We start from the raw sequence: 72,089 nt of genomic DNA on the forward strand, positions 1-72,089 counted from the left end.
CCTGTCCTCCCCACCAGGCTGGGGAAGCCCCGCTGACCGCGGGCTCCGCCGCTGCCCCTCAGAGCCAACCCCGGCTGGGCCTCCCAGTCCTCCTGAGAGGCTCAGGAAGGTAGGAAACCCCCTCAGCTTCACACCACCGGAGCCGCCATCTCAACACTCCCCCCACCCCCAGCAGCAGGCGCTGGCAACCCCCATAAGGCAGGGTAGTGCTAAGCCCCCCAGGCGCCCCCGTCCCGCTGCGCACCGCGGAGCTGCCCGCACCGGCCGAGACAACCGGGCCCCGGCTGGCGCCGCGCGCAGCCGCGCGTCCCCTCATGCTCACCCCTCGGCGCCGTCGCGCTGGTGGCGTCATGGGGGCGGTGGCCAATGAGGAGGCGGGGAGGGCAGGGCCGCTTGTGTTTGAATTCGGCGGCCGCGGCGGGTGACGGTTGCTCGGCCGTGCGGAGGTAAGTGGTGGCCCTGGGCCGCTCCGGTCCTGTCCCCTCGGGTCCTGTCTGGCCCTTCTGCTGCGGCCCGGCCGTGCTGTGGGGCTGGCGGCACAGCCCGAGGGAGCGCTGCCCGTGGCTGGGTGAGGAGGGCCGGGTGGGGCCGGGCCGCGGCTCCCCTGCTGTTCCGCTCCGGGTGCTCCCCCGCGGTCCCGCCTGGTTCTGTGGCCGTGGGGCGGCTCGGCTGAGAAAGAGAAAGGGCAAGCGTGTCCCTAGGCTGAAAAGGTGTCACCGAGAGCCTTTCCCGTGAAGGTCGCTGTTCGCTCTGAAGAACGAGCGGCCCCGGTGACCAGCGGGGAGGGCCCGTTAAAGGGCCTTTCTGCTTTGGCATCTGTGGAACGTGTTTCTGTGTCCCATCCAAATAGCGTTGAAGTAAATCCAACTTTCGCTGTCTCTTTAAACCTACGCGCAATGCAACTAAATCAGCATTGCAGAGAAAGCTCCGTGTTTTGCTGAAGGACAAGAAAACCACAGGCCACGAGGGGCAACGGGCACAGGCCGGAGCACAGGAGGTTCCATCTGAATGTGAGGAGAAACTTGTTTACTCTGAGGGTGCCAGAGCCCTGGAACAGGCTGCACAGAGAGGATGTGGAGTCTCCTTCTTTGGAGACATTCAAACCCTCCTGGACACGTTCCTGTGCGATCTGCTCTGGTGAACCTGCTTTAGCAGGTGGGTTGGACTGGACGATCTCCAGAGGTCCCTTCCAACCCCAACCACTGTGTGATTCTGTGTAGAAACCTGGTAGCTCATCTGGAACTCTGCTCTGAACTAAAGGAAAGCCGGTAGATTAATTAGTAGCTCAATTTGTTAAATTAAGCTTCCTGATTTCCTAGGGAAATGCTACTTAGTTTCCTTAAAGCTGTGCTGAATTAGGTCACCTTTTCAGGGCAATTACTGTGCTTTCCAAAGTTGTGCTGTCACTGCAGCAGCCCAGGGGGATGGGCAGGTCCAGCACAGGTACAAGATGTTAGCCCTGATTGAAGGCGTGAACTATTCAAAAGTTTATATTTGAAGTGTTAGACCTTTCACTCTTATTTTGTCAATTTCAGGAAAGATCCAGCTGCTTGATCTGCAAGAGCCTTTGAAGCAAAGAAGGGGGACAAAAGGGATGTTGCTATGTCTGCTGCCAAGGAGGATGATGTCTGTAATCATGTGAAAGTGGTGGTCCGTGTCCGCCCAGAGTCTCAAAAGGAAAAAGATGGCAACTTTAGCAAGGTCGTTCACGTTGTGGACCAGCATATATTGGTCTTTGATCCAAAAGAAGAAGAAGTCAGCTTCTTTCATGGGAAGAAACTTACCCATAGGGATATTAACAAGAGAAAAAATAAAGATCTGAAATTTGTATTTGATGCTGTTTTTGATGAAAGTTCATCCCAGTTGGAAGTTTTTGAACACACAACCAAAAATGTAATCGATGGCTTCTTAAATGGATATAACTGCACAGGTAACTTTGTTATTTATCTTCTTCAATTCAAAAACTTCACTAAATTCCTCAAAGTTTCTACCGTTGTACCTGACTGCTGTAGAGGCCTTAAAAAAAGGCATTTGTTTTAATTTATAGATAACGAGACACTGAAGGTTTAGTCTATGGAACTTAAGATAGCTCTACTCTATTTCGAAAATGAGTTCATGTTAGTGTTACAGTAAGCAAGAATTTTATCTGATATACACATGTTTCTGAAGAAAGCCCTCTGGAAAGAGTCATTCAATCAGAAGTTGTTGTGTCACTGAGTGTGTGGTGGCCTGCTTTATGAACTCTCATCAGTAGCTTGTTTTTTTAATTGGCAAATGGAATGTGGTGAGGAAATGAAATATCTACCTGCAATAAGTTGATGGTTTAGTGTTATGAGAACATGCTAATAATATTTCCATGTAAATTGCCAAAGAATGAATTTTGCACTGAAAATTCAAAAACTAATATGATTTTGAAATAGCTTTCTGATTATAGATGTAAGAGGTAAAGCCTAAATAAGAAACTTGATCAGTTATGAAAACAGTTGTGCAGAATGACAGAGGTGTGTGAATGTCCATTTGTTTTTGTGTTTCCAATTAGCTTACTGGTATAAAGTAAACACTTTGCTTTGTTTGTTTGTTTTTGCGAAAATTCAGTGCTTGCATATGGTGCAACAGGAGCTGGAAAGACTCATACAATGTTGGGTTCCCCTGAAGATCCTGGTGTGATGTATTTAACCATGATGGCACTTTATAATTGCATGGATCAAATGAAAGAAGATAAAATATGCAATCTTGCTGTCTCTTATTTAGAGGTAAGCAAGTTCCTACATTTAGTATGTTGTTTTTGGTAAGGCGTATTTTAATAAAAATAAGCTGTTTTTGCATTCCCCTGGCCCTTCCTGGAACTTTACAAAATTTGTTGTCCCTGATAGGAATAGAACTGAACTGTGCTCCACAAATTTAGTGTTATTTATAGGCATCTGTTATTATTTAACAGAAGACTGTCCAAAAAGGACAATCTATTCTAATACATTTACTAAACATTCTAATGATTTCTGTCTTGCTGATCAGTTACATCCCTCTTGAACGTCTGTTGATGTGTACAAGAAAATATCTTTTCAGGATTATATTTCAGGATTTCACAATAAAATCCTATAAGCACAGTGAAATCACAAAAAAATGTTATCTAATGCCTTTTTGATGATGTTTTTTAAAGTTTTATGTTTATTTTATTGAAGACATAGCATAATTACTTGAATTAAAGCTGTTCTGTGAATGGTTACCTCTACAAATATTCTGTTTGTTCTTTGTCACATTTTCCTCCCCTTTTTTTTTAATCACAGTTCTGTTTTTACAAGTAGTTGTTTTAGCACTGTTGCCAAGCAGTAAGAGTAAAATTGTTACCTTTTATCCCCACTCAAAGTTTTAATGGAAGACTGGTTAGTATTTTGGGAGGAGAAGGAGGAGCAAGAAGTTTGCTTTGCCACGTGCTGTTTCAAGTGCTTCCACAGGCCACGAAACACAGTATTTGAGAATTTTAACAGAAGTATATTTGGATTACAAAATCTCACTACAGTATGAATTATGAAGGGTAATGGAGGACAATAAATGCTTTGAATTCATGATTGCTGCAAAAGCGTTATAGTAAAAATAGGTAAACTTTGACTTTTTTTTATTAAGAACATTTACTAGGAAAGAGTGACTCCCACTTCAATGGCTAAAAAATTCATGCAAATGGAATTAACTGAATATTTCCACCTTGGTATAGGAAAGCTGTTTGGCAAAAATTCTACAGAATGAATTTGTTGCTTTATCTAAAAGAAGTACTAGAAAAGACTGTGATGATTTCTGGCTGGTTAAGTTTAATTCTGTCAAGTATGATAGGATAGTTTTATTAAAATATTTTGAATTCCCATTCAAAGGTCTACAATGAACAGATCCGTGATCTGCTGGTAAACTCGGGACCTCTGGCTGTTCGTGAAGATACCCAGAAAGGGGTGGTAGTTCAAGGGCTTACGTTACATCAGGTATGGAAATAGATATTGAAATTCAGAAAAACCTCTCAGTATGTTTGAGAAAATGGTGAACTTCTCATTGATCTGTGAAAGCTGTAGCAATTTGGGAATTTCTTAGTGGGCTTTTTTTCTGGCCTTAGTCACCGGTACCTTAGTAACTTGCAAACCTAATTAATTATTTAAAAGTATGTTGTAGAAAAAATGTGAATATTCTTTAGTGGAAATGGGTAAAAGCATTCAATCCTTATTATGAAAAGGGTACAATTATTTTGGTAATTTGGGTTTTGAAAGATTTGTTTTTTGCCTATCTTCGCAATTGTTAAAGAAATTAATTGCCTTTAGTGCCATCTTGGAGTGTTCTACAACTCTGAAATGTCTCACAGTTGCTTTTGTTTTTAAATAACTAAGTTTGAAAAGTTCCATGATAAATTACTTTTCCAGCCCAGCACAGCGATTAGTTGGCAAACATTGTGAGAGAACTTGGTTTTCTGATCCGAAAATCAACTCTCATGGCCCTATTTTCTTGCAGCCTTTTAGTGTATTTGAAACACTATGTAACTTCCAGCTCCTCTGTGCGTGGATTAACAATGCAACAGGAAACAGTGTTATTAGTTTTGCTCACTCTATGAACACCATCTTTCCAAAGCTTGGGTCTTGGGGAAAAAAGTTAGGATATCACTGTTTAATGCATTAGTACAAGAGAAATTAAGTCAATCATTCTTAAATGAGACTTCTTCTAACTATGGAGAACCTTTGCAGATTTGTTTAAACTCTTTGCTAAAAAAAGTCACCAATTTAAATTTCTGCATTTATTAAATGCTTGCTTTTTGTACCTTACTGCTTTTTAACTGCAAATGTTTGTCTGAAATGCTTCAATTCCAAAACAAGAAATTTTAAGTTTGTTTATTTTTTTTGAAGGTGAATGTGAGTGTGTTTTAGGATCAGTATAGAATCTCCTATAGTTGATTAAAAGGGAAAAAAATAACATGGTTTTATCTTATGCTCTACCCTAAAAGCCTAAATCAGCAGAGGAAATCCTTCAAATGTTGGATTATGGAAATAAAAATAGAACGCAGCATCCCACTGATGTAAATGCCTCCTCTTCCCGGTCCCATGCTGTCTTTCAGGTAAAATGATAAAGCACATGTACAGTTGTTATTAGTGTGAGTAGTAGTTTTGTGCAATGCAATCTTTCTTTTTTTAAACTCTGTTGAATATTAGCTTGCCTAAGAGGAGATTAAAGTTTTCTAGTTTACTCTTATTGACTGTTTGTAACCTTTACATATTTACAAAGAATGATATGGAAGTATATTCAAAGCTCAAAATTACTGTTTTACAGAAAAGGTATTTCTTCTAACGACTGTTAGCTGAAGCTTGGAGCAAGAGAGCTTTTCACTGAATTCTTTTTTTCAAATATAATTACTGTGAAACTTTACATACTTGATATTCATGGACAAATGTCTGCGTGTTAGAACTTTTCCATGAAGGAAAAGACCTTTCCGTGTAAAGCTTGGACATTGCCATGTCTGAAAGCACGTTCTGCTGTCCACTCAGCATTCAGTTCCAGTGCACAGTTCATTCACAAAAACTCTCAGACTGATTCTGTTCAAGGATACTGTAGGTATTGAAAACTTTATCTGGTGTTCCTTTCAGTATTCCTAATCCAGTTAACTCTTGTAATGACATCATCCTGAATGTGTGTTGCAGTTTATCTTTTGAGATGGCCTAGCTGTCAATCAAGGTATTCAATTGCTTTTGCTTAAGTGTTAGTTTCTGCTAAGTGCACAAATTATTGGTAAAAGTCATGGTTTGTTTTGTTAAACATTTGTATCCTGAATGTGTGATTTACATAAATATCTACTAATATCATGTGTTCTCAAAGATAAACTAGTGCACCCTTTGAATAATAGCACATTTGTTAATGAATCGGTTTTAAGCCTTTTTCGCAGAAGTGACTTTATGCTTGAGAGGAGAGGAGGATTTAGAAAACTGTGTGTGTAAATAAAGGCTTAACAGAAATGCTGCATCTGCATGTTGCGCTTTAGAGGAGTATCACTGTTGCTAACTGGATTGATCCAATCAATGTAACTGAAAGTTTAACAGATCTGAATTAATGTGAACTGGTTTAAGTTTAGCAAATTCACAACCATATGCTTTTTTTTTTTTAAAGTAGATTCTTAGGTAACCTATCTACTTGTTGCACTTATTAGCAGTGTTGGCATCTGTAAGAAATAATTACAAACTAGGCAATTGGTGCTACAAGTAATCGTTTATGTCAGTTTCTCAGATATTTCCACGAATTTGTCACATTCTACAAAACACCTCTTATCTACTTATCCTCTATTGCATCTTTGGTTCTGCAAATATACATGATGAGAAATCCCTAATGCTCTCTTGATTCCTCTTCATTTTTTAAATTTTCTGTTATTTTAAGAGTTGCTCTCGTTTGTAGAGGTCAGTTATCTCTTATGCTGACTCTGGTTTTTGTTGTTAACTTTATTGGAGAAGGATGTTTTCTGGAACTGACTCAGAAAGTAGTAAAAGTCTTGGCCCAAGACTTTCTGATTTTAGAGATGCAAGTTGTGCCTTACTGTACCATCTGTCTTGGGTTTGAAATCTCTATCTAGGTCAGGCAATTACTGCATCTGAAAGCAAAATCCCAATTGCAACACTGTTCTATTGAAAGTGTTCTGCTGACGGACAAAGAAATAGAAAAGATTCTGCTTTGGGGCATTTCCTGTCTCTCTTGAATTTTTCTAAAAGCTTGAGTCATGCAACAAAGCTTGTCTGTCCCTCCACCTTTCCCTTCTTCACTAATGACACTTACTGGGTTCTGGTAGAGTCTTACAAGCCTGAGATAGCTACTTTACCAAGATAAGTACAGGGAAGTGGCTTTTTTTAATATATATATATATATATATATATAATGTGTGTATATATATATATAATGTATATATATATAGTCCTAGAAATAGTACAACAGAACTTGCATTGTTTGATATAGAAACTTGTCTATTTGATATAGACATACCTTTTGTGGCAAGTCATAAGAGTTTTGTTCACTCCCAATACTTGTCAATTTTTTTTCTGTCAAAAATTGCTGTGAAGACTTCATCCATCTGCAAAGCTTAAGCCTACAGTACTGCTGAGATATTGTCTTTATTAGTCAATTACCTTATATGTATGGCAACTCTTTCCCAATTCACTGTCTAAAAGTGCATTCATGAAAGGTTCGGTAGCCATTAGCCTTACAAATGGCAAGGTACGCAACCCAAAAGAAAGTGAAATTTATAGAGAATCCCAAAAAAGTAAGAGCTGCCTAAGGACAACTGTAATTATTCTTATTGACTGTATAATCGTGCTCTACCTACTTCCTCATAAACCTGAGGAAAGAATAACTTCACTAGTAGAAGGAAGCAAAATCATTTAGTTCCTTCTGTATCTCCTGTATAAAGGAGATTTCAGGAAAGAAGAGATGAGCAGGAACAAGTGGCCTCAGGGGTCCCAGCTTTCCAAAAGACCCTGGAGTACTATGTGTTTTCACAGCAGTGAGTATTGTTCCCCTATTAATTGTAATGACAGTTAAGTCTCAGTCACTGAAGTCCAGCCTTTCTCCTGGTTTATCCCCATATATATCTTTACAGCATACTCTTAAAGGTGGCTTTAAAAAATGTACACCTTTTTCAGTTTAAAGTGCAGTAGTGTGGTGTACATCTTGAGCACGGTAGAATCAAAAATTATTGCAGCTATGAAATTCATTTGTCAGTGTAAGTCCTGGTCCAGTTGCTTAATCCTCTGCAGTAGGACAGGGAAATGAATCAAAAGGGAGAGGGAAATACCTTATGGTTCTTTTTGGATAAACTTTTGGTCAGTGTGGTCAGGTGTCCCAGTTGTGTCCCCTTCCAACATCTTGCCCATAGCCTTGGCACTGTACAACCACTGTTCAGCAGAAGCTGAAATGTTATCAGCACTGTTGGGGTCACAAAGCTGAAAGCGCTACATTGACTGCTATGCAGAAAAGTAACTCCATCCCAGCCAAATCCAGTGCAGCCACACTGTGCTTCTTTTTCCCTACTAATATCTGAAACAGGTAAGTTTCAGGTGTCAAAATGGATTCATTATTTTCCATTAGGCCAAACTACCTGCCTATGTTAGTTATGTACTGAAATGTTAAACTTGGATTCCTAGAAGGATTCCAATAAGAAATTCTGAAAATATTTGTTACGCTGTAAAATAAATGTAATGCTTAGAGTAACAGCAGAGTGATTAGTGGTTACTTTTAACTGTTGTTTTTATTTTGTTTTATTGTAGATTTACCTAAGGCAGCAAGATAAACCAGCTAGTATTAATCAAAATGTTCGCATTGCCAAAATGTCTCTTATTGACCTGGCGGGATCTGAACGTGCCAGAGCTACGAATGCCAAGGGGGCTCGTTTTAGAGAAGGAACAAATATTAACCGCTCCTTGCTAGCTCTCGGAAATGTCATTAATGCCTTGGCAGATCCAAAGGTATGTGCTGCTTTCCCATGCAGTCTTCGCTTCGTAGTGTTCTGAAAACGTGTTTATGAATGGAAAGCTCTCATTGAGTAATGGGGATTGCATTGATGCTTCTCATGTCATAATTTTCCTTTAAGGTTTTCGGTGGGTTTCTACCATCATCTCTGTGATAGCTGAAAGATGGCCCCAATGGGAAAGAGGTCTCAAAAATAATCTGCAGCTACCTAAGGATAGTGTAAAAGATAAACCTGCTGTTCTTATCCACCTCAATCTGCAAAGAAGCTTGCATGAGTAAATAGGTAGCCTTATGAGGACAAAGATTTTGTTTTCCAGAGGTTTATGCCCTTTAATCTTGAGGGAGGAGACTTTTGCAGGAGAGAAAAACACCTATCTAAAGTTGTTCATTTGTACTCTTATGTACATCCACATGCACCTCTCCCACAGCCACCCTCCAACCCATGCTCATGGTAGTGAATTAGTCTCCTGATTGGGCTCACCAGTTCAACAGAAAGGGAGAGGACAGTTGTGATGGTGAATGCCCAAACCTGAACTTTTTGCCAAAGTCAAGTCCATTGCCTACAGCTACACCCTGTTGGTCCTTCTGGTCTGCTAACAATTTTCCCCTTCAAATATGTCAGAGGAAATAATCAGAGCTTTGATTTGCCTTTCTGGGGCTGCACATTCTCATCACCATCTTGTTGGAGTGGGAGGCAGAATTTAAAACCTGTACCATTGACATAAGTAGGATTCTTCATGTTGACTCGTGGGATTTGGGCCCTAGTCACCTGACTTCATACTGGGAGATCTGGATTCTGTAGGTGTGATTTGAAAAAATGTTTCAGAAAATAGACTTTGGGCTGCCTGAAAAGGTTGTAGAGTCTGTATTCTTCGAGATATTCAAAAGCCAACTGGGTATAGTCCTCAGCCACTTGCCCTGGTTGACCCTGCTTTGAGCAGAGGGATTGGACTAGAGAGATCTTGAGAGGTCCTTCCCAACCTCAATTATTCCATGAACCAAAAGCAGTTTAATGTAGTCTACGTTTTCTGTTAATTGCCCGTATCACAAAAATAGTTGTTGTGTATATGGATGTTGGGAAGTAATCTGCATAGTACATCTGTTATAAAGGTATTAAACAGTTCTAAGAGATTTAAAGCCTTTTGTGATGCATATGTAATTTTGAGAAAGATTACTCATGCCAAAGAGAAGTTCCAAGGCTGTTTGTTGTGGTTTGTGGTGGTGTTGAAATTCTAGGCAGCCTTCTAGGCGGGTGAATATTTAAGGTACAGTGACTAATCCATAAAAACGCATATAATTCTTTTTCTAGAGCAAGAAACAGCATATTCCTTATCGAAACAGCAAACTTACTCGCTTACTGAAAGATTCTCTTGGAGGAAATTGCCGAACAATAATGATAGCTGCTGTTAGTCCATCTTTTCTGTTCTACGATGATACATACAATACTCTGAAGTATGCAAACCGGGCAAAGGATATAAAATCTTCTGTGAGTATGGTGGCATTTATTGATCTTTTGTCAAAGTATAATAACATAGTATTGAGAGGAGAGTTATTTCTTTTAGAAGATTGTCATTTCCTTCACTTTTGTCTCAAAATTTTGTTCAGTTACTTCTTCTTTCTTAGAGTCAACTCTGCATCGTCAGAATGATGTAGTAGATACAGAGTAGATAGTACTTATGTTGCTTTTAGCAGTGTAGCTTCATTAGTGGGATTGTGCTTCTGGTTTCAAAGGGTTTGTTTTGTGAGTATCAAATTTAGAAATAATCAGCTGGTAGAATTCACACCCAGTTTCAGTATCTTACTATTACATTCTCATAGAACTGTAAAGCATGTTAAAGAAATATCTGAGCAGTTGTACAAGTGCCAGTCGAGGCTTGTTACAGGTAGAATTCAGCTGGAACCAAGTTGCGCGATGAGATTATATTGATAAGCAAAAAGGTATCAGGATATCCTGTCTTCTACTCTCTATTATTCTTGTTTGTTCTTTCATAATCCTTTGTATTGTAACTCCTATTTTTTTTTTTTATGTAATATGGGTTTGGCTGTGGTTTCCATTTGTTGCATAGTTAAAGATAAAATGCACATACTTAAAGATAAAATGCACAAGGTATGCATTAAACAGTAAAACTAGTCTGAATAGATGCGAAATGTGCTTGCACGTGTAAATGTCATTATTTTTTCCTGTTCTGTTGTGAGGGAAACGACATAGCCATGGTATGCAACAGATGACTGCAAAAGCTAAGAGTCATTTTTTTGTGCAAGTCAGGGTTTTTTCATCCCTTTCCTCATAATATAGTTCAAGTGTAATTATGTATCATTTAGACACAGTGTATTTATTATGCAGGAAAACATGAAGGAGCCTGCTGAAATTGTAACTTGTTTCTTTTTTTTAACAGCTGAAGAGCAATGTTGTTAGTGTGGACAGTCATATAAGCCAGTATGTTAAAATTTGCAATGAACAAAAGAAAGAGGTATGTAAAAATAAATAAATAAATCTATTGATTAAAGTTTGAAAGATTAATTATTATAACTTTGAATACAAAAAGAAAATGCTCATGGGATTGAACCTATAAGGCAATATTGTCCTAATTCTCCCATATAGACTTTTGAAGTAAGAAAGATTTTTGTATTAGAAGAGGAATATCACCTATTACATTTGTAAAAGTGTTCAAGACATAAGCACGGAATGGTATGTTTATAAAAAGCCCCTATCTTCCAACTAAAATATACCTTAAAATATACCTTTTTTGGTTTAGATTCTAATGTTGAAAGAGAAACTGAGAGAATATGAAGAAAAGCAAGTAAGCGTTCCTGAAAATAGTAATGCAGCAGTACTTGCAAACAACCAGCAAGTGGAAATAGAAAGGTAAGAACTATGAACTGGCTTCAAAACTGGAGTTTACATGACTTGTAAAAGCATTTGTAAAACAAACTTGCTATTTTCAATACTGGTCTTCTCATTTTTAATGTTACTTTACTTAGACTAGTTGTGGCTTTGCATAACTTATCCTGTATTTTCGGAACAACTTGGCAATGGATTTAAAATGAAACAAATATTGCGTACTTGAGAAAGTATCTTGATATTAACCTTTGAGGCAAATTAGTCAGTAAAACACTGCAAGGTAACCATGTACTCCGATCCTCAGAAAGCTGTTGTAACTCACAATTTGCATCAGTGGTAAAGATCTTGCATCTATAGTTACTTCTTATGAAGTATTGACTAAATAGACAGAAGTGCAGGGATGTCAGCATCCTGTGGATTATATTTATTCCCATCAAATTTTCATTAGAACTGCTGATATTGAGAGGATTTACTTATGATAGAGACCTGAGTCTTACTCAAAATTATGAGCTTCAGCAGTGCACATGGGGCTTTTAAAAACTCATGTGCTGGCTTTTTTGTAAAGCTTGTCAATAGCTTTGTTATTGGACTTGGTGATCTTAAAGGTCGTTTCCAACCTAAATGATTTTATAATTACTGTAACACAGATATTTCATAGGAAAGTTAGGGATTTTTATCCCTGGGCTACCAATGTTATTCTGTACTAATGTACAGATGAAATTCTACCATTAATAAAAAAAAAATAGGCAAAATGTTCTTCATATACAAATTCTTCATATACAAAAAGGTTTGAGTGACTCCTTCAAAATTTCAAACCTTGTTTCCAGATCGAGTACATAAAATCTGTACTGGCATGCTGACATTTTATTTAATGCTCATCTATAACAGGCTTTACCTTATTCCTTTTAATGTTTTAATATTTATTTTAGTAACTTGGAATTGAAAGTTTCCATTGTAAAGGGGATGGTTATTAAAAAAAGCTTCAGTAGGTAATCTATTTATTATTATCCTTTGGCTCTAATAGATACAAAGAAATCCTTAGAAACGTGTTTGCAAACCGTGAGGAAATCAGGAAAGAATACCTGAAGTTGGAGATGCAACTGAAAGAAAATGCACTGAAGACACATTACCAGAAACAGTGTCATGAACAAATTCAACTGATGTGCTCTGAAGAAAGAGTAGAGAAGGTGAGTTTTCTATAGTATAATACAAGATACAATCTCTCTTCATTTTGCTGTACTAACAGATGCTTAAGCAATTATATAATTAGTCAATGCTTAAATATTTAAACAATTAAAATAGGTCACACTGATTATCACTCAGAACATTTGGGGTTTTTTTACTTTAATACAGAATATGTAGTAGCAATGCCAGGTGTGCTATTTTTCCACACTGCACAGAAAACAGTTGTTGTGCTTATTGCTGCCAATAGTGAAAACTTCTAAACTTGTCCTTGCGTAGGCTTGATTGTCATCGTTACTTAAGACCTGACCAGACTTAAGACACTCATGGTGCTCTTCTCCAAAATGAGAGCGCATGAATGTATGTATGGTACAGCTATGGAAGCTATTATCAAGCTGAAAAATCTTTGTTTCATAAGGAGAAATGGGGACCTTGTGCTAAACAAGTTGGATTATTATCATTGATGTTTCCAATTGTCACCAGGAAGATGTTTGGATAAACTGCTTGAGGGCAGAGTCATGTGAGCTGAAATAATTCAATTGAGTTGCCTTGAATTTTAAGAGAAGAATTTGGAGGCTAAGAATGATTGCTGTTGTGAAGTGTTAAATGCTCATGTCTTTCTAGAAGAATCAAAGTATAAATAAGTAAACATGGTTAGATAGTATCTTAATTTTTCTGATAAAAGTCAGCTTAACAGAATATGTTTTATGTAGAAATGAAGTTGAGAATGGGGCTGATTTTGCTGAGTCACAGTAACAAAATCTGTATTCGGCCAAAAATGGTAGTTTACCATATGACTATTTTTTCCCAGTGATTCACTTGAAATTCAGTCCTTAAATAAATGTCAAAGTGAAAATACATCACACATTTTTGCTTGTCATTAATGAAGATATTTCAAGTGACTAATGTGTATAATTCTTTGTATGCCATAGAAACTCTAAAGTAATATTTTCTATGTGCCACGCTTTTAAATACTGCTTACAATGGAGCCTATCTGTATCTCTACTCATAATGAGGACTTATACCTCCATGCACTCTATTTCATATGAATATTTCTCATGAATTGATTTAAATTTTATTTTTAACGTTAGCGGTGCTGCACTCAAATGTTGGTTTTGCCATTGCTTGACTTATAGATGTGATTTACTAAGGGTCAAGAGTCACTGTCCTGTAAGTACAATGTCTTATTTATTAATAAGAATAAATCACTGTAATGGTAAAATTAAATGTCCTTTTACAACTATTTGGAATAAATTGGATTTTAATTTGGAATCAAGTCATTTGATTGCCGCAGTGACTGCTCATGTTTTTCTTGTACACTATAAGGCTTCTGGATTTCCTTGTATTTTTATACATTGGCTCTTTTCCCAAATGCCTCTGGGATTTCTCTCTGTAAAATACACAGTTAGACCACAATGGTACTTCCAAAATATTCATTTTTAAGGGAAAAGTTTTACTTACAAATATTTTCTCATTGTGCACTTTTTATACTTAATTGTTCATGCTCAGTAACTAAATACAATAATGATTTTAGGGCCTGTTTATGTCCTTCCTAATGCTGGTTCCTCTGTTCTGTTACCTGTACTTCTGTGGTGTTTTCCTGTTGCACCCCAGGTGTCAGCTACAGCAGTGTGAGCAGAACAACGTGCATAGAACATCCCCCTTTGTCTGAAAACACAGAAAGTTAGTGTGTGCCCCTGTGTTACAGTTACTTTAAACTATCTTCCTGAGTTTGAAGTCTGCTCAGTTTTGACCTGTTTTACCTTGAAGGTTTCTGCATCAGTCATGGAATTGGGTTTACAATTTTTCTTATATTTAAAGACATGGCAAAAAACTGATGATACTTTGATAGGCTTTAAATATATACATGATGTAAAATCATTTCTTCATTTCTGATTGCCTCTTTAACATTATTTGTACTGTCCAGAAAAGGAGCATGTTCCTGGAAAGCAGCCAGTCTATCTTGTTTTCAGTTTTCTGCTTACTGCGATTGCCCATACTGGATCCAAAAATGCTTGTTGAATATGTCCAAGTTCTTCAGTCTGGGAGGGATCCTTTCTTCTATATCTCTTGTAATACTTTTCCAATTACAAAACAGAGTAGCAACCAAGTATCTTGCCAAGGACTACATGTGTTCCAGAGGTTTTTTTTTTTCTGTTGGAGTATATCAATGTAATGTCTTCCTGGCAACCTGTGGGATGGGTTCATCAAATGGTGGGATATTGTCAATACCAATTTCAATCCTAATACATCTTCTGCACTGTGTAGGGGCTCAAGTATTCACAAGTGCGTTTGAATTTCTCTGCTTCAATAATCCTCCAAGCTCTGCACTGGTCCCACTGCTCAGAGGGAACCAGTGGTCCTTGTGGGCTTCAGTCTGACATTGAACTCTTCCTCCTGGTGCTTTTCCTAAGGAGCCAGTTCTTTACCAAACGGTTTTGTGTTCTCTGGATCCTCTGCCATGTCATGAGACAGTCTAAAGAGAAAGCAAAGTGAAATTCTGGCCAAGCTATAGTCTTTGACCTGGAACCTTGCCTGGAGCACACACACATGTGGTTCAGGTGTCTTTCCCACCATGGTTCTGTGTTCTGTATGCCAGGAGTTGAAGTCACATTTTGCAAATTCAGCTTCAGGAATGCGATCTGCATCTCCCCATGTACTGCTTCTGTTTTCTCCAGAACATTCAGAAGGGCACCTGGTAGTTTAAGTTCTGGTTTGTGTGACATTAGGGAAGGACTAGTGTCATTCTTATGACATATTTGGCCTGCCTAAATATGTAGATTTATTCTGATTGATGAAGTTTTCATTTAAATTGTTAATTTTGGAACATATGAAAGTAGACATTTAGGTTATATAATTTTTAAAAACTAACTGGGTTCTCTGTTTTTGTTGACTGTAGCAACATACTATATGTTTGTGGTTTTTTGTTTTGTTCGTTTAACTAAAATTTAGTGCAAGCTGAACTCTGAACTCTTATCCAAAGTTAATGTTCTCTATGACTACTTGAGTTAGTGAATACTTTTTAGAGTGTACTGCAAACTACAGTTGTCTTCTGAATGGAAAGAGTCGCCTTTGCCTTGTTAGGGCGTTACCTCATTCATACACAGCTTCTTGTTGCTGGTTTTGTGCTTTTTTTGTTGTCAGATTTCAGAGAAGCATCAGAAGACTTTTGATGCTTGAAGATACAGGGGTTTCCTTTTGCCAAATACTTTATCATTTAGCAGGATTGTTCTAGGACGTATTCCATTAGGAAAACAAAGCAGATAAAATTCCTTCTTCGTAGTCATGCTTGAGTTGCTAGAAATTATTAGGTTAGGTGTCTAGAAGTGTGTTTGTATGTGCACATGTAGTTTTTTCAGCCTTTCCAACTTAAGATGATTGTGGCCTAGAACAGAAATTGATCAAATCCAATGTATTTATTCTATAAAGGAATAATCAAATGACTACAGTCTCTATTAGAAAGGCTTCCAGGAAAAAGAAATTTGAAAATGTTTAAATATAATTCCATAATGCCTGTAAGGAGAATGTGCTAATAAAAGTTAAATTGGTCAAAGATGCAAAATGTTTCTTATGCACAGTTGTATATAAAGTATATATATTTGTATATATTTGTAAAGTATATATATATTTATATATTTTTATAAAGTATATGAAGTATAGGAAAAAAATCTTTTTTTATATAGAGAAGTTTGTGAACATAATTTGAAAGTTTCCCCTTAAATGCTGATTTTTTTGGTTTTTCACAGGCCACTTGCAAGCGGGACCAAAGGCTTGCGACGCTTCGAACCCACCGTGTTCAGATGCAGAAGAAGAAAGAACAGGTGGCAGAACATTTTGAGGAAAACACAAATTTGCTGCATCGTGTCGAAAATGAAATGCGCCTACTAGGTCAAGATGGGTGTATTCCAAAGGTAAAACACCTTTCCCTTTGAGGACAGATTTCATGCATTGTAGAAAACAACTGCCTATGGGGTTTATTTCTTCTGCCTCCATCACGACTTCTGCCATTCTTTCTGGGTGCTTTCAAATTCTAGCATTAGGTATTTATGTTCTTGTGCCCTAAAAGTACTGTATTGTTTGTGCAAGTACTTCTTGTTTGTGAAAGTGTATAATTACATATAAAAATGCATGCTAAAGGGAAATAAGTGTGCTATGACTGAGCATGGAGTATAGATCCCGCTCCTGGCCGTACACTTCTTGTCTTGCCTTTACAGTAGCTCCTGGTGCTCTTCTAACCATGTGATGACAGAATTCTTAGCCTGAACAAAATAAAAATTCCTTTTTTTGGAGGGTGAAAGGGGAGGAGTGGGAATGGGCAGAGAAGTGGGAAGTTGTGTTAATTTCTCTGCCAGATTTTAGCAAGTCAAGTCAGTTCAATGCGGCCTTGGGCAAGCGCCAGAGCTGGCAGAAGGGAAGGGCTGAAGGTCTGTGCAGGAACAAGGAGAAAAGTAAAAGAGAGGTGGGAGGTTGTTCCTCCCTGCCTTCTAGTTTCAGCCAGCAACTGGAGTGGTGTAAATGATAGTGTGATAAACACTTGTGTGACTCATATAGTGGCATATATTTCAATACTTGTATTTCTGTTTGGTGACTAAGATGTGTTGATACCTTATAAGAAATTAAGATATTTCAAAGAAGATAATGGCATCTTGGGAAGATCACTGAATACAGTGAAGACTTGTCCCAGACAATGTCACTGAAATTCAGATATGGAACAAGTACACAGGAGAAGAGGCAAAAGTATTTTTGGGCATATATAGATAAGCACACGTGTGCCTGTTGGATTCTCAATGCTAATTACAGCGCACTCGTTGTTGATCGAAGGAATCTACAGAGCAGTATTTATGCATGTAAATAAAAATCAAACAATTCATAATTTTCTACTCTTAAAATTTAAAATAATAATATAAACCCACTCCATCTTTACTTATATTACATTTTAGTTTCTCGTTATTGGTTTGCTGTGCAGTTATCTGTGTTTTTTTTCTTGCTGTACCCCCAAGGAACTCTGTAAAGAACTGCAGTGTTGCCATTTAAACCTGGAAGTTAAGGACCTGAAAGCCCAGATGGAGCACATGTTATCTCTGGTGTCCCTTCAAGATCAGCGCTATAAGGAGACAGAAAAGTAAGCATGATTTCATAGCAGGCATGATAAGACTTCTGTTCTGACACTTGTAACTTCAGAAGACCTATCTGTAGAATTTTAGTTGAAACAGAAGCAAGATTTTTCTCAAGCCTTTTTTTGTAGGTTAGAATTGTATTTTCTTAAGCAAAAAGATATGTAAAATAGTACTTCATAAATCTTGGTCTGTATCCACCATTGTTTAACAGAAACTGCAGGTATACTCTAGTGCTGCTTATTTCTATTTAATTTTCTTCTTTACAGAGTTTTTACAAATTGTTCAATAGAACAGGATGTCTTATTTTTCTGCTGTGTTAAACAGTAGTATTGACATTTTTATAAGCATTTGCATTCTTGTACTGTAGACATGAATTTACCTGTATTAAAAATCGCTACTATTAAACTCTTATATAGCCATTCAGACTGAAGAAAGCTAACTTTGCAACTAAGTGTCAGCTCTTGTTCTAGGATCAGTCTCTTGAAAATGTTGGAAACCAGCTTTCAGAGTGTGATGTAAGGAATGGGAAGTAATTGCCAATCTGTTCAGGAAATAAGTATGTTAAATTAATAATAATCATTCCAAAATGAAATACTCAGCTTTTCTTCCTCCTTTAGAGAAAAGGCTGTTACATAAACATTACAAAAACTACTATATAAACCTGGGAAACAGAAAGCAATATTTTTTGAAGATACATTGTTAGTAACTAAAACTTTGCCTCTTTGTGGTTTTATATACCTGTCCCTTTCCTCCTTGCTTGAACCTACTGTTTAGTCTTGCGACTGACTCCAAAGTTAATGAATATGTGTGTTCAGGTAGAATTCCTAAACTTTTGTCACTTTGATTGCAGTTGTGTGTAGATCTTAACGTATTCCATGCTTTAATTAAAGATCCTAGTATCTAAATTTATTTAGACTAGGCTTCTAATAAGCTTCTATACACATCTAATTAATATATGCTTGGTTTAAACCACATTATTTGGTTTATACTCTTCATTTATCTATTAATTTTAGAAAGTCAGAACTCAGTCAAGACATACTGACTGTATTTCTGTGGTCTGTGAGGATCTTGGATCTTTGACACTGAGGAAAAATGTACTTAGTAAATACTTAGAGTGAAATACAGTATTTTACAAAAAAGAAAAATCACTGTGCTTAGTCATGAATATTTCCTCTCAGGGTCATGGTTCTCCCTCAAAATACATTAAAATGAATTTAACAGCAGAACGTGGGGGAGATGGGATGAGAAGTGGAAAAAAAACCCTAATTCCTAATAGTAGCGCTGTTAGTAAGGATCAGATTAGTTGTGATTTATTCATATTTGTCTTGTCTCTTATTGTTTTACAGAGCACTTAATACTTTACTTCCAGTTCTTCGCAAGCAATACCTGACTTTGAAAGCAGCTGGGTTGACAACTAGTTTAACTGAGACTGAATTTGGGGAGGTTGAACAGTTGATTCAAAGACAAAAATCAGTAGTTTGGGCTGACCAGACTGAAGAGAAGGAACAAAGTCAAAACCATGAACTGGAGTTGTCAACTGTCTTTGCATTCCCTCAACTTGTGAGAAGGCTAAGCACCCCATGCTGTAAGTATGCAATTCATTTGTTCTCTGTTGGAAATACTTCTAAATGTCTCCTGCAAAAGCTATATGTCATACATAAACACAGTGGATGCACCCTTCTTCAAATGTTGAAGCCAAATGTAAAGCCAAGCCTCAGACCCACTTCCTATAATGTGTATGCAATTCTTAATAGGGAAATAAGTTTACTTTTTTAATGGCTAGACACACTCTGCCAACAGGTAACTCCCTTCTTGTCCTATTATAACATAGCCTGTGTGACTATGTTCCTAGATCCTATGAGTGTTGTTATAATTCCGTTTGAATCTCTCACGTGACACAGATGGAAAAGGAATCATAGTGTCAATAAGTATTGTAATTCTGCTACAGTGATTTGAAATGTTAAGCAGCTACTGCAGTTTTGCACAGTTTGAATTAATAGCCTTGAGGAGGATGAGGTTTCCCATTAATTGCAGGTTGACCTGGAATCAATTTAGTACAATATTTTATGCATTTATTTTTCCAAGAATCAAAGGATTCACCATTTCTATCATAGAATTGCCTGCTATGCTGTATCCTGACGGCCTCATTTTTTTTCCCACATCACTATGGAGCTGGCTTTGCTTCTTTAGCAGTAAAGTGAGTTGCCCTGGAGTGTACCCTGGGTAAAAAGGGATGAAGAATCCTTACAGAACACACTGTTCTGAGGGATGACAAGCAAAATCTTGGCCCAATAGTGCAGCTGCTGTGGGCCAATGCTCTTTTTTTTATGCCCTGGATAGGCAGCACTTGACATACTGAGGCTTTCTGATTATAGCTAGTAATCCATACCATTGAAAGACATCCATATGTAAGAAGGGAAAAGCAGATAAATAATACTTTAGCTTCTCAAAAGCTGGTAGTTGTGGGAGAGCATTGACCCTGGAGCTCTGTGAAATTAGTTCCCTGATTCCTTTAGCTTTCTCTATACAGTTCACTCTGTATAAATATTATTATTATAATACATATTATTATATAATAATATTATATTCATTTAGAGTTATTCTGCCAAAGCTATTACCTCTGTTCTTAAGTCCGTATGTGATTTTTGGCATATGTTTGTATCGAGTTGATCACACCAGATAGTTGATGCCCAGTATTGTACTGTCAGCAATGGAAAGGTCAGATTGGGTTGAGGATGGGGTTTAGGGTTTTTTTGGTACAGATTTGTTCTTGTGTTTTCAGAGAGAAGGAAAGAAAGCTTGCAGACTTGCATGCTTATACTTCATATTCTGCCTGTGGCGGGGTTTAGTAAGGTTGGGAGCGCAGAAATTTTTCCATAGAAAATTCATTTACTTGCTGTTCCTTGGAAAAGGAAATAGGAAACCTTACTTTCACTCCTTTCCTCCTCTAATTAGATGCAGGACAAAAAATTTGGAGCACAGTTTTTATCATGTTATAAACTCTACAGGAAAGGTTATGACAATTTCTAACAAGACACTTTTCAGGGGGTTTTTTATGCTTGTCATCTGATTGTGCGCTCTTTGTTTGCTTTTGACTCGTTGTATAAGGGTGTTGATCATTTTAGTGGATCTTGCTGGGCTTTTTTTCCAAATTACTGAAGATTTCTAATCTTCACAAAGGATCTACCTCTTGTTCTCATTGGCAGCTTAAGTTGGCGAGCTAATATAAAGTTTCTTCAACAGCTTTTTGTTTCCCTCAATGTTGCTTGTTATTACAAGACTTACTGTTGAGTAGGCATCCAGTGTTGTATAAAACTTTCTAAATTTAAGCCATTGTATAGAATAAGACATTGCTACAAAGTACTAAGGTACTGAGAAGTTGACATTAGGCATTTGAATTTGAAATTGAATTGGAATTGAATTAAGAATTTGATTTGCATACTGGAAGAAGTCAAAGTTCTAACAAATATTAATTGGACATTCAATCATTTAAGTTTAAAGCATTGAGATAACAAAGTAAACGTGAACAGTAGGAGCTCTGCTCAGAAAAAATAAACTCTCTTTAAGCAATATTTTTACAGTATCATTTTAATATTAATGTGTCCTTACCTAAAATGCTACTGGTGTTGACACAATCATTTCCATACGTCTTGGGAGGTGTGGAAAAAAATAACCCACTTACCAGCACTTGAGAAGTTTTTGTGTTAAACACAAAATAAATGCAATGCAATAGCTCTTCTTCAGTTGTTTGTTTGAATTCATGTTTTAAATATTTTGAACCATTAGCTGATATTATGTTATGGAAATCCATGTCTCTTGTGAAGAATTTATATAACAAACTATTAAAAAGGGGAAAAGAAGAGAAAAAATGCATTAGCACAGGAAAATGTGCAACATCCCAGTCAGATATAGGAAGGATGTAGTTTATTTTTTCCTTCAAAGATGAAATAAATTATTCAACAATGCAATTCCTTCTCCCTAAAGTCATCTCAGAAGCGTGCTTGGCAAATGTTAGCAAGAGCTGACCTAAGAACTTAGCGAACAAATAAAAATGAAGATCTATATGGATCTTCTCACACCTTTGGTGCAGTCATATTTTATTATTTATAATTTGTTCAATATGTGTGGAGGGAAACAGTGTTTTGCACCAAGATGAAAAAAAGAGCCACGTGCTATGCAGTGGTCATTATTCCTTATTTAGAAATCCATATTTTACATATAACATTTGCATGGACTTTGGCTTGTCAGCAGGAAAGAGCAATGCAGTTCATTTCTTGATTTGGTTCTTATTTTTCATGTTGTAAGAGCAGTAATTTTTTTGAAGTCTCCCATTTAATGTAAATATGTGTCGCCATGTATCAATGTTTTCTAAGTAATCCTGGCGAGAGAGCAGGCAAGCTAATCGGTGGCAATGTGCTGTTACTTTCATATGAAACACAAGTCTAGAGCATCTCAGAGGAAGAAGAGTATACCAGGTCTGCTGGGAACAAATGTGATGTATTGCTTTTGAACTTAATCTTAACATATATTTCAAAGAATTTTTATTTTTTGAGATAAAGTTGAGAGGCTACTCATGTTGGAAACAGGAAGATTTATGAGGAAAATATAAATTCCTGTTTATTTTAAGCTTATGAAGTTATGTATCTCTTGTTGAAGTCAAAAGCAGCTAAGGGTGGATGCAGCATCCATGCGTTATCCAGATTTGGAAATTTCAAATTCATTAAAAAAACAAGTTACTTTTTAGTCACTATCCATTTAAAACAGTAGTGATGCAGAAAAACACCTGGGCTTAAAGGAAACTGGTGGTTTCAGCTTGTCATAAAACATGAGGCACTAATTGCAGAAATTCCAGCCTTTGGCTGGCAGCCCTTGTAGAGGGAGCCGTGACATCATTCCAATGCAAATGAGTTGTTAATGAGGGTTTTCACATAAAAATTAAAATACTTTTAAGTCATATAGGGCAACAAAGATGCTGAAGGGAGTGGAGCATCTCCTTTATGAGGAAAGGCTGAAGGAGCTGGGGCTCTTTAGCTTGGAGAAGAGGAGACTGAGGGGTGACCTCATTCATGGTGATAGATATATAAAGGGTGACTGTCAGGAGGATGGAGCCAGGCTCTTCTCGGTGACAACCAATGGTAGGACAAGGGGTAATGGGTCCAAACTGCAACACAAAAGGTTCCACTTAAATTTGAGAAGAAACTTCTTCTCAGTGAGGGTGACAGACACTGGAACAGGCTGCCCAGGGAGGTAGTAGAGTCTCCTTCTCTGGAGACATTCAAAATCCACCTGGATACCTTTCTGTGTAACCTCATCTGGGTGTTCCTGCTCCAGCAGGGGGGTTGGACTGGATGATCTTTCGAGGTCCCTTCCAATCCCTGATATTCTGTGATAGAAATGCTTATGATGACAGGCACTTTCTCCAAAAGCCTTAAGCAGCTGAATCGTTTTGGTAGAATAGGAAAAGCTATGAAAGCTAGGCCTTAATGTCTCTTTTGACTATCTGATCCTGAAGAAGGAAGTTAAACTAGTAATTGATATGGAAAAAAATCCAAAAAGAGTAAAGGGAATGACAGCAAAGGTGAAAGGGTAGGAATTTTCAGTTGAGGTTTTGTTGAAAGTCACTTAGAGAAATAAGTCTTGAAAAACATTCCAAATGTGCGTAGTTGATTGCACTAAGTGGTTTTAATATTACCTTTTTATAAGATCCTTCTTTCTATCTGGAGTTTCAAAATATGTAAGAATTTTGGCTGATTTCCACTGTCTGTTTCTAAGGAAGCTTTATTCCTTGGAAAGGGACATATTATGGTAAGTCATAGTGGGTGAGAAAAAGATCAAGACTCTCTGGCTATTTGTTCTACATCTGTTTTTGTGGTCCAGTTATAATAGTATAATATCGCTTGATCATTGGTCTACAGTAGCACTGCCATGGGTACCAGAAATAGCTCTCCGAAAATCCACAATTTTTCTGAAGCTAATTGTGTTCCTTGCTCTTCTGGTTTGTTTAGACAGCGCCATGTTAATGCAGCTATGCAGGACAAGTCATTCGATCTAACAAACAGTTGTTTTGCAGTGCGTTCCAACACACTCTACGTGGGGTGATTCAAGGAGCATTTTGTAAGGAAGTAAAGAGAGGATTGGATCTGAATCTTAGATTTCTGATTGCGCTTATTTGATGTGGTTTTTCTTCCTCCACCACTTCAGATTTTTAAAATAAGATTACCTTCAACTTTAATCTAAAATGTAACATTTGAATTATTGTTTAATTTCAAATAAATATAATTTTAAAGTATTTACACAACATTAATTTACCCTACTAAGCATATTCACAATATACTTTTAAAAATGTTTTGTCCCTGGTAATTTAATTTTTGTTTCTTAAAATATGACTGAAAACGCATTATTTTCAGAACCTCTGCTCTTAGTTTCATTATGAGGTTTCTGTTGCATTTCTTAACCATACTTTCTAACCTATATTAATAGGGAAAATATTTTATAAACAATTGTTTCATCAATGTCTGCTCCTAATTTTAAGCATCCACCCACACTATTTATTCTGACCTTAATATAAATGTGAATTGTTGTGTTGTAGAGGAAAATGCTGCTGTTCCACTATCATTTTTTTTACAAATGTTAAAAAATAAGATTAAACTTGTATATGCTTCCTGAAACCATAAATGCGCAACCTCATGAGCAGCTCATTTGTATCAACTGAAGCGCAAGCTATGAAAACAATATAGGCCTATTGAAAAATGCATTTGGGCCCCCATTCTTGGGTGTTGGTGGCTGGAGAGCCATGCAGTATTCATAAAGTACGGACTGAGGGGTGGAGAGCTATGACTGGTATTTGCAAGTATTTCTGTGAATGGGAAAGTTCTTGGCATTGGTTCAGGGATCCCATTTCCGGAAGCCTTACTGTACATTACTATTGAGAGAACGGAATTGATTTACAGGAAAAAAAAACAGCAAAGGGCATCCATTACCTCCCCTTGTCACAAACATCCGAAGGTAAAGTCAATTTATTATTATTTTGCATGGCAGGAAAAATTGGAGTGTAGTTGTATGTAGTTAGACTTGAATAAAAGTAGGAACATTATCTGTCTTGTGTATAGGGAAGATTTGTCCTATATTGAGCAGCTTTTTCATGCTATACTATAAGATTTTTTTTCCTATGCTGTGTAGAACACCATAATATGCCTGATCTCTGGGAACCCATGAGGATGCTGCCTGATTTTAGCCTTTTTCAGTTTACAAGTGTTGTTTGCAAAACCATTGTGAAACAGGCCATCAAAAACATCACCTTCAGATTACATGAATATCAAATAATTGAAATGCATTCACCAGACCTCATTTGCAGGTTTGGAATTCCATGAGTCAGTTGTTAGAAGAATCAAAATGTATGATTAGAATTGTAATTGGATCAATCATTGGTAGCCCAGAAATGTTTATTGAAATGAATACATTAATATTTGATTTCACTTTAGCAGAACAACCTGGAAGACTTAATTTAGCACCGTTTCCAGAAATAATCCCCTTATGCATGTATTAACATGAATTCCAGAAGAAGAGAAGTCTTGGCCATTATTTTGTCTCCAGCATCAATTAGAACTAACCCAATTCACCAGAGCTGTCTTGTCATGAATTCTACTCACTTTTGCTATGACTCATGTTTCACAAATACTGCATTCTGCTTTTCCTATTAACTCACAGGGCTGTAAATATCTAATATTGCTGTGTTTCTCTCCTGATAAATCTCTTCTGCCGAGTAGTCTTTTGGGACAGATAATACAACAAACTAATGACCAAAACCACCTTATACCATTTGATGGGGTCAGTGGAAGATGACTTTGATTTTTAATTTCCAAGTGAATCACTTAAGAAAAATAGTATCTAAAAGAACTCTGACAATTATATTTTATAATCATCAGCCTGAAATTAAAGATAGCAAATATGTGTATTCTCTAAAATATATTTGGTATACTGCTTATTTTTAAGGAGAAGCGTTGTAGCTGAAAGCACTAGCTAAGGAAATACAACTTCTAAATTTTTCTTTTAAGCCACTCCATCAGGTTAACTGCGGATGTTTCTGTAAAGTATATAGTGATTCATTTGAAATGAAAAGTAAATATCACTGAATCACAATGATCATTCCGATGCAAAAGATTGAACTGGCCATAAAATGTGAACAAATACAAATTACATTATGGAATAGGTTTGGAGACTTTTCTCTGGAGTTGCAACATGTTGTTTGTCTTTCAGTAGGAAAGTAATGATGACACTTGATTATTAACATTAGACATTCATTCAGGAGCTATTTAGATTTGTTCTTTAAGAAAGTGTGAGTAGCTGTACTTGATCCACCACTATATTGTCTTGAGTATCTCGTATTTCATAGTTGCCAGTAACACACTCTTAAGACAGACGGCAATAACAGGGCAAATCTAGAGTCAGTTGACTTGTGGTTTCCACTTGTAGTGCAATGGAAATCCCATTGAAACAATCCCATAATAATTACTGGTAGGTATTTTTTTCTAAGTTTGTCAAATCTTTCTTTTGTAACCCATTTATACTTATGCGCTTTGCCCCAGCATGCTGCAGTGACTTCAGCAGTATAATTGTTCCGTGAGACATCACTCTTGCTCTTAGTTTTATAATTAGAATGTGATATGAATGAGGTGCCTACTGTTCATTACTGCAAGAAATAAAATAATTCCTTATCAACCTAATCTATGATGTTTTAACAACATATTATATACTACCATAGTTGTTCCTAACCAGGAATGTACCGTTGTCTTTATTCTGTGTATACTCATTTGAGTATTTAGGCGAGAAGATAGAGCATGTGCTAAAACATAGATACATACATCCCACCTATAAGCACTAAACAATATAATGTTAAAATTGAATATACTGGGAGAAAGCATTGCCTAAAATTGTCATACAAATACTTTGGGTTTAGTAGGCGTGACCTGCTATCAAATGAAAGTCTCTTGTGTTGCTTTAATACTGAAAGGTTGTATTTGCCACTTAAAATGTTTAAGGTGCTTTAGTCTGGAGCTTTTTCCCTTCTAGAATGGGATTTAGGTGAACTAGTTCTAGCTGTCCCATTGCAATATAAGCCACATTTTATAAAACTGCTGAAATGTTAAGTGCTTGTTTAGACAAAATGATGACAAAATTGTATTAATTCTGTATTTGGGAAAAACAAGGTATGGTGTTTCAGTTTGATGCATATTACTTTTGGCAGTTTGTGGTGCAAAAATTTGTATTTCAATAACTATATATATATATATATATAAAAATCTTAAAGTATACCTCTAAATATCGATGTTTTTTCATAATGTTGAGTAACCTTTTAAATATTTGAAAGTAGGTTCTTGAAAATAAAATTAAATGTTTTATTTTTTGAAGGAGAAACACTTTTGATATCATGACTGTTTGAAGTCAGCTGAGATCTAGAGAGGTAGTAGTTTTGTAGCAATTGTCTGAGCCCATTTTATTTAAACTTCTCAATGGCAGCTCTTAAAAGCACCTGCAAAAAATTAGCAACTGGCTTCAGTATCTTGCTTCCTTATTAAGACAGAAATAAAAACTTTTAAATGCACAAAATAAAGGAATGCCAACGTTTTTCTTGCTGTATTTTACTCTAGATTGTAACTGTTTGGAGCTGTATACAGCAAACTAACAAGGAATTGCAGTGTTTGGGTTGGTTTTCTTTTTGTTACATCATATTTGGCTTATGTTATTTTGTGAAAGCAAGTTAAATGTGATGTCACTGATATTTTTGTTTACTTTCTTGTTGGCTGTGTTAGGAGCAACTTAATGCTTTCACAAAAAGCTTTGGGAAGGAATGCTTCTTGAATATTTCATATGCTTTCCAATACCTAACTGGCAAGAAAAGCTCGTTTTGTTTTAACTTCATTTTGCAATGAGTTTCATTCCAGAAATAAATAGATTTTAAAAATAGGTCTGGGTTTTTACTAACGGCTTATATGTGCTGTATATAGAATTGCTGTAACTGTCTTTTTATTAATGTACTTGTATTACAGTATGAAATATTATTCATTATGATGAAATTCAACAAATTATTAATGTTGGTGATACTTTTGTATTCTTTACCTATTTAGTTCATGGTTTCAATGCTTGCATTTACAGTTAATTTAAAAATGCTTCCAGTATTTAGACCTGGAGAAGCTTCTAAAACTTGGCACTCACCAGCATGTTTTTCCATCAGACTTCCTTCCTAGTAACTTTAGGACATTAGCAAAACCTCAGTGTCTTACAGTAAACTTTCTGAAACTGGAACCTCCCTGTCCTAATGTAACAAGAGAATTCTAACCATTATTTTTCCCAAAACACACACTTTCAGATGTGTACAAGCAGGAGGAATACCTAATAAATCAATATTTTTAAATGCCTCCTGAAATGTTTAATGGATAGGTGTTTCAAACACTAGATTAGAAGAATAAACTTCATCTAAGGATTCCATTTAAGAATATAAGCTGTTAAAAATTCAAGAAAGTTTGGCCTTGATTTTTGGTTGCGAAGACTAGAAAATATTTTTTGAAAGAAAGAAACGTTAGCCTTTTACATAGAAGAATGATATTGTACCCATAAAACCAAAATGAAAGAACAAGCATAATGAAGTACAGCGTTGTTGACAGCGTCACAGAGTACAGATTGAAAATGGTTTATGTTGCTTATTACCAAGCATTGGAGAAAAATGTCTTCATTAAAGGAGGCTTATATTATTTCTAGTAGATGTAAAACTTTTGAGGGGAATATACAGGCCTGTTTTACTACCCTTTCTATTTCATTGCTATTGGAGAATATTCTGAATTAACGTAATGTTTAGATTACAATCAAACTACTGTGTCTCAACAACCTGCTGCACTTCACCTGGTCAGTGCTGACCATGAATTAGACTAAAATTAGGTATGAGAAAAGGGATTTTCTATTTTAAACAACAATGAAAAAAATCCTTATATATTTAGTCAAGTGAACTGTACAGAGGCACATACATATGCAAAAATTCACAATTCAGTTATTTCATATCCATTAGTTCTCTCAGGCCTGAGTTTTCAGTGTTTGTGTTTCTTCAGAGCTGAAAACAGCATAATAGAATTGTAATTGTTCATATAATTGTTCAGGCGTCTCTTCTCATAAGCAGTTTAGCTTAAATTAACCTGCTTTTGTTGTTTATGCATTGTTGAATCAGATGTTGCATATTTGTTGAACCATAGTTGTTTAAGCATTTCTCTTTCTGAAACTGAGCCCTTGAGCAAGGAATAAATGTTTGGGTTGTTTTTTCAATTGCTTTTTTATTGAATTAAGTTCTGGCAACATAGATTTGTGGCCTATGTATTAGCATCTATTTTACTTGCTACTTGTACGCGCTTTGATACGACCCGTTCCTCCCAGAACAGCTCTAGGTCTCATGGTAGACCTTTAAATTCTCTCCTGTCTCTTCACAGCTCTAATTTGTGTCTTCTAATTGGGCATCATCTCATGTAGCTGGGTATGAAGGATCTGTCTTCTGGTATGTCTAGTTCCAAAGCGTGGATAAAAACTGCTGCTGAGGTTGTGTGTCATCCTTTGACAGCTTTCCTTCAATGAGGCTCCTGTTTGGGCCTTTTCCCCAAGCAATCTGATTTCTGAGGGTACTTAGTGTTCTTAAAGCTTCTTACCCATGGCAAACTGGGTTGGAAGTGGGCAGGAAGGTCAAAATGAAATGGGAGCTGATAAGTGGTAAACAGTCAGAGAAAGAACTATAATAATTTAAACTTTGTTTTTTATAAGAAATCAAACTTGGTGGGGGGCTGGAATAATGTTATCTGTGTTTATAACCTATTTGCCTCCTCTTCAAAGAACTTTAGTGCAACAGGTAAAATGCCACAAGTGTTAACATGAGAGAGAACCAAAGAGGCATTTGGGCTGAGGAGTCCAAACTATCTTACTCTGAGGCAAAAAGATAATGGAATTTTAGAAGAAATAAATATTTATCAACATGGTTATATGAATACCTTAGTTAATACCTGAGTAACTTGCAGCAATTTGAAAAACAGAAGCTCTTTTTACAGCTTGGTTGCTTGTAGAAATGGAGTAGGCGATGTAAAAAGGTGAAGATGCTGTGGGGCCAATTCGTAAATATTTAGTCTTCATTTCTTAGATTCGCACTGAAAGTCAAATATAGAAGCACTTGGGGTTTTGACAGCCTTTTCCTAGTCTCAATTTGTTTTTTGTTGTTAGTTTTTTAAAAAAACCCTGAATTTTTCTGTTATTAACTACTTAGTAGTTAACTACTATCTAAGTACTACTTAAGTAGTACTGGTCTAGCCATTTGAACAGTGGTCTGTGTCTTAAAACGATTCTTCTTCACTGAAAACTTGAATAAAAGGAAGGCTGTTTCTCTCATACTTTGGAGATTGCCTTTATTACCACCTGCTTGAAAATAAAAATATTATGATAGTTTAAGAAAAATAGTACAAATTGGGGTGAATGGGAATGGCCAATTACTGCTGCATTGCTAGTAAAGAGCTTTTTTCCAGATTTGATATACTGAGATGGTGGGATCCAAGTTTGTTCCTTCTTCTTTTCCAAAAAACTACTTGTCCATTTGCAAAGTCAAAGAATTTTGTTCTTCTATGTGATTCTATGTCCTTCCTTTTACAATAGTCTCATTCTACTGCATGGTACTTGCTGGGAAAAAAATGGCCATGATCAGGAGGCAGCCATAGATTACTGTGATAGTACCATATTAAATTAAATTACAAGTAGTGTCATGATAATGCAATTTTCAATGCTCTTCTCTGTTGTGATGTGTCATATTTTACCTGTGATGACTTGTAATATCTCTGGGATTAACTTTATCAGCCTATGCATATTTATAATACTTTGAGTGCCACAGAACAAATGCTACCATCTGGACAATGCTGCAATAGAAATCATTTCAGTTATATGATCAAATTAATATGTAAATGAAATAAACAGTATTTGTAATAATGTCTGCTAATAAATGTTTTTTAGCAGGGAAGAAGAGGGAAAAGGCAAGATTTAAGTAGTAAAACATAGGTAAATGTGCTAACCATTGCTGCTTATGTTTCACAGCTACAATTTCTGGTGTACCATCACAAGAAATTAATAAAAATACCCAAGAAATAGAACACTCGGTACCAGCCCAGAAAAGAACGAGGCGGAAGCTGATGGACTCTCCAGTCGCAGCTCAAGGTCTTGCTGCCCCTGGGCACTCTGGTCTCTGTCACCTGGAGGATTCACTCACCAAGGAGCTTCGCCCCATCGTGTACACACCAGAACTTTGCAGAAAGCCGTCGCAAAGCAGCTGTACACAGACTGTGGTGAAGAAAGCTTTGCACCTTGCAGGCCTTCGGGTAGCCAATGCAGATAATATAGACATACCAGTAAAAAAAGAGAGTATTACGGACTGTACATATGACATTATCCCTGAGTGTGATGAAGCTGATATGAACTCAACAGTAATTATCTATGAAGGGACAGATGAAACAACTGAAATGTCTACTGGCTCATCCATGAAGGAGTCACAGCCGTGTAGCAGTAGCATTCTGCAAAGGTATTTTCCACTTATATGGGCAAGAAATATTACCTGAACATTTTAATCCTGTTTATCTTCGGAGCTGGGTTTTTCCATTGGTGTCAATTTTATTTGTAAACTAAACATTTTCAAAATCAAACCCTCAGTTTTAATCAGCGTCAGATTAAATTCTGTCATTATTTGAAATCAATGCTATATTAGTGACAACAGATGAAGTTGAAATTTTATCCTGTTTTACCAGATACGTACCTAAAAGAAGTACAGTACTGTTGAGATTGTTTGCAATGCCTTAGGCAAGTTACTTTCTCTAAACCTTGCTTTTTCTGTCTGCAAAAAGGAGACCTTAATCTCTTTGACGTAGAGAGATGATACTGGTAAAGCTGCCGAGTATGTGTGAAGTGCTGTGAAGCTGCCTTGAGTAATATTATTGAAACGAATTTCTAGTATTGTTTTTCAACTTACCATATACTTATTTACAGTTAAGAACAATTTCATTTGATTTCTACCCAGAATGGATTTTACAAAAATATATGTGTATATTTTTTTTTAATCTCAGGCTTGGTATCTCTTCCTTAAAAAACAAAAATCCTACTTCAGTGCTTGAGAAGCCCTCGTATATGGCAATGACTTCTGCTGCAGAGAGGAAAAGAAAGGTATTAAGGTAAGATTAAACTAAGTCTTCTGATTCCATACAAATGAGTTTATAGTTATTTCTTATGTTCTCACTTCAGTTTCATTATTATATTTCCAACCTGAAAAATTCTTTTACGCGTCATCTGGACCTACATATGAGATGTTCTGAATCAAATACATTTGGTAGTTTAATTATTTTGTTTCCTCTGTTAATTTGAGTAGAGTAATTTTTTTTGTTTGAGGAACTTCTGTTTTAATAGAACAAGTACAAACTAATATTGTGTCTTCTGTATCTGCTGTCAACTCAAAATAGAAAGATGACACATAATTCTGAAAAAAGAGATTCCATCATCAATTAAAAATCTAATTTGTTTGAAAATGTTATGCCTTTGCTGGAACACATTAGAAACTACCGAAATAAAGCGGAGACAATGCTTAACAATAGTTCTGTGGCTGGTGCCTTTGTTTTCCTGATAATTCATTTCCAGTCTCAGTTATTCTGACTTCATTCTTGTGGTCTGCTCTGGGAACAACTCTCGTTTCGTCACTTCTGGTTTATGATACTGGAAGAGGCTCATCAGTAGCAGCAGAAAAGCTAAAACTGAGCAGACACCAAGTACCGTTGTACTTTTTGTTTATTTGGTTTTATTAATATATTTAAGAACTCGCTATCAGATCAGTACTGATGAAACAGTTCTCTTTTTTCTCCTTTTTCTTTTCCAAATTCAAAATTTGATACAACCATTTTTTAAACCAGATTATGAGTCACCTGCTGCTACACAGTGAGCGGAGCTGCCACCTCATACATCTTCTAAATAATGTTTCAGGACTGTTAGAACAAATTCTATAGACTGGAAGAAACTTCAGGCACTTTTTTGGCATGTTAGCATCTTCCAAATAGAAAAATCTTCCTAGAAGATCAAACTTACCAATTTCATGTTCAAATTGTTATTAATTATTGTTGTAAACGGTTTTGCTTAAGGATGAGAAGAGGCACATCTTGCATTTTCAGTTTTTCAAGTAGTTGATTATGAATGTAGCAAAGGGAATCACCTGCTCTCTGAAGCTGAGCTAGTTTTCTAAACTCTTTTTAGGAAGAGGTATAGGAACTTTGATTTATCTTAAGGTAAATGGTCCTAAAATGGACTCTTTTGTAGTGACTGTGTAACGATTTCCAAACTTACATAGGCCTATCTCTTCCCAAAAGAGTAGCTCTTTATCTTTCTGCTCTTTTATCTCATTCCTTCCTTCTGTATCTCAAACATGTATTTCCCAGTTTCCAAGTTAGAAAAACACTACAGGAAAATCCCACAACTTTTATTCCTTTTCTGAGGATTATTTCTTCTGTCTCAGACTGTAAACTGTCTGTGAGCAAAATTCTTTATGGCTTTGTCTAGTAGTTGGTGATGAAGAGAGAGAATGAAAGCTTCTTGTTTATAAAGGAGGAAAGGAATATGCTCTGACTTTTTAAATAGTGCCTGTGTCTTCTTTCTTATTTTTCCTCCCTTTTGTTTCTCTCATGCTTTCCCTATTTGAAGTAGTTCACTCCAGTCATTCCTATCCTACTAACATTAGAACAAAAATATAAAATATTCTCTACATTAGAAATATAATTTGAAAAAGTCATATTGCTGGGACAAGGGATAGGAGACAAGTCAATAGTAATACAGAGGCTGCTTTTACTAAATAGCATTACATTCTTATTGGCAGAAATTCCCTACCACGGAGCATGCATGAATAGATCTTACGGCTGGCACAAGGCAGGTCTTAGTCTTTACTGCTTGCTATATATTTTAATTTAGGCAGAAAATTATTATTAAGAAAACTGGTGGAAATAATACAGTATCATTAGAGGAATGGGAAAAGCACAGAAACTTGGGACATAAATAGAATTAGCTTGTTTATGGGATTGTCTTACAGAGACGAATGGGGGAAGTTAGCGAGGCAAGTGTAACAGGGTGAGATCAGACAGGTTCATAATTTTCACTGTCGGTCTTAAGTCCATCCCATAAAAGTCTATAAAATATAGAGGCTTTGTCTTAATGAATTTGGAGCTGTAACATCTTTCTCTCAGCTTAGGTAAAAAGTATTGTCTGCTATGAAGCCGCCCCCTCCAACTGTGTTGGAGGCGGTGGAAGAATTGTGGCAATAAAAAATGCAATTTGTTCAATAAACACAGCTTGGCCATTTCAAGAATTTTGTACATGTATTAAGATTATTTCTTAGTATAATTTGTGTGCAATGACCATCAAACTGGCTTCTGTGGTTTCTGAGAAAAATGACATATTGGTCTGCATTTTAACGTGCCATAAGTTCCTATTTTCACTCTCGAAACATTCTTGTGAAGTTGTAAAAAGGAAAAAGAGGAATAATACCCGTACACGTCATAAATAAATTAGTTTATTTTCTCCATTGTTTTGCACTGCCAATACTGGATAATACCATTTAATGTACTTCTACAGTGCAAGGCCTGAACTACTGTAATGTAGCTTAATCACTTTACCGAAAGCAAACTCTTTTCTGGCTATTTTTCCAGTTCTGCATCAAACACTGGGTTAAGCAGCCTGCAAGAGCCTATTTCTGCAAAACGTATTCGACAAGAGGGCTTGTTAAGCCATAAAGCTTTGCGAGTACCCAAAGTGGCAGGTAAGTGTCCAAACTTGAGTATGTGACACTGCATTGATAACTGTTTGTACAGGATGACCAAAATTAGCATCATTTGTCATTTTAACAGCATGTGTTGCTGTGATCAGTACATTAAGCCATCAGTTTGAATAGTATATCCATTCATTAAAATAAAATCTGAATGCCTAACCAATTATCTAGATGGTGTCTAATCAAAACTCAACATTACTATGAGCTTGTTGGGAAAAGTTTTTCCCAAGAGTTGTCTGCCACCAAAAATTGTTTGTGTGCTTGTTGAAATTGCGTGAACTTTATGACTCTTTGCCAATTGTGGTTTATCAAGAAATAAAATCCTCTAATCATTTCCATACCTGCTTTTAGCTGTTTGCTTTGTTTTGTAACACTGCACTGGTTTGTTTTTACAGATATGGCTTTTTTGTGAGATTTATTACTTAAACTTTGGGGATATTTTGAGCCAACACAATAGCTGAGGACAAATTCAAAGCAATATTTAGGATTAATTTTGTTTCTAACAGATTGCTGATAATAGTACTATCAGGTGGTATTCTGTGAAAGTCTGCTACAGTTACATGGCTACTCTCAGAGGTATATAAATCTTTACTGTAACAAAATTGGTTACAAATAATGTTTTTAGTAGACATGCACAAAGGTCTCTTGTTCACAACTTTCCAAAAACCTCTGCCTTTCCTAGTGCATGGCACCAAGTTGCTTGACATCTGCAGTAGATTTTAACACATTAAATCCTTAGGTTTTTCCTTCTGTCTCTACCCACTTGTCTCTTCTTCCTGTCTTCAGAAATATACTTAATAGTCTTTCTTAGGGAGATGTGTTGGCAGCTTAGGGGAGATCAAAGATTGCCTGATTTTTTTTGTCTGCTGTCCTTATGAAGGAGTCCAATTTGTTTAGCTCTTTTTTTTGTGTAGCTTTTTCCAGTGGCATAGGAAATACACTAGTTTTACAGCACATATGTGCTTTTATATAAAAACTTATGTAAGGGAGAAAGTACATACTCATATGTATTAATCTCCATTCATGAGCAATGTTGAGGTTCTACTACAATACACTTTGTTAAAAGTGTAAATCTGAGACTAAACATTATCTAACAATAGTGACTTATTTGGCACAGTTATATCAGTATCAATTTTTGCTCCTAAAGATGGGTTATGCAGTTACCAAAATCAATCACTGCTCTGGTATTATTAAGAAACTATCAAAATGCGGTGCTTCATTTCAAATAGAGAGTAGAATTTTTAATTCATCAAAGTGTAACTGAATGTAAAATACATTTTATTTTCAAAAGCATGCATTACAGGAGAAGAATGAAATATGACCAAATCCCCAAGATGAAGACCTGCTTTTGGATTAACTAGACAAAACTTTCTCTAATGACATAGCGTTCATTTTTCAGTACTGTTCTGTAGTAATAAAGTTTAATAAAACTATCACCTATTTCTACATTTTTTTATATAGACCACTGTGCCTTTTTAATAGCATCTTGTGTCAATTGAGGGTCTAATCATTGTGCTTTCTAAGCAATTAGCACACTGGATTACTGAGCCGAGAGTAATTATATTTTTGTATGTCAAAACTAGGCTCTTAATAAGGACAAGAAGTATGTGTAAAGATTCTTAGACATGCTCTGGAAAGAAGATCCAGGCGGACCAAATTCTGCTTATGTTTACTGAATGAGTGTCTCCTATTTGTAATAACATTTATTTCTTCAATAGGAACTAAACCGAGGAGCTGGAAGCAAGAACAGGATGTGCCAAGAAACCTACATAGAAGCTTTTCCGAAGGAAACATAGCATTGGGTGTTAAATCCAAGACATCAAAAAATCTTTTATTTCATGCTTGTAAGAAAAAAAACAGGATTTAGTTCAGAGTTCATTCATATTTCGGGCAGGATTGATGGACAGCAAATGAGTACAGGGTGACTTTCATTTTCCTCTTGTGAATTGTTTTATGTTTAAGATGCCTCTCTCAGCAATGCACTATTTCAGAAAGAACCACTGTTTGGAAATACGAGGATTCTGTTAAATTCTAAAATAAGCTCGTTTTTTGTCTCCAGTTAAAAACTTAGAAATGTCTTCTGTATATTAACAAATGAATAAGAAATTTTATTTGGACTTGGGAACAGAGAACTGCATAATATACCTTTTGTCATAGTCTTCATGAGCATTTCCCAGTGTTTTACTAACAGGCTTCACACAATGCAAGTGTTTAAGGAGATCAGTGGTGCTCTAATTTGTAGATGCTACTTTAAGTTTCTTACCTACAGTCAGTCTTAATTTTCTAATGAGAACTGAGTGATGCAAAAGTTAGAAAAATTGTTTTGACCTGCTTAATTATTTTCACTGAAACTTCCTTATGTGAGAATTGTTTTTAATTTGGAAGCAAGTCAAACAGATGTTAATACTAAAATGTGTTCATGCTTAGCAGTAGGATAGCAGATTATTCTTAGATATGTAACCAGTCTAGTACCAGGAGACAGAAAAATATTTACAGTAAGTGTTTTTAATGAAGTATTATATCTAAATTTTTTAGCCTCTATGTTTTCAGTGTGTTACTTCATTGTAAATGTTCTTTTCGTGTTTTTCATTTTTTAATTCAACTGTAAATTGTTAACTACTTTGAATAAATGTTTAGCTCTAATAAGAGCAATACAATGTGAATTGAACTTCTAGAAAACATTTTACTTTTTTGCCTCTTCTGTTATGACATGTCTGAATTAATTTTGAGTATTGTTGTAAGTACACGTAGTTCATATTTTATCTTCTGATAAACGATAAATATTCAGGGACGAAGTAGCTATAATAATTGTATCATAGCCCTGACAGCCTGCCCACGCTTTGGAACATTGTTCTAGTGTGTTTGGTCTGTGCAAATCTAAGTCCATACATGAATTTCCCCAAACTAGGGAGAACTAGAGGGCAAGTCCAGTAACTAGTTCAAGTGGTGTCAAGCAACTGTCTGAAGCAAGGAACTTGTTAAGGAACAAGTTAAGTAACTGATTAGGTAAAAAGAATGTTCTGAGGTCAAAAGAGCTTCACAGATTGTTATTATTATTATTATTCTATCACAGGTTTTACTGTGATAGCAGAAAACTGGACTCCATGGTCTAATACTGTTTATCAAATTTGTTCCTTAAAATTGTTTCAATATTCCAAATGTGTACAGTTTTATACATTTATTTTTGTTCTCTATAGTCTTAGATATTTAGACAAACTAAGATAAACCTTCTTCCCAGTTAAACCTCCCCCTGGCTATCAAACTAGATGTGTTCTTGACACACTGGGGTGTTTTTCAGAAGGTTCCTGAAGAAGGAAATGGTAACAGCCTGTATAAGCTTTCAGGACCACTTGTGGGAGGAGCAGACATTGCAGAGGCTGAACTTCAGCAGGGAAATTCAGAGGGAGTAATGATTCCTCGGGAAATAGGCATTACCAGTTAAAAATAATGAGATAAGAGAACCCAAATAATTCTATTTGCATTCTGAAGGGAGCGTAGGTGATATAGTGGTGGTGAGCATGAGGTCAGGCTGATGGCATAATGAGGACTGAGAAAATATTGGCTGTGGGAAAGGCTTTTATGAACTCAGTTTCAAACATCAGAAAAGCCTAAAAAGTGGAACTGGCGACTCGACCACATCTCATCCAGGTGATATAATTGATATCAGCAAACTGAGGGGTGGGGAATAAGTTTCATATTTCTCTATAGTGATGAAGAACAAGACTTTGGAATTAATTTAAACCTATGCTTTTTGGCACGTTTTACAGCTAAAGTTGTAAAGACCATGTGTCATTGATTTATTGGGATTTCTTTCAAATTGGCAGTGTTTAATATTAAACATGCACAGGGAGCTTCCTTTGTTCATACAGCTTCACAGCTGCAAGAAGCATGTTGAGCTTTGCTTGGAAATAAGGTGGTAATGTGCATTGTTCTCATGGCATGGAAGATTTACACATAAATGTTCCTGGCAACTCTGAAAGGTTTTTAGGTGGGTTTGTACACTAATACTCAAAAAATAGAACTGATGATCTTCTCTTTTCTCAATGTGTTTTTCTTATCCGTGAGTGCTATTGATTTGGTTGACTTGCAATACTTCCAGGGACTTAAAAAAACCCCTTATGTTGAGAAAATTAGTAGACTGAGATGAGAAGTGGCTCCTATTCCTATCTGCTAACCAGATATGTTGATTACAAGTTTGTTAGCTAGGTATGTATTTACCATTTATAACTAGCATAAATGTGATGTTTACAGAATTTGTAACAGATTGAAGCAGCACTTTTGTACCTCAGCTTGCTATTGATTAATGTTCTGCTATATTAATCGTACATTTAAGTTGTTAGATCCTATGAACACATTGAGACTTCATAAGCAGAAGGTGCTTCAGAGCACATTCCCACTCAGCGCTGGTACAGAACTTCTCAGTGCCCAATAAGTTTTTTGTCAGATTGCCAGTTTGTTCTTAGGTAGAATGCAAAGAGTATTTGGGAAGCAGAAGACGTAGGAAGTAACTCATCTTATTTTCTTGCCAATCTCTATTGCTTGTTACCTGTTGGCTGGCCTTTACAAACTAAATTAAGTAATAGCATTTATCTGGAGTATACATTTAATTGATTTCACTGTGCTGCACCATGCAGTGTTAAATCATGCCAGATGGGATGCAAAGGAATATTGCACAACATAACATGACTCAGGCTGAATCAAGAATTCAAATGATTCGGGTCAATTTAATTTTTAGTGTTTAAAAAAAAAAAATAGCAGTAGTTTTAAAATAAATTCACTTGAAGAAAATGTTGTGCTCCTTAACTATTCTAGAGTCTGACGTCTTAGATACCTAATACTTCGTAGGTAATGAGTGAATCATACTTGCTGTGTGAGATGCATGACAACTTTTGTATGTTTGAGCATATACAGGGCAATAGGAGCACTGATGTTGGCTCGTATTGCTTTCTTATTAATTCAGATACCTAGTTTCTTTAAAACAAATATTAGCACGAGTTGAAAATTTAGGTCTAATACTTATGGCCCTGTCTAATAACTAGAACATTCATGAGTTCAGTGCTGCTTATCAGCATTGTGGAAAGCAGCCCTTCATACATAAAGCTCTTATTTTAGTGTCTCAAAAAGTTCATACGCTAAATTATTGAAGTATAAAACTCTGCAATTTATCTTTCTACAGATTTTCTCAATGCTGTGGTATGTCGTGTATTTTGGAGGAGGGTGAGCAGAAAAATATTTTGTAACTAATTCTTTGTAAAAGTTTTTCTCTTTAGAATATGTCTTGAGTATATTTTGCAATACAAATCTTAAGCCTCTGTTTAAAATAAGAGGAGGTATGTATGCTGTTGCCATGATATCCTCAGTGTGTGTAAGTGGATGTGAATTGTATTGGTGCTAATATGATAGTCTTTGTGTTACTGTTAAAATGGTCTTGCCTGGCTCAAAGGGGAATGTCAGAACAATGACTGTAAAATATTCAGTATTGAAACCATCATTGTTCTGTCCATCAAACTAAAGCGGTCATGAAACCCTCAATGTGTAAAAAATATTGGTACACACCCAGAGGTGTGTTGTCCAGGCTTTCTTAGCCAAAAAGTTTAATTTATCTATGGGCTACATCAGGACTATGTCATACTCCAATATATTGTATTTCTTTTTCTGGAAGTTATTGCAATCAACAGGGACCCCAATGTTTGAGGTCCAGCTGCTGTGTTTGTTTGGTTGAACCCCTGTTAGTACAAGCTGGGAGCCCTGGTAACCTCTTCCTAGTCCCCAGCCAGGCTTTCAGGGCAGATTGCTATTATCAGCCTTTCATAAAAGCTCATTGCAGTCTTACCAATAGGTTGACGTTTCCCATGACCAAATGAGCTGAGATTTCTCTGAAAAGCAATTTGTTGCAAGTGTAAAAAGGATGTTAAAGATCTGGTCCCACTGGGAAATTCTTGGGAAATGTACAAAGGCTGTAGGGTATAGTTTGTACTGTGACTCATTTACTTGCTTATTGTCATTGCAGGAAAGTGAATTTATAGGAGCTCTCTCAAGCATAGGCTTGGGAGGCTATGAATATTTGTTACTGGGGATGGAGCTGGATGCAGTAGAAAGAATATACAGAACAAGGAGAACGATATTGTTGTCAGTGAGGCTATAGAGACTGAGCCATTTATAAAGGACTCATTACATCTTCATACCCATTTTGCAAAACATGATTTTCGTGACTAATTCCACACAAGTAGCAAGTATTTCAGTCGTTCCTTTTAAGTAAACACCTTTAACCGTGCATATGAGCCTGCACAGCCAAGCTTCAGCATATTTGTCTCAGTGTATGTGAAAGCAAATCAAGTCCATTGATTTTTGCAGAATTGTGACAAGTTTTGTTACTGTGATAGTAAACAAAGACTTGCGCGAACTTATATCCAGAGACACCTGTAGGTTTCTACAGGGTACATGAAATATCAAGATTACGTGCCTAAAAATGATATCTGCTCTCCTGTCAAAGTGACAAAGCACAAGAACTTGATTGGGTTATTAGGAAAAGTCATTTGTGGTAGTGGGGGAAGTTTTCATAGAAGCCTAGAGGTGATGAAGCATTTACTCATAGAGCCAAATATTTTGGGGTATACTCCACTAAGGCAGCTGTCTCTCTCGCACCTGCAAGTTTTGGTACTTTGGCTGTGTAAGGTATCAGGTATTGTTTGGGAGCCTGACAACACAATGCAGAAGATTTAAGTTGGAAAGTGGTCCACCTTGAAAATCATTTGGACTCCTCAGTAGTTATATTTCACTTTGGTTTTCTGTTGGGTTTTTTGGTTTGGTTTGGGTTTTTTTGTGTGTGCGTGCCTACACACAGGCATGAGTAAATTAGCTTTAACAACCAGAACACTAAAAGTTCTTAGAAAATTCATCCACTACAAGTGTAAAATATGTCATCTTCCCTGCAGGAAATTCCAAGAGCTGCCTTAATAGAGTAGATGTGTAATGGTAAATGGCTCGTTTTATTTCTCTGCTATATAGTGCTCTTGGGAAAATTATTCCTGATTTCCCTGTTGCTTTAAGTTTAATTGTGCTATACATATTAGGTCTTAAGGTTTTATGTAGCGTGACTATTGTACATCTAAGTTCTACAAGGGAGTGATTGAATCCAACATTTATTAGAAGCTACAGTAGAGTAAATCAAGCTTTAAAAGTAGTTAACTAAAACAATTTTCAGCTTGTGTTTGAATTTGTAGCCATCTTCATTGCTAGCATTGTATTTAACTGAATACCTGTAGTTATATTTCACAAAGTATTACAGTAAGGTGATGAAAACACCATTTTCACGACTAGCTAGCAAACACACTCTGCATTTCATTGAAACAGTCACTTAGTTTACTTAAAGATGTCTTCAAAATAAAATGTATTCAGATAAACTAACTTTAGGTATTACAGTGGTTCTATATTGTAAAGCAGACTGGAAAACCAGTTAATGAGTTAACCATATGATTAATATGAACCGTATTTGCGTTGAAATTCAGTATTTAAGTTCCTATTGCTCATCCCAACCTGCATCAGGACAACGGCAGAAGGGAACACAGTGTTTAAAAAGCAGAAAACGTGGTGGTAATTAGAGACTTAATGGTGTGTAGGTAAAAAAATGGCAGGAGGGACTAGGATGCAGATTATGCTTCTAGATAGCAAAAAAAATGCTCGACCTATCAAGGCCTGAGCAGCATGTAGGAGATGCCTCGAAGTTTATCCGTCATTCTAATACGTTCACATTCAACAGCCTTTGTAAGAGGAAAAAAGCCTGGAAGAGTCACTGGCGTATTTAACCGGGGATGGGCAAACAAACTGAAATAAATGTATAAAAATAAACTAGAAGGGGCAGATAAAGGCTAAATCTGTTCACCTGAGGTATCCATCCAATTGGCCTTTGTGGGGAAGGTGAGGGCGGGGAACAAATACCTAAAGCCAAACAAAGTAGACCATTAGAACTCAAAATGTGTACCTTTCAGTACTAGAAGTAAAAATGTAGATGCTAGGTTTATATGAGTAAAACTAAAATATAATTATAAATGCAAAAGTTTAAAAATCATTTGCTAAAAGTGAAAGTTAATAGTTAAATACTTTTCCACCTGTGTAGGGGCTGACTCAGTGTTTCAGTAAAAAAGTGATCGAAGAGGAAAGGCCACGATGGAGATCTTAAAGGAGGTAGAAATCTTAAAGGAAATCCTGCGATCTGTTAAATGAGACTTGCTTGTCAGAGCTTTTCTTCACAAGAAATAGATGAATTGTAATTTGAAGCTGAAGACATGAAAAGCACCCTTATGGAGGCTACACAGGCCACCACGCTCTGGGGGTGCTGTTGGAAGCTAAAGGAAAAGACCAACAGGAACTTTTGCAAACAATGTGGTGTGGGATAGGAGTATAAGACCAAGGCAGAGGGAGTAGGATTTGCTTTTGGCTTGTCAAAGGCCTAACAGCAACCTTGCACACATCAGAGGAGGCTGACAAGGTGGGGCAAGACTGTTTGCTGAGGAAGGGGATGGAAGAACAAAAACCAGTCCTAAATTGAACTGGAGGTGTTTCTCATGGTGAGGATAACTAAGGGCTGGAACAAGGTGCCTGTGTGGCTGTGGAATCCCTGTCCTTGGAGGCTTCAGTGAAGAACTGGACAAAGCCCTGAGTGATTTGTTCTGAAATCAGTCTTGAACCTGCTTTGAGCAGGAGGCTGGACTAGATGACCTTCCAAGGTCTCCTCCAACCTCAGTCATCTTACGATTCAAAGGGATGGGACCAACTGCCTCAAACTGAAGAACCAAGAAAAGGTATTTTATGAATGAGTATTTAAAGGAGCACTAATAGATCTCTCTAGCCAAAAACACTAAAGGTCAAATATAGAACAGCTGAATATCTGTTGTTTTAGTTATTCCTTAGTATCAATTACTTGTAAAGAGGCAAAATTGGTGGTTTGTTTTTGCTGGGGTTTGTTTGTTTAGGGTTTTGGTTTTTGTGGGGTTTTTTTGTTTTTAAGAAGCTCTAGGGTTCTACACAGAATTTAAAAAATGTAATAAGAAATCTGTTAGGAAATATGGTCAAGATGTGGGGTAAATAACTCTATGGGCAGATATAATCTCTCTGTAGAGGGAAATGGTGTCTTACAAATCTATTTGGTTACTTTACAGACTCTGAGCTTAAAATTAAGACAGGAATACTCAGTGTACTCCACTTTCAAAAAGTTGTCAGAAGATACCTCATGGTACCTATTAAAGAAATAAAGTTCCCCTTGGGCAAATTTGGGGTTGAAGAGGGGAACTGTGTAGGAGTTAATAAGTACTTTAAAGGTCAAAATCAAAGAGTTGGAATAAATGGTCAGTTTTCAGAATAGAGGAAAGATTCCTGATGCAGTTCATGATAATTGTGATAGATCCATAGGGCTTAATATATTCACAAATTATTTCAAGGAGGGTTTCTAAAGTGAACTGACAGAATTATTGATACTGAATTATTCAGGTAGTTGAAACAAAAGCCAACTATGAAGAGTTGTAGGAGCATCTCAGCTACTGAGTGACTGGGTAATAAAATAACAGATGAAACTGAATGTCAGTGAATGCAAAATAATGCACAAGAAGGAAAACAACCCAAACTGTACATACATGATGATGGGTTCTCAAATAGATATGAGTCAGGAAAGAGACCTTGGAGTTATTATAAAAATATCATGAAAACATCAGTTGTGTGGTCAAAATAGCAGGAAAATGAATAGAGAACAAATAACTGTAAAACCTTGGCATGCCTGCGTCTTCGTGTTGTCCTACACATTTCAAATAAATATAGTAGAACTACAAAAGGTATAAAGAAGGATGAGAGGAGTGATTAAAGTACTGAACAGCCTGAATACAAGAATGATTAAATAGATTGGGACACTTCAGCCTGGAAAGTAGGTGATTGAGGAGATATGATAAAGGCGTATGAAATAATGAGTCATGGAAAAAGGGACCAGGCAACAATTATTCACTGTTTCTTACTGTATGAGAACTAAAGGGCAGGTTCAAAACACATGAAAGTTCTTCCCGGCGTAGCATATTTTATGACAGCGAGCTCTAATTTAAAATGTGATGGGTGCCAAGAGCTTTGGGTTCAAAAAGTGATTAGGCTGACCTGTGGAAGAAATGGTTGTGGGGAGCTATAGAACACAGGGACTGGTTCAGTGGGTGGTCCCAACAATGAGCAGGTGGGGAGGGAGGAGGGTAAGTTCAGTGTCATTAGTTCTGATACTCGCATTAGTATCTGCTGAGCTGTGCTCCTAGAAAGAGAACACTGGGCTCACTGGACTCTTAATTCTAGTATCGCTATTCTGAGTTTTTCCTTAATGTCTTATGTGCTTAATGCTAAGAGGCTGGTCTTCCTGACACCCTGTGCAGCCAACAGAGACAGAGAGAGGGTGGAAGACACTTTCTTCCAGAAAGGGAATCTGGCTTGAATTCTTTCAGCAATACACTCGCTTGGCAGTTAAGTCTTGTTCCTTGAGGACTTTCAACTTTGGCGCTCTGGATGAGCCCTCCCACATGAAGTTTGTTTACTCTCCAGATACGGTATAAATTCATAAGATTGCACACTAATGAAGAACAGAGTAAATTTTCTGGTCTTTTACCCTAGTTTTTGGCATCTCTCTGAGATTTGAAGTCCTAGGTGAGCATCCACCCTACTTGAGGTGCTGAGGTCCATGAATGGTAATGGGCACCAAGGGAGCCCTTCTGATCTCTGCAGTGTAATGAATTCATGTAAATTAGGATTTTTCCATTTTGGAGAGAGAGAAGAAAAAAAAACCTTCAAAACATCAAACAAACAAACAAAATCTACAAATATCCAAATATTTTCACACAATCTTGATGCAGCCTGGCTTCACTTTTGCTTTGGTTTCACAGAGAAGTTCTTCCTATTGACCTTTAAATAATGCATTTCTTAGCCTTCCTAACGTTCTGTGACACTCTTCTGCTCTTGTTCACATCCTAGTGGAAATGAGAAGTAAATGCCTACATTGGATACTCTGTTACCCTCTAAATCTTTGGTTGAACAGCACTGAACCTCAGATACCCCAGTTCCTCTGTTCCAGCAGGAGGAACTGGGCTAGTTTAACATGGTGAATTTGTTTGCAAAGAATTGTGTAAAAATCAAAAACATTCAAGAATTGAAGTATCTAATCTGATTGCTATTACAATACACAGCGCAGCTCCTCTATGTCTATTATATTGGTGTTTTCCATGCATATTGTGTTGCTTAGAGCTGGTTCTTATGGGTTCTGTCATGATGCACCTGTGCAGAATGCAAATCAGTGCTCTGCTTTGCTGCCTGAACAGATTTGCTTTTCTTCCCTTTCCACATTCCAGTGGTATAGGGTGGGGGCATGGTGGTCAGCATGAGTCCTCTTGATGGTGTGGTTTGTTCCTGTAATGAAGATACAACTCTATTTTTGCAATATTCAGCTTATTGGAAAATACACTTCGGGGCTGTTTGGGACAGCTATTCACATGCTTGGATTTAATGGTGGTATGTATAGCTCGAGTACAGAGCGTAACAGTTAGAAATCTGAACAAAACATACAATTTATGGTTTTGATGGTGAAGTATTCTTGTATCTAAAAATATCTTTGATAAAGCAAATTGTCTAGTTTCACATTTTAGGGGGTGTGAGGGACAGGAGGATAGAAACACAGACCATTTTTCTTAGGTTGGGAAAAGTGCTCTTTGACTTTCTAGTTTGGTCCATGAATAAAAAAATGTCATTCCTTTTGAGCCCTACGTATTTTCAACTCTTTTCCTGGACTGATGTAACATTTTCAATACTTTGGGGGTATTAACACCAGTATCTTTCTGGTAACAGAGAGGAAAAATCACATTGAGACAAGTGAGGTAACATACCCAAAGCAACTCAGTATTCTGGTGACAGGCCAAAATTAGAACTAAACTCTGGGATCACTCTGCTGTGTTTTGCCTGTGGGCATCTCTAGATGCTGTATGTCTGACTTCATGTTTTGAGTAGAGAAATCTCCTTTAATGTTTCTTGAGGAATCTGTGTCTTGCTGAGTACTTGATGTGTTGCATTTAACAAACAAAAAACCCCCACACTTCAATACTACTTGGTTATTTATAACAAAATTATCAAACAGATACTTTAAAATATCTAATAATTTCCCAGGCACAGATCTTTTTCTTGGTACTGTAATGCAGAAGGCTTTCTTTCCGGGCAAAATGTTTATAAGGGAAGGTGTAGTAGCTGAGCAGAGTTCCAAACAGGATTTCAGGGAGAACTTTCAGCAAGGCAAAATTCAAACAGCTTCTCCCTAGAAAGCTGACAGAGAAAATGAAGAGGAGTTTGGAGGAAACAGTTTTCTCCTCTGTCAGAACACAGAATAGATTTGTGGCATGGAGGACAAGTTGGAAGCTGCTTTTGAGGAGAAAAATCTGCAAATGCAGAAGCTTCAGTGCTGCATGAAATCTGAGGGAATGTGCCATCTCAGGCAAACAGATTCCATGCTACTGGTTCCATAAAAAGAAAAGCTAGTGAAGAAAGGGGAGAGGACGGAATAAACTTTAGATCAAGAGCAGGAGATAATGAATTAGGATTAGAATTTGTGAATGTCTGTTTGACTAATTAATTATCTAGAACATTGTGTCCAAAGGTTGAGAAGAAATTGTGTCCAAAGGTTGAGAAGAAATATCTGATGTGCATTCCTTGCAGTAGGAAATTATATATATATATATATGTATAATGTTCTTAAACCACTTTATCAGGCAAGTGATTAATGTGGAGTTAGTAGTATGAGAAAGGAAGATGTGATTAAGAAGGGAGAGATTAACAAGAGGGCTGTAGGCTATTTCTGTCTAGTAAAAATAAAAGACTTATTCTTGGTGTGGATGAACCATGACTTTATTTCTAATGTTTCCAAGCATCTCCCTTATGAGGAAAGGCTGAGGGAGCTGGGGTTCTTTACCTTGGAGAAGACTGAGGGGTGACCTCATTTACAGGTGTATAAAGGGTGAGTGTCAGGAGGACGGAGCCAGGCTCTTCTCGGTGACAACCAATGGTAGGACAAGGGGCAATGGGCTCAAACTGGAACACAAAAGGTTCCACTTAAATTTGAGAAGAAACTTCTTCTCAGTGAGGGTGACAGACACTGGCCCAGGCTGCCCAGGGGGTTGTGGAGTCTCCTACTCTGGAGACATTCAAAACCCGCCTGGACACCTTCCTGTGTAACCTCATCTGGGTGTTCCTGCTCCGGTGGGGGGATTGGACTGGATGAGCTTTTGAGGTCCCTTCCAATCCCTGACATTCTGGGATTCTGTGAGAATACTTTTTTGATTTTTTTCTATTTTCCTGAGTGAGTTATATCTAAGCCTCATGGTGCCTTTAAGGCAATGGGCAGGTGTCATTTTTTAAGTGCTCAGTTTGAGACAACTGAGGCTTGATCTCAAAAAATGTTGAACATGTGCAACATTTTGCATTCACAGCAGCAACTGATGTAATCAGACTCTTTGCTCTGAACATATAAAAGGGATTTTTAAAACCTTAGCTTTTGGAAAACTCCAGTCCTTAAACTTTCAAAATTGGCAAACAAAATTAGCTGACACTTCTGAACATTTTGGCTTTTATCTTAAATATTCCATTCCCCTTGTGTAAAATAGTGATAAAAATATCCTCTTACTTCAAAAGGATGTTGAGAAGATGAGTTCATTACTGTTTTCAAAGAATTCAGATGCCGTAGTGAAAGCACCATACAAAATCCCATAAGGAAATTAATAATTCTGTATTCATTGTAGGCTTTGGATGATGGGAAGTCAGTAAGATGTAAGAATATATATGACATGAGAAGGGTACTGTAAGACATCATTATTATTATTATTATTATTATTATTATTATTAAAGTAATCTTCCCTTCAATGAATACTGTCCACCCAAGGCACTTGGTGGGCCAGTTGTGCAGAACACGGTGTCAAAGCTGTGGGGTAAAGGCATCTGTACTGTAGGGAATGGGTACTCAGAGACAAATTCTTGTTGCACAGGCAGCCTTAAAAATGTAATTTTGAGTTGATGTTCAAACATTATCTTAGCATAAAATTTACTTAATGCTGTCCATGCATGTTGTCAAGCAACTGAAAAAGAAGATGTAACTGTTAAATCAACCACCAGGAGAATCCTGTTGACGTGGTCTTAAGAGCAGCCCTGCACTTTTTGAACCTAACACATTGCATTTCAAGTATCTGGTAGAGAGTTTACACAGCACACAGCAGTTGTGAGGTAAAAGGAAGTCAGAAAACAACATAGCAACTGCATTATAATTGCTATAATGAACCTGAGGATCCTACTAAATCAGCTAATCCAGGGATTTAGTGATTTGGAAAAGACAAACTTATTTGTTTCATGGAGGGGAAAAAAAGAAAGCTTCTCAGAATTATTCAAAGTTTCAAGAGCTGTAAACATATAAGCAGGAACTCCAGCTAACAGCTGTACTGAAATCAGAAAGCTAATAGAAGTCTATAGGTGAATGAAAGAAAACTACACAGTTTCTGTAACCTTATTCAACATCTCCTCTAAAGGTGTGAACTTAAGCAGTGAAGAATGGAAGGTGACAAAAATGAATGGAAAATGGTGGGTGTTATCCGTGTGGCCAGTATGTTCCCTGGTTGAAGAAGCGGAGCTGCAGAGATGACGCTAGAGGAGCTTGATCTGGCACAAAGTAGAGGCAGAATAAGAGGTGGGTGAACACAGCCCGCTGGGGAAACACGGCACATCATGCCAATCGTGCCAAATGCACAGCAAGTTGAGAGTTGTTAAGAAAATATGTGTACTAGTGGAAAGTCAAATAGCGAAATGCACAGCACAATAACTGGCACTTCAGGACACCTTCTGGAGTATAGGTAGGTAAAGACAGAATAAGACAGGACACGGATGGATAATCAGTTTGCTGAATGCCATCAGAAGAAAGAAGATATGATCTTGGGTGGACAATACTATGCTGGGGGCAGAACAAATTGATTTTTCATCTATAAGGCAGGTGCGGAGAAACTAGGAACCAAAGGAAGTTTTTTGTTGTTGCAATATTGATTTCTCATAGATTCCATTTCTTTCTTGTGAAGACAAAGCATGTGTTCTTTTAAATTGCACAGTCCACAAGAATAATAACTATATAATGTATCTCCACCAAAAATCACTGCTGAGTATAGGACTGAATGATTCAAACTGAGAGTCAAAGTGTGTTGTTAATTTAAATTCCTCATTGGGGGCTTAAGTTTTTATTTAATTTTTACTGAACTATCTTACAAAAAGCCTAGCCAAAAAAAAGAGCTCTTCACTTTTTTAGTTACTAAGGGGAACCTGGAGCAGAAAAGGGAATGTGCTTTCTGATACTGTTCACGTTTACAAAGAGAATTAGATTGTGTGAGATTCTGCCCCTACAGACTCACACACAAGTAGTCTTTTAGCTCTCATCATCATTATTTCTAAAAGTGTTTTAGTATCTCTTAGTTATCCAGAGGCTACTTTTAAGACAGCTTTCATGTAATTCACATAAAGTCACAATAAGTAAGAAATAAGAACTGAAATATAACACCCAATAAATTCACTGAAAAAGTTAATGAATTGATAGTAAAAGATAAGAATCGGAGAATGAAATAGTATTGTTTAAAACTATGTGCAGTAAATTAGTGGCTATCCATAGCCAGACACTGCTGGAAATGTTTAGGTATAGAGTAGGCTTGGAACAATGACAATCTGCCTCTGAAATTCTTAGCGTGGAGGGGAAGCAAATATATCATTACTTGATTCAATTATATCCATAAGGTAATGAAGCAAGAGATTAAAAAAGACTGCCAGACTATCACTGAATTTTTTTATAACACATAATTTTTACAAAGCATGGGTGGTAAAACAAAGAAATAAAGCAAACAGTTGGATGAGGCTTCTGGGAAGAATGGAGGTGATAAACTGCACAACTGTTCCTACAGCCGCACAGTGTACACTGACACTAACAATGTTACCGCTGTTGACAGATACTACTCCGAGAAGGTGTTAATGCTTCCAGGCATATGCTACACTATTAACCCGTGCTGCTTCCATTTATCCTTTAAAAACTCACAGGAAACTCTGCCATATTCTGGCAGCAGAATCTGCTTTCTTCTTTAATTAGACTTTAATTTTTTGTCGTCGTTGTTTGAAAACGTGTCGTGACTGCGAGAAAACATCTCAAATTCCTATTCTTGCTTAATAAACCAAAGGCATGCTGTCAAATCTTCATGTTGATCTCTAGGAGGAAGCTTCTTCATGCAAGCAATTAGAAGTCCTCAGCTGCTCCTCGCTTGTCTCCGTAGGCGTGAGCTGACAAAGGTCAGTTGAGGCCACCCCACGGCTTTTTGCTCGCTGCCGGCGCGGCGTGTGTTGGACCACGAGCATCGCTGTATTCCGATCTCTCCCACGTCTAGACAGATATTCATAATGAAATAGATGTCTGGATAATGAAGCAGACTTTCACAGCCCTAATGGGATTGAAGCCTGCAGAGGCTGGAAAAAGAGCAACTTGTGTTGCACCCTCCGGGGCTGTTGGATGTCACAGGTAAGATGAGCATGGGCTGCTTTTGCTTTATAACCTCAGATTCTCCCTACACGGTCAGCCTCGCTTGACCCGACTTGTACTCCCAAGACTCACCTTTCGGAGGGCTGTGCAAGCATGTTGACCGAGACAGTCAAGAGAAGCTTATACAATACTTGATCTCATCCAAAATTCTCTAAAACATAGGGATTTTTCAGAATAAAATTTCAGTCTTCAAGTATTATGCACAGCCATGATCTTCTAATGAATGTTGGAACATTTTTTTACTTGCATATTTTTATTCTCCTTGGCATGTGGAAATCCTTCTCAACTAAAATAAGAGTAACTGTAGCTCCCAAAGGCTATTTCAATAGTTTCTTGAAATAGCAAATTAGATTGGAAGATGCCCGTGTGATTGCTAGCAGTGGCAAGAAGCAGGGGGGAGAGTGTGGGCATAGGCAATTGCTTTTTGTTCTTAATGAAGCTGGACAGCTAAAGAGAGTACGTCACGACAGAAACAAGCTACTAGATGTCCGCTATATTTGAGGTTCTGGTAGTCAGAGTATTGCAAAATCACTGCAGAACAGAATTGCAGTGAGACAGCAGAAGTCATGGGCTTTCACTCTTATTCTTGTTTGTACGTAAAATGGCTATTTTGTTCTTTATTTTAAGAAAACCTGAAAGGTTTAGGAGTTGAGATATTTTAAAAATAGAATTTTATTAAAAAAATAAAAAATCTGGGCATTTACCTAGTGGCCTTTTTAGGATGTAGCATCAGGGTACTCTGGGTTTATTTTCATTGCATCTTCTTGAGCAGGGCCCAGATGCAAGCTGTGCCTAACCCTGCCTGGGCTGAACGTGGCCTCCAAGCCAACAGACCTCCAAGTAACTATACAAAGTTAAGTAATATTTGTAGGTCACTCATGTTCAAAGTTTCACTGCTCAGTGTTGCCCAAGAAGCTACTCTGTATGAGAGCAGAAAACTTGCAAATGTATTCAGCAAGCATACATTATGCATTTTCCCTTGTAACTGATGACCTTTCATAACATACCTGTGTGTTGGGCATTCATCAGTTGTAATGTGATCTATAACTCATGTAAATGTATCTCTACAAAACCCATTAAATAATATATGGACCCATTCAAAAAAGTATAACAAAAGGAGGGGGTACAGATTAATGGCCACCTTTTCCTTCTTTTGTTATGTAGGCAAAATTAGAATTTGACAATATTGAAAATATTATTTCAGATGACAATTTTTAAAATTAATTTGCCAAAAACTACATTTTCAATATGTCAAAGTTTAAAAAAATATTTTATAATATTCACAAATATAGGTAAAGCTTAAAAAAATGTTAAATTAAGGCAACAACAGAATAGAATGCAAACATTTCAGATGCTTTGAATTGAAATAATTTTTCAGAAATTACTTTATTTTATTAGTCCATAACGTATGCATATGAATGAATATGCGTTGAGCATTGCCCGAGCATTTACTATGAGCATGTGCATAAAGACAGGAACCTTTTTGAAATCTTCAGCTTTACTGATAGCCTTTCAGTCAATTCAACTGTTTACACTGCCTGAAATATCCCCTATGATTAATAGGGCATCCAGTGACATGAATTTTCTGCTAAGATATATCGCTAAAAACATACGAAATAATATTTACATTTTGAGTTACTTTTAGAGGCAAGAAAATATTTCATTTTGGACAGGTAGGCATGAATAGCACACATTCAGCTTTAGGAAAGAATGTAGCAGTGAAACTTCAGTATTTGTATTAATGGTGGTTTAATCCTTCACTCTGAATTGTCCTGCTCTTTAGTATGCATGTAGAATAACTATTTTTGGCCTTTATTCTATATATATTGTTACAGTATACTTATATAAAAAACTGAATTATATATATTTAGGCTTTAATGATGCCTAATTAGTCTGAAGATACCACACACCTGTAAAAATTAAATACTAACATTCTTGGGAGAATATTAATTCATTAACACTTATTAAAAGTGGAAACGCATTTAGTTCATTTTGTGGAGAATAGAAGAACCTTGAATGAAGTCTAGAAGTTAAAACTTCTGATTATTTTTAATTCAGAACCGTGCTTTGCCGTGCACAACAGAGAAACAAGGGTAAGGAAAGCAGGAAGCATAACCTAGAGAAGAAGAGCAAAAGTGAACTGATGTGCAGTGGTACAGGTGGAAACTGAGGCAAAATGAACCGATGTAAACTCAGCTCTAGCCGGACTGATGCTCCCAGCTGCTATAATGGTAAAAGTGGTTGTATCTGTGTTAACAATATTTGTACATCTACAATAGGGTGCACAGGCTTATCTTCTTGTAAATTAAACATAGTTAATAACATTAATTTAATTATGATGCAATGGTTCATCCTGCTCTACAGAAACTTCTATGGTCTTATTTGTCGCATTGTTTTAAATAGACAAAATAACATCCAGTCTCAACGGAGGCAGTTATTTCAATTGTGTGGAACAGCTGCAGTGAGCAGAGCTAAAGGGAACATGGAAAAACTTTCAGGAGTTCAAGACGTGAATGGTCTTCTCTTGGTTTTGCTCGCTTCCTGCATTTCTTTCAGTGGAAGTATTTCTCATTGTCATTAAGCAAAGCCATTGTAAAATAGAGAATAAGAATAGGTATTTCCTTCAAAATCTTCTTAAATGTCAATCTAATTTTTCATTAGTACTACAATCACTTTATTTGACCATAATGAAAAAATACTTTTAAAAACAGCCAACTTTTTAATTTTTGAAGTTAAATTTTTCAATGAGGACTTCTTAAATTCTGCTTTGTCTTCTTGTCTGGTACTGGGAGGTATTTCAGAGGGTGTTGCATTTTTCTAATCTTCAGTCTATATAGCAACACAGTTTATCATGAATTTTAACATCTAGGTATATTGGATTTTTTTGTTTCCTCTTAGGAAATAAAAAAGGGCTAATTTCTTGACTTTTTGGTACTAGTCTGGGAACCTTACAGCATGTTGGTGTGTATGTAAGTGATTGATCCTGTTTAAGTATGCTGCTTCCATCTGGTCTTAATAGCATTCCTTGCCTACTCTAATTGGAGTATTTGATAATCATCAATAAATACTTGATAGTGTGTCAGTAAAATTGACACCTCCCTGTACCTGTACTCTAATAAATATTCTTACAGATAAACACTAACTTTTAACACTGTATTGGGTCAGCCCTAGTTATTTTAGACTAAGGGGGTGGGATTCCAGGTTCAATTTAAGAGTAAAAAGGGATTTTATAGTCACTGCTGTTTATGGATGGGAGACAGGCAGTTGATGCAGTTGCATGTAGGGGAACTTCTCGTCTGAGGGATACAGCACATGTGCTTCTTTCACAGTGATTTCATTTTGTGGAAATTAGTGTATCACAGACAGCTCTAATGTGCAAACTACAGTGGTTGTGCAAATGTTTCTGTTTTGGATCTTACTAGGAAACAAATCTCAAATTTTTAGATGGTTGAATGATTCAGTCTCTTTGGTTGGTGGATGTTTTAGCAGATGTGAACTTGCCTGATGAGATTTCTCTTCCTGGCTCTTTTATTGGACTCTGTGATTTTGGGACAAATAACATCACTTCCTTCCCAGTGATTCTCTGTCTATGGGTTAGGGTGGTTTTTCTGTTGTTTTTGGAAGGAAGAGGAGAGCATTGTCTGTCCGTTTCTGGGGCTGGTATGTTCTAGCTAAGCCCCCAAGTATATTTTGTTCCATGAACTCTTTATTAAAATGAAATAAGAACTTGTTGCCCCTCTCATGTGGAGCCCTTATTAATGTAAGTAACATTACATATGTTAATACATACATGTTATTTCTGGAGGTGAAACATGGCCTGGCTAAGCTAATTAAGGTCCATAAAAGACTAGACCTTTAATGTCTCAAGGATGCATTTTTGTAATTTATTTAGTAAACAAAAACAAAGAGTGGAACTATTTATTAGAAGTGTTTATTTCTCTTTAGAGATCCTGTGGTACATCCAGCACAGCATCATCAGCCAGTCAGGGAGGGGATTGTCCCGTTCTGCTCTGCGCTAGTGCGGCCTCACCTGGAGCACTGTGTGCAGGTCTGGGCAACACGGTGTAAAAAGGATATAAAGGATATAAAGCTACTGGAGAGTGTCCAGAAGAGGGCTACGAAATCGTTGAAGGGTCTGGAGAGGAAGCCATAAAGCAATGGCTCTTGGTTTGTTCAGGCAGGAGGAGACTGAGGGGAGACCTCATGGTAGCTCCAGCTTCTGCACAAGGGGAGCTGGAAAGGCAGGTGCTATTCTCTTTGGTGACCAGTGACAGAACCCAAGAGAATGACAGGAAGATGTGGCAAGGGAGGGTCAGGTTGGACATCAGGAAGAGGTTCTTCACCCAGAGGGTGCTGGGCACTGGAACAGGCTCCCCAGGGGGGTGTCACAGCCCCAAGCCTGACAGTCTTCAAGAGGAGACTGGACAATGTCATCAGACACATGGTGTGAACTTTGGGGTTGTCAATGCAGGGACGGGTGTTGGACTTGAAAATCCTTGTGGATCCCTTCCAACGCAGGACATTCTGTGATTTGACAAGGGCACATGGCTGCAAGGTGCTGCCATTTCCTTCTTGATGTTCTCTTGCAGATGCATTATGGCCCAAGCAGGATGCCCATATGAGTTCCTACCAGTAACTGGGAAAGCTCTGTAGAAAGCAACTCTTTGCAAATGACCCAATATTTGTAGGGTTTTCTATTACCTTTTATTAGGCCAAGGTAGAAATATGAGATGCATTAGAGGAAAACAAATACTTGATAGATACATAGAAACTGAAATGTGCAGCAGGGATTGCTGCTACTTCAAAGGTGTGATGAATCCCAGTAGGAGTAAAAGGCTTTCTACACAATGCATTTATTGTGCCTTTTGCCACTGTAACCTCTTGTGTTAAATTTCAGGATTCATTCCAGAATAGCAAATATATAAATTTGGTGTTTTAAACAGTCAGTTTGTCTGTTATCATTAAATGGCCAAAGGAAGGACAGTTGCAGCATTTGAAGTTCTTTCTTTGCCAGCAGAACAGCCAACAGAAATGAGAAAAACCTAACTCGCATGAACCAATTGAAACCATGCACAAGTAATTAACTTAGTCTATCAAACAGAGAAAAACAAATGCATAATGATTAGTAAAATAAATCCTTTGTGGCTTTCAGTTATTGTATACATTCCCACTAAAATTCAACCAATCAGAACAAACCATCCTAGTTAGCAATAAGTGGCATCTTTTGTTAAGCCATTTCCTTTCTTGATTTCTCTGTTTAAGGTGATGTTATTCTGTAATAAACAGCCACAAATGAAGATGATGATCGTGCTGTTGTTGTTAGTAGTAGCATTTCACAGTTGAAATGTGACTGACCATGTGCTATTGCAAAAATAACAGCTAGAATCTGACTTTTTATAAGGCCTGAGGACACACATTTCTCATTGCTTCAGGGGAATTGAGGTTGTCTATTTTTCTCTGGGTGATGTCTGCCACATATTTTTATTCAAACTTCATCACATGTTCAGATTTTTAAAGTTGCATGAAAGATGTGCCCCATCATTATTTACACCGGAATATCTGGCCATAACTATTTGAGTGGGCAGTAACAATTTCAGTGGGTTTTCGGTATAATTGTATCTTAAGATAAAATCTGATCCTTCCACTAGTCAGTATTTGGTATTGTCAGATGATGTCATGTTATGTCTAACTGATGGCAGTGATATGGCAAATGGAAGAATACTTTCTGGTCTTTATCTAACATCTTCTGGTGGCTCAGTGGCAGCCAGACTTGCCCCTTCCTCCCCTGCCAATTCTGCTCTTGTCCAGAGAAGAAGGAAGACGGCAAAGAAAACCTTGTGGTTACAGAGTTAGCAGACATCTGCATAGTCATGAATCTGAACTTACACCTGAACTGAAACCCACCTGCTTTGTGATGATTGCAAGTGAATCTCCTAACACTTCATCTGTGAATGGGATTTCTGGCCATTCTACACAGAAAACCTCCCTCCCATTTTGTTTTCTGTTACATTTGATTTTTGTTTGTTTTGAGGGGAAAAATGATATCTCTGGAGATTTTGAGCTTTTTTCAATTTCATTGAGAATATTTTTGTCTCTCTCAGTTTGAATGTTCTTTGGACCTCAAAGCCTTTCCCCAAAGAACGAGCAAGAACACTGTATAAGGTAGAAACGCATGATTTCTCTTTTAAAGATGGAGAAACTGATGCACAGTGAGAACCTGAAGTATCAGATGCACTTGTCTAAAATATCAAAGTGGATCTGGCAATATCCAAAATACAAACAATGTTTCATGTTAGAAACAAGGTTTTGTGTTTTGAACACTACATCATCTTTCTTACTCCCTTCTAGTTCTTGGGCATCGATAATAGAAGCATATTCCTTGAAGATGGGGGCTGTTTGTACAGACTTGCTAGAACTAGTAAAGGGTGTGTATACGTATCTATAGGAGTTTATCTCTCTCAGAAATCACTCAGACTTTAGTCTTACTTTGCAAATACATTTTACAAAACCATTATTCTGAGAGCAATTATTGACATCTAGCTGCTGTTCAGACCTTTTACAGTTTGCTTTTTGTTAATTCATATTGAAAAATAATTGATCAGATTCAGGTTAGTGGATTTAGTTTCACTCTCATCAAATGACAGGTATTGGTTGCTAGTTACAACACCTTAGCATCTGATACTCTCAAGGTGGCTAAAGAGGTGCTATCTTATTTCTTTTAGGATTAGTATTCAACAGCAAATTTACTTGCTATTTTAATGCAAACAAGGTGAAGGTGTGCTAACTAGCCACGTTTAATAAGATACTAGAGCCAGGATTGACTCTTTAGAAGGTGATGGGCAAAATAATACTTGAGTGACATTAATGTGAAGGTTTTGTGCACTGAATCCCTCAGACAAACACTGGGTGATTTCTCTTCCCTGATGTAGACACTCCAGTCAGTGAAGACCAGTTTTGCAGTGCCAAAAGACTGGATCTCTGGCTGGTGTTGGACCAGTGTCTGATGGTACCTACTACATGCTTGGTTGGCTGCAGGGAAATGATCTTCTGGGTGGCCTAAGGGAAGGGCTCTATTCCTAATTTTCATGAAGTGCTTCTGCCCAAATTTTCAGTATTCTTACAAAGGAAAACCTTGAAGAGCAGTACTTAGGTAGCCCTTGTTTGAGGTGTGTGGGATGAGGGGAAGTGTAGGCTTCCGTGAAGATTGGAAGCATAGAATAGGTACTGCCCCTGAGGACTGGTAGAGCCCCCACAAACACAAGAGAAATATCAGGGTATTTCAACTATTGACACTAAATAATTCCTGTACAAGGATGTGCTTTAAAAATGTTTGTCATGTTTTCATGATGACATATTTGACTTTATGGTGAGGATTTTGCTTTCAGCACTGATCCATAATAGCAGAGCATCACTGTGTAGGAGTCTGATGGTAGAGCAATTCTTTACAAAAGCCGAGGATAGAAATATTTCTCAACATTAGACTCTTGTTTATATGAGATGTTCAGTTCATTAAATACTTTCAGGTGACCTATAACCTGTCTGTCTGCTTCACACACTGAAAATCTCCTTCCTCCCCCCTTTACCCTCCTGTTTCTGAGCTCAGACATGTCTGTAATCGGAGCCTGGAGTCACCAGGACACAAGTGTTTCCAGGCTGTGTTGACCTTGGCAGTGGGTGGAAGCTGCATATGTTTGGTTGTGCAATAGCTTTGCTTACCAGCTTTCAGATGTCACCCTTGTCCAGCGTGGGGAAAGTGAGCCAATATGTCCATTATTGGGAAGAGGCTCTGGTTATCTGCACAATGACAGGCGTGCCTGCTTCTTGGTGTCCTGTTTCAAAACAGCAAATGCTTTTTTGCTGCTCTCAGGCACAGTCGAGCTCGGTGACAGGAGTGATCCACGTGCTCCCATGATCCCTTTTTCTTTGCATCATATCCTGAGACAATCAATCTGTCAGACAGGAGGTATGTGTTTATACCACACCTGCTGCCATCCCTGCTGGACTGATACCATAATGCATACCCCTGTGTTAATGTAGCTATATGTTACGCTCTTCTATGCTACCCAGAAATGTCCTACCTAGAGCATGATGGGCTGCAATTCTGCTCTTGGATCATTTGCCACGGCTTATTTAATTACAAAACATCGAAGGGATAATTAAATATCTCTTTTCTGGCTGTTTCCTAGTGTACTTACTTTGTGATGAGTCTGAAGGGGCACTAAGATGAGGTGGAACTCAGATTAGGTGCTGCTGATGTCCTTGTTCAGGTTCAGGCCTTGGATTCATCAAACAAATTTTATGTTGTTTTTTTTTTGTGGTGATGTTGTTGGGGGGGTTTGTTTGTTTGTTTTTGGTTTTTTTCTTCCCTGCAGGTTGAACCTTTGTAAATAATGAAAATGAGAGAAACACAATCTGGTAAACTACTAATTTAATAAGTTATGTAATTTAACATGAGAGAAGCAGTACAAGACAAAAGATCTCTTGTACTGCTCAATTATTAGGTGGTCATCTAGGCCAAATTGTAGATACACAAAAGTGTTTCAAAGTAGGTTTGTGCTGTCAAAAGTGCCATAAGAGGCTATTTCGATGGTCTGGGCTGTAACGTGAAATGTGCCCATTGCCTTGAGGCACTGAATAACTTGTTTGCAAAGTATTAATATTTCATCCTCTGACAAATCCCTAAACCCATAATATGTGAAATGAGGGAATATGACTGTGCTACATGTATTCTAGCGAAGTACAGAGTGCCTCTGAAAGTCTTGTGTATGAGGAGAAAAAGGTCTGTGTGCAAGCAGAACCAAGACTATTGGGAGCAAAGAGCATATGACAAAAGAAAAAGGAAACACTTGTGGTCAAATGCCTTAAATAGTGCCAATAAAATCTCTCTGGAAATCCAGAAAAAAGATGTGGTTTGATTAAAATAGCTTACTGTTGCCTTTTAAAGGTGCAATGTTATAGACTAGATGGGAGTGGGAACATAATTGCATGTAGATGTAGGGGCTGAGTATCTGCATATGTGCACATATGTCTGCACATAAGGAAAGAGAGGAATGTAAATAAAAAGACATGAGAAACTAAAATGATGGCTGGTTTTTATTTCCATTTCTGAAAAGTTACTTAATGCTATGTTTTACATGGAATATTCCTTTTAAGAAACACTTGTAGTTAACGACAATTATAGACACAGGAGTTCTGGATATGCACTGCTGTGTTTCTCGTATTCTATGATTTATAACTTTGATGTTCTCTTAGTGAGAAACTTCTGTAGCTTATTTCCCTGCATGGGATTAATTTTTGTTCCTCAGCTGTAGGGAACTGTGGCCACACGTTGGCTGCCTTTGTGTGAAACATGATTGACTCTCGTTTATCAGGAGCTGTGGTCTTGCTCTGGCTTTCTGGATAACACATGCCTAATGGAGCTTGGAGCTCCAGTCGGGGTTGTGTTTTATCTGCTTCAGAGCTGGCAGGCATTGTCACGCTCTGTAACTCATCCGCAGGGTGTCCCCACTCAAGGAGCTTCCAGTGTCTGTATCCTCTCCACCTCAAGAGGCCACGATTTCCACAAGCCCACATACGTCAGGTTTCTGTCACCTTACACAGCATGTCCAGGCTCCAAGCACTCTCATTTTATAGCCACAAAAAGATTCTCAAAATCTGCCTTGACATGGGCACTAGTCAGAGGGAAGAAGTGGTTTAATACAGACAAGTACGTGCAGTGACAATTCTGCTCTGTGAAATGAGTAAAGGCTTATAACAGTTTTCCTGCCTCCCCCCATCACAGCATGCCGCTTTACCTGAGCACGTGGTAATGGTACATCCATGAAGACCAAACGAAGATTAGCATGCACCCATTTTTAACAGGTGCTTCACTTAGCTGCTCAGTGCCTTGAGCAAATTACTTGGCTCGGCATCCTACGGCTCTCTCCTTTCAAGTTTAATTTACCCTAACTGGATTTAAGTAAAGCATCATCTCAATATCATCATCACAGCATTGCTCAAGTTCCAATTTGGCAAAGCTAAAGAAGGCAGCTCAACAAAAAGTTCCAGCCTAGGAGAAATTACACTCCATCATAAAAGCTTTTCAAAGGGAAATCGCTCTCAGCCTTAGATCATGTAGGATCTTAACTCGCACTCTAATCCCAGAGTCCAAATATCTCAGAAATATGCTCAATGTTTGAAACCTAAATGTGGGTGAAGAAGCTTCTTCAGCCTCTGCTTTTTGTAGCTTTGTGGTGTGTTTTTTCTTTCTTTTCTTTTCTTTTTTTTCTTTTCAAATTAACACTTGAAGTAATAGGATCAATTTGACAAGCACCAGAGTATCAAAAAAGGGTAAAGTGTTAAAGCAACATTAGATTATTTTCATCCCCCAGAAGGGTAAGTAAACTTAAGACCAAAGTATTTTTCTGCAATTAAAACCTTTAAAGCTTTAGCACCTGTTAGTTTTGTTTTAGTCACAAAAACTTGCATTTCTCTACCAATGTAAAAGACTTTTTTTTTTCTTTTTTAATTTCTTTTTCCCTAGTAAGTTATAGAAAAAGTTCTGTGGTGAGAAGGTCTCAGACACAACAGGCATACTTTAAGCATTAGAGGATAAGCACTAAAGACAAATTTAGAGAGGCATTTAATATCAATACATCATTTTGGATTTGTGCACACCATTATGTTTTTTAAAGTACTATGTTCATGCATTTCAGCAAATTAGTATGCAGCGGATGGAAGCTACAGCTGTGCAGAGTTTGTCTGTGTTTCAGATGTGTGCATTTCTCAAGGAGAAGGCAGTCCAATATATCCTGGCTGGGCATTCTGAATGAGTAAGTATTTCTAGACATAGAACAAAAGGCAAGAAAACTAATAATTTCCAACTGCTATCTGTTCTTAATAAGCACCAAGCACTTTGTGCTCTTACAGAACCCTCTACAAGGATTTTAAAAGACTTACAAGCATTACTGTATAAAGCTGCTTATATTCACCCTGGGTTGGAGTGATGGTATCAGAGTTGCATTCCGCGCTAGTCTCCAGTAAACGATAGAGCGTTACCTATCATCACATTACTGCATCAGTTTGTATTCTGGAAGTCTCCAGTTACTTAACGGTAGGTTCCCTTAAATTATTTATTGTTATTACATATATTTTCTATGATTGCAGTGCCTAGGAGCTTTAAACATGGAACAAGACCCAAAACCAGTATAAATATACAATGGAGAGAAAGCCCTTGCCTCAAAATATTTGCAAGGTGACACCTATACCAAGACAGAAGAGAGTACTGCCCAGTACAGCAGGCAGGGGTTAAGTGCATCCACAGCCTACCTTTTGGTTTTGTAGGCATCGTGATAAGGAATATACCTAGTGCTAAATGGCAGCACGTCTATCTTCAGTGAATAAAAGCTGATAGGGTCCTTAGAAGTGGAAGTGAGTAGTTTAGGTTTGATGCAACCGCTGGAGGTAAGAGGAGTAGCCAGCACAACCAGTGCAAGGGTGAAGTGATACAGGCAGACAGGTCAGAAAAATTGTCTTGGTAGAGTATTCAGGGTAGAGACCATTGGGCAAAGCTGCATTTGTCAGGGTAGGATGTCACAATATTTAAGACGGTAGGAGTTTGGATAAAAGCTCTGGCTGTCTGAATAAAGCTCCGATTTCAGGGATCTTGTACAAAAAGAAATAAGAGATATTAGAACATAACCTGGACATCAGAAGTTAGAATGAGGCTGCCTTTTTCTTGGCAGGGGAGAACTATTAAACTTTTTTCTTTTTCTAAGTTAGGTTTTTGGTTTTCCAGCCTCAGAAGGGAAAAGTGAGACTCCAGTGTTAACACATGCCAGTTGGGTTGACAAGACTCAGCTTTATGGGAAAGCTCAGAAGACTTTTGTCTAAAGTTTCAAGGGAGATGCCAGAAACAAGGAACACCATAAGAATACCAGTTATAACTTAAAGAAACTTCAGGACTTCAGTAAGAGTTGAAAAAGGTTACTAAAATTTGCAGCAAATTAAAAGTTATTTAGATGGAAATGGATGTTTATTATTTGATAAAACTCTTGAATGTTTAAGTGACTTCTATCATTTATTTTGCTGTCTGATTAGAGAATTCTGAATACTTGTGACTAGCATTGTATCACATTGCACATTTTTGTTCATATAGCCCTGATAGTTGCGTTTCTGTTGATAACATACCTTGTCACAATGCCAGGTTTTAGTTTTACATAGCTCCACACATCAGTATCAGTGCTTTCTAGCCAATCATTTCATCATTACTTTATACAACTTGTTGCAGATACAAATTCCCAAAATAATTTTTGCCATGTTCATGGCTATGCTAGAAGGCTACAAATAGTAGTAGGAACGTGTTTTATCTCTATATTTACAAAATGTAGGCTGTTTCCTAATAGATAGCATTTTTGCTACTTTACATTTGAAGAAATGTCTTTAACAGAAGTTTAGGCACCTAATTCTCTGATGAAAAGTCAAGCTGTAAATGACTTGAAGTTCTCACACTGAACTGACAACAAAACCGAAAATAAAGCCTAGGTTTTTCCAGAGCTAGCCTCATACAAAACCCATGTCCTTGCGTGGGCACTTGCAGCTTGTTAAGAATTTCTGATTCAACCTCCAGAATTTAAAAATGAGGACAATTAATACTCATCCATGTCTCTGCAGAAGCTACTTCCTTGTCTTCCACGTGGAGTATTGCCTTCACTTTGAGAAAAGCTGTGGCTTTTAACTTCAGGTAGACAATGTACTGACAATGAAGCATGATGTAATTTTTTGTGGGATTTAACAGGTCAAGTCAAAACCTCAAAGCACAGGAAACTTCACTTCAGCCTGATGATTCACAGGGAAACTATGGACTGCCTTGTCTTTGCAAGGATATTTACTCAACTAATTCCAGTTAAGAATTCACCTCTGTTGGACAGTGCAGACATAGCCTGAGCTCTGTAAGCTAACTTCTTGACCTCTGGAAGCTGCTTGTGATTGTTTCATGTCTTCAAATGTTACAGGTTTACTTTATTAAACATTAACCACTTTAATACACTTCACATCTCTTGCTCTAACCTCCTCCTAAACAGATTTAATACAATCTTAATCCAGTACCATTTCTATCTTCAGTACTGCATTTCCATCAGACTCTGCCTTCAGCATTTGCTTCCTTAACCTCTCATGACGTGGGCCAAAATTGCAGCCTCTTGGTATAGGTTTTAAATTGCATTATTGAACAACTTCACTACTACAGTCATGGTATTTGAAGTTCCAGAGTGCCAGTAATCATACGGGTCCTCCCGCTGCACTGTCTGTGCAATCTGTCAAAAGCTGTGTGAATGTGAACTTCCACTCTACAGCACACCTACCTTTCACCTTGAGAAATACTCTGTAGAGACCATTTCACTTGGCTTGGTTAGCAAACAAAAGGGTAGCAGAGCTACAGGAATCTTATGACTTTCCAACAGGACTGAATAGGAACAAGTTAGGTTTCCTTCTCTTTTTCATTGGGCTTCCTCCAGTTTTCATCAGCCGTGCTCTTATTTAATTACTTGCGCTCCTATAGTCCAAAACCAAGTAAGAAAATTTACTAGGTATGAGAGCGATGTAGGAGTAGTTACATTTATATAGTCCTAAAATTACATTTGGCCCTTTGAATGCAACCTCAAGGCTGATGCAGCTCCCGGTGAAAATGAGTTTGACACCCCGGATGTATAAGAGAAAGACTATGGAAGAGTGGTTAGTTTAGTTCAGAGAGTTGTTGCATGTAAACAATGATGATTTATCTCTTGAACTAATGGAACCAAATCTAGCATTTGGCACTAACACCAACAGCGAATGCCTGTGTACTGCACCTTGTTTAACATGTAACCCATGAAGCTGTTGTTCTTGTCTAGCACCACTCAGCAGCAGAGATGCCAAGTTTTACAACAATTAAAATGAGAGGTTGATAAGTTTCTTATTAATAAAGCAGAAATAAGCCTGATTCCCTCATCCTGCTTCAGGTGGCTGACAGAGTGAGCCAGTTAAGAGGTGACACACAGGTCCATAATGGGCTGAACTCTGATGCCTGAGGACTAGAAATGAACTTCAGCGCCCTACTAACACTGGGAGTGGGGCAAATCCAGCCTGTGCAAGAAATAATGTCTGTCACCAAGGAGAAACTGAACCATTAATTCTTTCACTACACTTTTTTTGAAAGGTGCTCCAGCACAGTCCTTCTGAATGTTCTGACTAGCCTACCAGTGCTTGCCAAAAATGGGAGACTGATATTTTTCATTACTCCCAAGCCACCTAGGCAGGACTTTGCAAGAGGATGAAGTCCAGCAATCTGTGCTGATGTGTCTGGGAAGTGATTCTCACGAAGACTGTCCCTCTTTGTGGGTGCTGGAGGTGAGCATGTGCGTTTGTAACCTAGTTTGTTGGTTCTTGGTTTGTTGGGATTTAGTTCCTCCTGTACAAGATGCATTGGTTGGTTTGTTGGCTCTTACACAGATTCAAACCTTATTGGGTGCTTACATGACAAAGGATCTGGACTAAGTGTAGATAAGCAAGAGAGCAGTAATTGAAGGAGAAAAATGACCAAATTTGAAGCTTGTTCACCTGTCTTATCCTTGTGGGTCAGTAACAGTTACACTTTTCTCCACAAGAGAGAGAGGCTCAGTTTGTGGCCATAAAAACCTGCTGTTTTCTTTTGAGCATGTAGGCAGTAAAAGAAAGCTGTTTGCATAGACGTAGATGTCTTTTTTTAATCCCTTTGTGTTGAGTGTCGTTGAGCAGTAACCTGTTGGTGAAATGAGGAGAATGAGCTCCCAAGCTTCAGTTACATGAACAGCTACTAGTAGAAGTCCCTGCTTCATGGGGTAACAGGAGCCTTTGATGAGATTCATACCCCGTCAGGGAGGGGAAGCATCACTTCTATAAGTGCTACTGTATCCAAAATAGTTGCATTAGAAATGGTAAACAAAGATGGAAGAAGCTGAATGTATCTTGTATAGTTTCTTCAGGTTCAGAAACGTAGTTGTTTGTACAACTGCCCTACCACACGTAACACTGCAAAGCAATATTTAATGTTTGGGTTGGTTTTGCATTAAAACAAATGTAACCTTCCAATATAAACATACATTCTCTCTGACAAAGAACTTGCTATCTGTAAAATCAAGGGCTCTTCCTGGGAGGTTTCTAAAAGATATTTTGGTATTATGAAAAATCTTGGTCTTGCTCTGTGGTTCAGCCATGCAGTGGGAAGGAGCAAAATGTGAACCATGTTGAAAGTGGACACAAGGATCTCAAAGTCAAAGGAAACCAGTAATTTAATATATTATCTTTATGTTTTGGTTTGTTGCTTCTGAGTTTCCTGAATCTTAATTTAAGGAGTCTCTTCATATTATTTTGGCTGTAAATTATTTATGTGTTTCCCCATCTTTTATGGTACTCTGTTTCTGGGCTTCCTGCGAGACCTCATCAGCTCTAGCAACATGCTGAGGCACTGCTGTAATCTGTCAAAAAGGAAGGGAGATGTGGCTAACAAAGTGATGCTCTGGGATTTGTACTAGCATGAATTGTCAAAGATGAATAACTAATGGTGTGTTTTCCCATTTCTTAAAAGCTGTGGGAAATCCCTAGTAATTTCATTAGAATAATTCATTAACCAGCATTTTTACCCTTCGTTGTTAAATCTTATCTATCTTTCTTGTTTTCATCAATCTTAGTGAAGAACCCTAGCATTTGTATATCTTCCTGCTCAAAGAACGTTATTTCCCAGAGCACCTTTGCTGGTATTTTGTTCCATTCAATTTAAAATATCTCAAGTAAGATACTTCTGTATCCTTTAGAGATGAGGATACAGTCCAGAACATTTCACTGTCAGGTATTTTTTTCCCTGTGAAATTAGCCCAAATAGTCTTCTCTTCTTTGCATCTTACTGCTGCTAGGTCTGTGTACATCTTAATTCTTCCCTCTGCACTGTATTTCTCCTTTCAGACACCTAGAGGCTGTTATTTTGCACCTGTAGTTTTGCCAAACTGTGGCCAAGATGAGGTTGTCCAGCATCATCATCAGCAAGCACAGGCTGAGCAAACCTTCATGGGAACTCTGGTGTCCCCAAATGCTGTGTGGAGCCCATGGTCGCCTGCAGTATGGCCCCGCAGCAGTGAGTACAAGCATGGCTTCTCCATTCTCGTGTCATCATAAACTCCCCTTTCATTCATCATAAACTCTCCATGTTTCTCTTAGGTTTGTTTCAGTGTTACTGTTTTCTAGTTTTCCCCCATCATACTGAGAAAAATGTCAGCACTTCACTGTTTTGGACCCATTCATAGTCATTAAATCTACTTAGGTTCTCCTTTAGTTTCTGGATATCTTCATTTTTGAACTGAGATAGTTAAGACAGAAAAACATTTTGTCTTTTATGACCAAGAGGATATAAAATGTCATTGATACAGCAGGAAAGGCTTTTGCAGTTCTTAGAACAGTTGGGATTTAATTCCTCCTGTACAAGATGCATATTTACAGCCACATAGATGTGAGAAATCATATGGAAGTGTTGAGGAGTGGCTACCTATTAAATGGAAATTGTTCTTCTCATGGTCTTCTTCAGGCCCACAGCTGCATTCTTCACTGCTGTGGGAGATCCCAAGCTAGGTCCCAAATTTTCTGTGGCTGACTTGCAACCAGATTTATAGACTGACTTTCAGAGAGTGTAAAAGACAAAAAAGCAACTGTGGGAATAAAAAAAAGATCATTTTTTTTCATTACTGGAAACTTCCTGGCTGCCAACATTACTGGCAAGGAAGTTTGCTCTGACTTTTTGACCTCATCCCAAGGTCAATTAAATGCCTCAGAGGAACTGGAGTGATTACAAATCAACTTTGTAATCGTCCATTAGGTGGATGGAGAACATTTCATAAAAATAAAATAAAAGGTTTCCAGGGAGACCTTCTCAGTAACCGACTCGTGTATGAACTGATGATCAGACCTTTTCATAGGGCAATTTACTGGTTTGCTCAAGTGTTCTCACACAGTCTTGGTGCCCTCAGATGTTGTTCTTCCAGCACAGTGGTGTCAAGTCAACCATCAACACACTCAGCTGGAGTTCTTCTCCTTCCTTGGCTTTCCATCCTCTGGTCCAGTACTTTATCTGTTAAGTATCTTGCTCGCTCCAGACTTCAGAGATAAGTCATTATTGGGGAATAATATTTTTTGACCATGGTTGATAGGGAAAGGAAAAAGCAACAAAAAATGAGCACTAAATGAAGATGATCCTGTTGACTGCAAGAACTATCTTTGAAGACTTCTAAACAATCAGAAACTTCAGTTTGTTTTCAGCATATGCTCCCAGGGGAAGGTCATCTGATTCATATCCGTCAAATGTTGAAGGGATGAGTCACAGTCAAACAAATCACACTTTTCTAACTTGTCTTTACACATACGGGAAGGAATAATCTCTCTTCATTTGAAAGGACTTTTTCTTTTTTTTTTTTTAGTAGACAACACTCAATAACTTAGCCCCATGTTATCTGTTTTCCTTGGATTATGAATATTTATTTCTTTCCATATCTATAAATCATACATAATCTACAGTTGCCTCATTTTTCTCTTATGACCTTTATACATATCCTGTACTTTAAATCAAACTCTCTCATAGTTACAAAAAGCTCTGATTTCCAGCTGAAACTTAATTCAACACCCACCAAAAAAGAATCTTGTCTTCAAATAATAGCTAATATCAGATCTTGTATTCTTTACTGCCAGTGAGCTAACGTTGGACATGAGCAGAAATACACCACTCCAGAAGTCATCAGTTTATGTCTCAGTGTTTAAGATGTGATTAAAATGTGTATGTCCCCATGCCCTGTGACACTAATGCCATGGCTGCAATACTAATGTGGATGTGTGAAAAGCGTCCATCGTGTGCAGCACTCCCATAAAGCTGATGGGACAGCATGCAGATGCAGCACTTCTCTTTTTTTGTTCTCCAGGAAAAGCTCAGAAAGAGTTGTGATTTCCCTTTTGCTCTTCCACAGGGCCCTTCTCCTTGCATACAACCCCCCTGAGGCTGCATAGCCTCCTGCATGAGGTTTTACTTTGGCATTTAAGTTTGCTTTACTTCATAAGTTCTAGCAGTTGAAGGTATCACGGGTGGCATTTGCTATGGCTCCACATTTTGGGGCAGCATTGTGTATTTGGTTGGAGTTATAGTTTGCAGCCCTCCATGGGACTGGGACCCTTCACCCGGGGGTATATGTGCGAGGGTGGAGGTCCAGGAGTGGCTGTCAGGCAGTGACAGCTTGAGCCAGATGAAAAGCTATTAAAGAAAAGCTTTCAGAAAGGTGTGCTCCAAACCGTGACCTGAATGTAAAATAGATGTGTTTGCCAGGCATGTTCAGGAAATTAAATTAACATCTCTGTTTGCAGGAAACTGCAACTCTTTTTTTCTCCCTCCTCCATCTCCTAATGTATACTAAAATGTCCAAAGAGTAAATCTGAATGAGACAACTGCTTTAAAAACAATCATCTCACGCTATTTAAAAATGCATTAATTTAGATTTATCGCTGTGCACCCCAAGCAATGCTCAGTGAATGTGTACAGGTATTGTCTCAGCTGCTATACAGTAAGAATCTGAACTGCTGTCTAAAGTCTAAACTCTTCAGTTAGGTAAATATTCCTGTTTTAGAGAAAAAGAACCTGGATACACGGAGAATGCATCCAGGACAATTAATCACAGGGTGTATCTGGGGCTTGAGCCAGATCTTCTGACTCACAGTGCGTCCTTTTCATTGAGAAAACAAAACAAAACTTATTTTTCATAATTATGTCATACAATTCGAATAGAAAAAAAAAAAGAGTTTATAAAACTGATAACAGACTTTAAGGTAATCTTGTTTATTAATTCCAGCATGACAAGCATGATTTTAAAAATAATTTTAATATCATGTTTTTGTGTATCTCTAATCTTTTAGTTTGGATATCTTTGTATTTTTAGGATAATTTAAAAGTATTTTATGTTTGAAACTCGTCACATGGGAAACACTGACATTTTGTGTTTTGATCTGATTTCTAAATTTTTGTATTTCTAGAAGATTGAACCTGCCTGTGAATGGATGTCAATCTTTTTCCAGCTCCTCTGATTTCAAATGGTCATTTTCCAAGTCAAAAAGTAGGTGCAAAGAGATCCATTGAACACTGAAATGCAACCTATAGTAATCTAAAATATAAAGAGGAAAAAAAGGAAGCCCCTCAAAGCTGCATTTGACCATGAAGCTAATTTATCAGCTATGCAATTTTTTTTGCCTTTTAATGCAAATATACAGGCTATATCTTTCCAAGATAATTACAGAGAAGTTTTTCTGACTGCTCTCATTTATATCCTTTGGTCACTTCATATGAAATAGGTGATGTCATTTAGGCACATATCTGATTTTGAAATGTCGTTTTTTTCTAGAAAAAGAATTATCTTTGCATATCTTAACTCATTCTGTATTATCTCTTATGTTTTTCCATTCTCTAAAAAGCTATAATTTTATATTCTCTATGCCATAAAAATCCCTGTGCTTGTAGGTCTCAGACTTCATTTTGTCTCTTGCTTCATTTTTACATCTTCAACCTTAGTCTTAAAATGTGTATTATTTCCTACTTGTAAATAATTAGCTAAACACAGTTTTATTAAACTCTGCTGATGCCCTAACATTATCTTTTCACAATACTCAGGTCCAAAAGTATTTGTTACTGGGCATTATGTTCTTGAGTATTCAGAATCACAAATACCAAAATCCCGGGACCAAGGGCCAGGATTTAAAAACCTGTCTGAAAAAGGAGGGGGGATAAAACAGAAAGAGTAATCTGTGTATTGAAAGGGAGAACTGAATTATTTTGAGAATTCAACCCCAACTGTAGATGCTGGCTCTTAACAATATAACCCTGTTTGTGTATGATATAAAATATCATAGTATCACAAGACCTTATTCCTTGGTTGTGATATACCATGTGAATGTAAAGTTCTCTGAAGCAGTTCTATTTATGTTTTGGAAAGACTTAAACAAATTATACTTCACCAAAAAAGGTTATAAGACCCATCCCAGTATCCCTTTAAAAAGTGACAAAGTTTAATAGGAGAACATACAGAGAACCTTGGAGATGTAATACCTACAATCCAAGTTGCCACAATGGTGTTTAGTAAGAGAAAAGGATCTTGTCCCAAGTTTTCTATCTGGCTGCACAACTGATCTTGATGCAGTGAATCAATTTCTCATTATGTGAGAAAGGTCTCCAAGATAAATTCTGAAGCACAGAGAAATTAGAGTAAAAAATAACATTTTTTTCCTTTTTCTTTTAAGCTTTATTTAGAGTTATATGTTGAATCAACACAAGGTGAAGTAATAAGTAGACTGAGTAGGATGTCATATTGCTTTAAAACAGTAGATTACTTGCCTTAATGTCTTAATATTGCTGTGTCTGTAACAAATGCTTCTGGAACCCCACTTGAATGCTGCTTTAATATCAAGTTAATTCGTGTTGATGGCTACTGCCTATTAGTCACCACTTCCAAAAGCAATGACAACGACTGGATACTTGAAAAGAAATAATGCGGTTGATGATTTGCATTATGAAAAATGCCCACATCAGATCTATTGTGGTGTCCTTGAGAATTTGAGCTTTGAGAAAAATGACATGTGGAGTTTAGCACTGTGGGTGTGTGTCTGGGCACAGGGAGCCCAGGGTGTACCTGAGGGTCCCAGCAGCCCACCTCTGTTTCACAGGAGACAACCCTTGACTGAAAAAAAAACATGTTTGGAAAGAAAGCCATGAACTTCTCCATCTGACGTGGCTGGACTTATGATACAAGGTAGGCTTTTGTTCCATGTTGTTCCTGCATCCCTTATTTCCCAGGTAATCTTCATCATTTAAGAGAAAGCTTCAGTAAAAGGGCTGGAGGGTGGACGTCTCCTTCAGGAGGAGGCTGTAGGCTAATGCATGGTGCCTACAGGATGGAATTCATAAGTTGAAATCTTCTACACACATTCCACCCCATTCAGTGACTTCTCTGGACA

General features: G+C 37.4%; 1 protein-coding gene across 1 annotated transcript; it reads left to right on the top strand.

The window, feature by feature from the left end:
- Positions 1 to 419: 419 nt before the first annotated feature.
- On the top strand, positions 420 to 36,332 carry KIF18A (kinesin family member 18A; the record flags this gene model as incomplete). The annotated part of the gene is made up of 17 exons (XM_080345968.1): positions 420 to 446; positions 1,536 to 1,930; positions 2,596 to 2,753; positions 3,864 to 3,968; positions 4,973 to 5,083; positions 8,268 to 8,465; positions 9,779 to 9,955; positions 10,866 to 10,940; positions 11,226 to 11,335; positions 12,336 to 12,498; positions 16,240 to 16,404; positions 17,494 to 17,615; positions 18,957 to 19,195; positions 30,715 to 31,195; positions 31,734 to 31,838; positions 34,347 to 34,456; positions 36,184 to 36,332. Exons 2-17 carry the CDS (start codon positions 1,603 to 1,605, stop codon positions 36,330 to 36,332), a joined length of 2,796 nt encoding a protein of 931 aa, XP_080202094.1. The 5' UTR covers positions 420 to 446; positions 1,536 to 1,602.
- Between the last annotated feature and the right edge of the window lie 35,757 nt (positions 36,333 to 72,089).

The sequence above is a fragment of the Nesoenas mayeri genome (assembly GCF_963082525.1).
Source record: "Nesoenas mayeri genome assembly, chromosome: 5".
NCBI lineage: Eukaryota > Metazoa > Chordata > Aves > Columbiformes > Columbidae > Nesoenas > Nesoenas mayeri.